Here is a 61,366-nt window from a genome sequence, read left to right on the forward strand (position 1 = left end):
ATTCGCTGAGCGAAGGCTTAGCGAGCCTAAGCGAACCTCACCCGGGAACCACCTGCTCATAGCGAGCTTTGGCGAGCTTCAGCGAACCTGTTCGCTACAGCGAACCCCTGGTCGCTTAGCGAACCACACCAGAACAGAATATCTGTTCTTGAGTTATCTAAGGCGGTTTAACCTCAAATCAACTCAAAAATCCATCTAGACATGTTATAAATTCTTATAAACAGCTAATTCAAGCATATATGGTATCAAGGAACATTAATCATCCCTTCCAAACATCCAAATACATCAAACAATCAAAATCATGTCAATTTCTTGCACTTTAAGCAAGTTTATCAAAACATGCAAATCATTGATCAAACATCTACATATTCCCATTTTCAACTCCCCAAAGTTGTTTACCTCATCTGCCATGAGTTCACTACACATGTTAGGATCAAAAGAATCCATTTTCCATTAAGAAAATCACCCACAAAACCCACAAGAAAATAGAGTGGAAAGAGTTTGGGAATGGAGGAATCGACATCCTCCCCTCTTCCGAATCACTCACGAATATGTAATCTAACTCTCGTACCTTAGCTCGACGAATCCACAAGCTTGCTCTTCTCTTTCTCTCCCACGAGCTCTTCCTCTCCCTCATGAGCTCCTTGCCCTAGCTAAGCTCTTGAACTTCTCATGGAATTGTAACTTATGAGACTATTCACCCAAACTTATGCTACTTATAGCTCTCTCCATTCTCATGGATCCAAGCCCACTTGGCTTAGGCCCAATGCCTATTCCACGCCCAAAGGCCCAAACAACATAACTTCTCGCTCATTAACTTACGTTCTCGCTAAATGATTATTCGCCGCTTAATAATTTAATTATAAATCACGCCCTCGCGTAATAAAATAATTAAATAACGAATACTAAATTTTGGGTCGTTACAACTCTACCCCCCTTAAAAGATTTTCGCCCTCGAAAATTACCCGACTAAAACACAACTCCGGATAAACTCCCTCATCCGACTTTCTAATTCCAAACTTGCATTCTAACCAACGGGTTCTCTAGTCATAATACCTTAACCGATACGATCTCTTACACAAACTCCGAATCAAAATCACACTTCTTCCGGATCCGTACCAACAAAACATACAAATCCAAACCAAACCAAGTTTGACAAAATCAGTCAATCCCAATCGACACAATCTCGTCTACTCATCAACAATAGATCAAGGACAGCTAATCCCTCGATTTGTCGATAGATAGTCAACAATTGTGATGATGGCATAAACCATTCTCATCAAACTACTTAAAACTTTCTCTTAACATCTTAGGGTACTCGCAGCACCACTCCAAAACAAAACCACTTAACCCAAAATACTCCGAAAGACCCTTCCGTTGCATACTTCACAACTTTTCAAACTCCAAAAGTTCTTAACTGCGTCGAATCTCACTCCAACCATTCATTCGGTAGCACAACTTCTATACTCATTTGTTGTCCAACTTCTCAAGGTTCTTAACACATTCCAAAAATATATACTATCCAACCGTCAAATTCCTTTTTCCTTGCAATTCCCCAAATCATCGCGTCGAACATTCAACATAACTGTTTTATTTTCCAAATAATCTCTTATCCAATTTCTGACTTCCTTAACATGACCTTTCCAATGTCACTTTTCCGTCAAGGTACTTTTATCCAAAATATTACCTTAAGTCACTCGTCGACTAACTATCATCCCACCGTTTACGATGAAAATATCCATAATCATTTATTTCCTTCCCACATGGTATTACTATACTACTCCAACATATACGATGTTCCCAACATCACTTAGTTTCCACCGACTTTTCCATTCCATAAATAATTTTCCAATTGCTACAAAACATCTCTGATACTTACTTCAAACATCACTTCCAAATTCTCAACACACATTTTCCAAACACAACAATCACTTATGTGTGAGATAGTCCTTTCCGCAAATTCTTACTTGACATAAGTCACTTTCTTACGTCTCTCTAATACTCGTGCTCGACACGTTTCCAAAGGCTAACTTTCTTATTTCCAAACATCCAAAAATGATACTTCGCCCTCAGTTCCATCTCAACCTCCTAAGGTTTCATCCAGCTCCGACACTAATCGCCCGATCATTATCCAAATGAAATTATTTCTTTCTCGACAAGCTCTTACAAAATCCATCAAATTGTCACCCCACTTCCATCTTGAAATAACTCTACTACTCATACCATTCCCTACTATGGTATCTCTTAATTCCATTCTCATCTACTATGAGAACTCACTTCTTTTCCTTGGTTATACAACACTAATGGTTCTCTAAGTTTAACATCCATATTCTAAGCTTCTCAAATCTTTCCAAGAAATGACTACTCGATTCTAACACACTCAACCGCTATAAATCCTTCCTAGGCTCTTCTCGATCACCTAGTAGTTCCATATTCAATCTTGGTGACTATCCAAAAGTTGATTTCCAAACAACCACAGTTCATATCTTGTTGATTCCAACAACGTCCTTATTTGTCGCACACAATCCAACTAGTCGCGTTCCTTATCGTTCTTCACTGTGACAAACATACTTTCTCCATTCGATCAGTTCTTATTCGCATCTCGTGACTATCTTAAAGTCATAACATCCTAAAGTCCATCCACACAAAATCTTTATTCCAATCTTGACTAGTCTCTTCGAACTATTCAAGATGTTTACTTTCCTTAAAGGTTCACTTGCTAATAATTAACAAGTTTAGCTCACACCGATACCACTCTATAGGTATTCCCACCATTCTTATAACCTTCACCTAATCATCACTAGGTTCGACTACTCTTAACGCACAACGTCTTCTCCGTTTTCCAACAACGGTTTCCATTTAACATCTCTGTTCGTTCCACCATTCCACAATGGTCACATTCTCTTTACGGCTAAACAACTTTAGTTCGACTCATTCTGAATCTTCCGGAATGATCATCTAATATTTCCTCCAAAATACTCTCCAATTAAGAACTCCACTTCGAACAATGCTACTCAATCTTAAACAATCCACTTCAAGAACATCTCTATTCGTCCTTACTTCTCGCGTTCGAAACATCTTGGAGAGACAAAATCTTCTCCCCCACTTATCTCAAACCCACCTTTACACTTCCACTAGAACATCCGGTGTAAACACCTAGTCATTCTATCGATTCTAAATATATTCTCCCAAAAAGAATCTAGTACCGACAACATTCACATGCATGTCGTATGCAAAGGGTAAACATAAGGTAAGATATCTAAGCATCTACTCAAAACCCCGGTGCAGTCCTCTTGACATACACACCACTACAAAATACATAAACACACTATTCCCATCTATGCTAATGTAACAACCTACGTAACAACTAGCATACATAATTACTACCACATGTCTATACATATATTTATAACTAAACTATATGTAAGACAATGAAACATCCATGTACACAAGACATCGAGTCAAGTACATGCATTACATTTCGTTTGTTCGCATACTTACAACATCTACTCAAACATGTATAAAACATAGCATGTTCTCAAACAAGTTCTCATCATGAGAATACATTCACATAGTTCAATTAAAGAACCACACTAAGTACTAGTAATCAATCTACCACATGTTATAAACAAACATATAACAACACACATTAGGATCTACTTACATCCTACTCCTTTCTCACTCTAGTGAGAAAATTCATTTTCACTTACTCAAAAGAAAATAATCTTATGTTTTCAACAAAATCTTCATCACATGCAGTTTTACATCATGCTGGATCATCAACTATTAGCAATAAGCATCTACAAACCAAAGTTCAAACCACACAAATTTTTAAAACTTAAGCATAAAAATACTCAACCACTACTTGACTTGATAACTTATAACAATGATAAGTATCAATCGCATCAAGTACACACAACAAGAAAAGACAGACACAACTGGCACACACGCTCACTCGATCTGAATGCACAGACCGGCTCTGATTGACACACAACCTCACAGTCCGAAGACGACCTGCTCTGATACCACTTTGTAACACCCAAACCCATTATTTAATTATCTCTGCCTTTATAAAATCTTTTTCGAAAATACGCAGCGGAAAAATTGAAAATCTGATTTATAAAGCGCTGGTTTGAATATCACAAACTTCATTCAAAGATAATACTAATACATTTATCTAGTAAAATATTCGAATGAACTAAAAACAAAACCTCGCATCGAACGATGCGTTATTAGTTATACAAAACGGATACTTTTCAAATGAAAGCTTAAGACCAACAGAGTATACTAAGAGGACTACATGCATATACATATAAAAACCCCTTTTTCCCGTGTCTCAATCAGAGCAGAGCTTCACCATTGCACTCGGACGAGGCTAACACATAACCTGTCAACCTGGACCCCCAAAGGTCCAGCAATTAACACAAAGCAGAGAGTTAGAAAACATAAACATAAATATAAGTGTGAGTAGTATACTACACACTTCACACGCTATCATACTTTTCTAACTCACGCACATACATCGTCAAATACGACTACCAATTAATCATTCATTTACAAACACCCTAATCATATAGTTTCACGTCTTCTCGGACACTACCAAAGTGTTCATTTTATAGTCATGACGGACTCTACACTTGTTCATTTTATAGTCATGACGGACTCTGCTCATATACCAAAACATGGCAACAATCACAGTATTAAACAATTAGTAAATACCAAAGCTTAACACATACGGAAAACACATTACAATCCAATCAGATATTGTCACATAACAATTATCAAATACATGTGCATTTACCCTAATGCATCTAATGCCAATTATCCAATGTCATGTCATCCCTAGACACGACTAATGCATGTGGTACCAATTTACATTGTTCAGATTTCAGTCATGACGGACTGTTCAGATTATAGTCATGTACGGACTGTTCAGATTATAGTCATGCACGGACTATTCAGATTATAGTCATGCACGGACTCTACATCAGTTTTACATCATGCAGGATGCTGGCCAACTTAGACCATCTCATTCAGTTTTACATCGTTGCTGGATGGTGTCAGTTTTAGATCATGCAGGATCATCATCAATACAGTTTAAAATCATGTCGGATCTCGGTTATCATCAACCATCTCACTCATAAAGAGGAGTCACACAGTTTTATATCATGTTTGGATATGGGCTCCAGATCTCGGATAACATAATCCCATCTTCGGCCACTTTTCATAAACATAATCCATTTCCATCAATCATTGGAATTCACATGATTCCCATAACACAATTATTCATGAATGCATGATTACTTTTAAACACATCAAATACATGACGCTATCTAGCTCGAAGCTATTCATTCACTGATGCGGAAACACAATTCCAACATCTAACACATTAGGATAACACAATATCCTATCACTCCAATCATAATTATTCACATGATAATTATCTGCATAACCATTTTTATACACATAAAGTTTCATTTACACTTATGTCATAAAACACACATCATTTCCTTAACATTGCAAATTAATGCTAAAACATCTCATTGCTCACTTTAAGCTATAACTTATTGCATACACGTTTATCAATCATATAACGATTAACAATAAGCATTAACAACATCAACATGTATCAACAAACATGTAAGGATACCCTTAAACCATGTTACAAGTGCCTAATTACACTTACAAACATTAACAAAAATTGCTGTCACAGAGGCCTTCGCTAAGCGAAGCCTTAGCGAGACTTGGCGAACCACACCAGGAAGTCACCTGCTCATGGCGAGACTTGGCGAGACTTGGCGAGCTTCAACGAACTATTCGCTGAGCGAAGGCTTAGCGAGCCTAAGCGAACCTCACCCGGGAACCACCTGCTCATAGCGAGCTTTGGCGAGCTTCAGCGAACCTGTTCGCTACAGCGAACCCCTGGTCGCTTAGCGAACCACACCAGAACAGAATATCTGTTCTTGAGTTATCTAAGGCGGTTTAACCTCAAATCAACTCAAAAATCCATCTAGACATGTTATAAATTCTTATAAACAGCTAATTCAAGCATATATGGTATCAAGGAACATTAATCATCCCTTCCAAACATCCAAATACATCAAACAATCAAAATCATGTCAATTTCTTGCACTTTAAGCAAGTTTATCAAAACATGCAAATCATTGATCAAACATCTACATATTCCCATTTTCAACTCCCCAAAGTTGTTTACCTCATCTGCCATGAGTTCACTACACATGTTAGGATCAAAAGAATCCATTTTCCATTAAGAAAATCACCCACAAAACCCACAAGAAAATAGAGTGGAAAGAGTTTGGGAATGGAGGAATCGACATCCTCCCCTCTTCCGAATCACTCACGAATATGTAATCTAACTCTCGTACCTTAGCTCGACGAATCCACAAGCTTGCTCTTCTCTTTCTCTCCCACGAGCTCTTCCTCTCCCTCATGAGCTCCTTGCCCTAGCTAAGCTCTTGAACTTCTCATGGAATTGTAACTTATGAGACTATTCACCCAAACTTATGCTACTTATAGCTCTCTCCATTCTCATGGATCCAAGCCCACTTGGCTTAGGCCCAATGCCTATTCCACGCCCAAAGGCCCAAACAACATAACTTCTCGCTCATTAACTTACGTTCTCGCTAAATGATTATTCGCCGCTTAATAATTTAATTATAAATCACGCCCTCGCGTAATAAAATAATTAAATAACGAATACTAAATTTTGGGTCGTTACACCCGCGAGGGCAAACTCGCGGCAAATTGGGAAGGACCTTATCGAGTCCGAGCCAAAACCGAAAACGGTGCTTATTACTTGGAGGACCTTTACCGAAAAGAAATTCCCCGACCTTGGAATGCTGAAAAGCTCAAGCGATACTACAGTTGAAGGAAGCTCAAAGCCGTCCCTCGATGAAGGCTGTGTCTTCACCCATGAGAAGCACGCCTATACAACGGAGGAGTGCTTAGGTACGGGCATGAATCTTAAAATATAAAACAAAGTCGAGACATTAGGAGCTCGATGATGTTGGCGAGGAAAGTTCTAGACCACGGAACACCATCGTCGTAGTACACGCCCGGTAGAACCCCAGCTCGCGATGGGATGTTCACACCCCGAGGAGGAAAGCTTAACAACAGCCCCTCTCCTCGTTACTAGTTTGGATAACATCTCCAAACACTTAGAATGATTCCCCGCACCTTCTAAGCCCGGCATTAATGGTACCAGCTATCATAACGATGACCACCGTCCAAACACACACTAGCGCGAAGAAATGGACAGTTCGGCGTATAGAATGTTTGGAAAATTACTTAAGTTAAAAACCTCAAACTTGGTCGAGCGCAAACAAAAAGCATCAAGCACACAGGTCGAAGCACGATCCTAAAAGTGTCGCACATGCAAAACGTTCGATTTGACATTCAGGGGAAATTAAAAACTTCGCCACATAAGACCTAAATCTAAACGCAAAGATAAAGGAAGAAAGGCGAGCAAATAAATAAAGTGCTGAAATTTAAAGACCCCGGAGGGCCATAATTGTCAGTTACATCAAAGGGCAAACAAAACGCCCAAACAAAGAAAAAGAACAAATTACATTTCATCTTCAGGAGGGGTGACGATAGCTCCATCACGCACCTCCTTCTCCTCATCTACTCCCTCCTCAATTAAGCCGGGGTTGAGAATCCTGAGCTGGGCCACCGCATTGTTGAAACTAAAAGAAGCAGCAGCAATCATGTTGGACTCAAGCTCCTGGATCTTTGCAATCAAAGCAGCACGAGAAGAGGAGGCATACACCCCTTGAGGGTCGAGCTCCTTCTCCTCTTCCTCGACAACCCCGGTGACCTGGATCCCCGCCAACTTCTCTTCCAACTCGCCAATCAAAGTCTTCTGCTCGTCAACCTTCTGCACAGCTCTATCCCTCTCCTCCGACACCGTCTTGAGCCTGTCCTCTGCCTCCTTCAGGTTGGTCAAGAGGGTCTTGCGCTCCTCCCTATAACCCTCGCAGGAGGCCTCGGATTCTGCTAACCTTCGCTGCAATAGAGGCAACTCCTTACGAGCTTCATCCCTCTCCTCCAAGTACTTGCACTCCCGACCATTCAAAAACGTCGCCACCTCGACCAATTTGAGCAGAGCCATGGATTGGGTAGCAATTTCAGAGCGGAGAGCCTCAGGACCCATGTCTGCGAGGATGGCCTCATCTGCTGGATTAATTTTCACTTTAGTTTCTTCAGTCAGCAGAACGCCATGGGCGTAAATGGGAGGAAGGACGAAGTCGTCTGCGGGGACGCCAGCGGACAACCTGTGGGAACCAAGGTTTGGAGGGTCGTCCTGACCAGAAAGATCCACCACCTCCCGCTCCTGTTGAGAAGAAGCCTCTTCCCCAATCAACCGCATCCTTTTTGAGCGGTCCCCAGCAGAGGCCGTCGGGGACTAGGGGGCGGAGGAGGTTGTAGCAGCACTGCTCGCCTCCCTCTTGTTCTTAGCAGCGCGAGCCTTGCGGAGAGCAGCAGAAGCACTGGTCATTGTACCTACACAAATCAGATCAACAGTTAGCCAAGCAAAGACAATCAAATAAAGGAAGCAAAACAGTTGGTAAAAGTAAATAAAAGAAAGCTGCGAGCATACTCCAAAAAGCAGTCAATTTCTCCGGAGTGTCGCAAGCGATCAACTCCTTCGTAGCGATCACCTTCGTGCAGGTTAACCTCCGACCATCTACCCCAAACAAGGGCTCGCCATCAGGATCGCTCAAGAGGTAAGGAGGCAAGCCCTCCACAAATTCCTTCAATTTTTTGTAGTCAAGCCTTTCCTCGGCTGAGAGTTCCCCCAACTTATAAACAAACTCATTGGACGACATGGAATAATGCTCCTTGCGCCAGTAAAAGGGAAATATAGCGAAATCCTCCTCGATGGGGAGTCCCTGCTCGTTCAGAACCTCACGCCCCTGGTCGTCTAGGCGAGGTCCCCTACGAACAAAATTGTTCCAGCCTTTGGTCGTTATCGCCCTGACCCCGTAAAAGGCGGATTTAAACCCCCGCACCGATTCCGCATACATGTCAAAGAGGCGCTGCCGTTGCCTCAAAGAAACCCATCCGTGCTTGGTGTCGACTGTTGGGGCCCCCTTTACGCGCTTTCCTTTCGCCTTCTCCCCGCGAGGACAACTTCGCTGAAGGCCGAAATGGTAGAAAAATAAGGGCACAGTAGGGCCCAAACCCAGATGTTCAGCAGTCATTTCAAAAGCCCTAATAAAGGCTAAAGAATTCGGATGAAGTTGAGAAGGGGCTAGGTGGAGATGGCGGAAATGGACACCTCGAGATCTGTGAACAGTAGCCTCACGCCCAGATGCTTGAACGCGATCTCATACATGGGAATCGTCGCCCACGCCCAATTACTGCAAATCCTATGACGAGCAGTTGGGATCCGTACTTCGAAATCTTCAGTGGGGGGGTTTGGATATCCGTACACATCGAATCAGGAATATCGTCCTGACAATTTTTGTAAATCGATTCGGTCTCTCTAGGTTCGTCCGCCACCCACGAATGATCGACTCGAACACGAACCGAGGAAGAAGGTTGTTGCCCTAGAGATGGGGCTTGTTGAGACCCTTCAGCCATCTAAAAGAAAACCTGAAAAAGCAGAGGAAGGAAAAGTGAATTCGACATTCAAATCCACCCTTCCACCGCCAAATCAAGTGAAAGGGCGAGGATCTCAACAACACTTAAAGGACTACGCGGAAACTGAAAGGGACAAAATAATCCCTTCGGGCGCTAAGTTCATAAAAACAACCGGGCACGAAACGCATGTGGTGCTCGCCACTGTTCTAAAGCAAAAACCCAACCGCCAGTGGGTAAAAACGGCGATTTTTCGCCTAAAATCCGCGAAAAATCCTTATTTTGGGGGGAAAAGGGTGTAAATCACCACCTACAACCCTCAAGAAAAACTACCCAAGTTATGTGCGAAACATACTACAAAGCTACCTACCGCGTGAACTAACTACGTCCTACTTAACCAAACAATCAAAGCAAAATCAAAAGAGAAGGATAAGACACTTACTTGTTGGTTAATGGAAATGAGAAGAGGGCGCTTGTAGTGTAGCAGCAAAGAAGGCGTGAATCACCGGAGGGAATGGAAGCAAGGAAGTTGGTAGGAGGAGTAAGAAACTGTAAAGTTTCAAACAAAAAAACCTCCCTCCTATATATAGGCCAACGCGTCCGTAAAGGAAAATCCGCGCCATTCCCATCTGAACCACAGATTCAATCCAACGAGCCAGATCAATCGCGATCAAGCGGCCCAGATTCAGTCTCAAGAGAAACGAAAGGGCGCGAATATCTAATGGTCCACGACGACCTCGAGATTCAAATCTCAGATAAATAGCCACTTGAGTGCTATTTAAATAGCCTTTACACGTGGCAAGAGGAAACAAAGCGACTCGTCCTTTCAGGTCCCATCCGCCTGCTCGCGCAAATCTCGCAGAATCCAAGACGCCGCATCCCGAGAAAATCGCAACCCAAAAGGGAAATGCAAGATCCTCGGGATTTTATCCCCTTATTTTCACTACAAATACGGGAAAGGCTACAAATTCCAAATGGAAACACCACGTTCCTCGACAAGCTCGCAAAGTCGAAACACATGCTCGAAAAGGGCATGGCTTTCGATCGAAGAGTCTGCTCGGAATCATTCAAAAAATCCATGACATTATTAAATAGAGAGCATACATAAAGCACGAATGCAAATAAAATGTGCTCGAAATATTTAAAGTAAAAACGTTCTTTATTAATAGGAGGCCAATACAAGGAAAAGAAAAATTACAAAGGACCCGAGCATCTAATCCTCATGCTCGGAATCCGAATCAATTGCGGAATCCGAATCAGTCTCCAGCACTTCCGATGGCCTCATCTTGGATTCCACCTCCTCCTGAGACTTCCCTTCACCGAGAGAGGGGAAAGGAGGATAAAGGTGAGGAAACTTGTGAGCTCTCAGGAACTCCTCAATAAAATCCTCCGATTCATCGGAGCTTGATGTGTCGGAAGTTTCTGAAGAGAGAATGATCACCTTGGCTTCCTTAGCCTTCTGGGAAGGAGCCCCCACAGCCGTGGACACTTCCGCTCTCTTCTTTCCCTTCTGGGACTTGAAGCTCTCAACGGCAACCTTCTTGGAATCCTTCTTATCCATCGCTGACACTCAAAGCACGAAATATGGAAGGCAAAAGAAAAAGCAGCAAGTATTTATAAAGAAACTTGCCGCCCAAAAGGCCCGTCATCGTGCCTGACGCCCCATAAGTGCAGAAGGCGGCTACTGATACCTAGGATTGACCACTTGGAAAAAACGCTTTCCCTTTTTCCAAAGCTTGACTTTGGCCAGAGGGAACCGCGAAAATTCAAGAAAGAAAAGCACAGCGAACCAGCTCGAAATAGTTATGTTCGACAAAACGAAAGATCTAAAAACAATGAATCGATAAAGCTTCAAGTTATTATCCTCGCCAACGAGCATAACAACTTGGGGGGCTCCTGTTCTGGACCGAGCATCAAGCTCGAGCCTAAGAGGGTGTCGAACACATACGATCCGAGCAATCCTCCAACGGTCTGATACTCTTACGTATCGTAACGGCCGTAAACCGGAATGATGGGCATTTACTGCACATCAAGGCCTCCAAGCCGTTTTCCGGCAGCCACTTGATGGCCATTAATGCCATCAAGGGCCTTGGCCCAGCGCTGGGGCTATATATATGTGTCTCCACTTCATTCACAAAGACGTATTATTTTAGCCAAGAAAACCTTTACACACAAACTGACTTGAGCATCGGAGTGCCTGCAGGTACACAACCCCCCTCCGCTTCAACAGGGGTCTCAACGCTCTCAATCACCGTAAACGCCGGCGGACTCGCAACTCTTCTGGTCTACACGATCAGAATCTGAAAGTGGAACACCAAAAGTTGGTAGTAAAGAGAATGTGTGAAGGAATGAAGAAGGTAGTGGTCACTGGTGCATCTGGTTACCTTGGCAGAAGACTTTGCGACGCTCTCCTTCGACAAGGTTACTATGTTAAGGCTCTCGTTATACCTACCGAGGATCTTTCTGCACTTCCTTCTTCTTCTGAAATTGTCTACGGTGACATCATCGACTATACATCTCTTATCTCAGCTTTATCCGATTGCTCCGTTGTCTTTCACCTTGCTGCTCTTGTCGCAGCTTGGCACCCCGATCCCTCTAAATTCTTCTCTGTAAGATTTTCTTTCTTCTTAATTCTCCATAATACTGTAATTATGTTAATCCATTCCTATTTGTTTTAATTGTTTGTGTTGTTGGAGTTTGTTTGAAGTTCCACATTGCTTAGCTTCCTGGGATGTGAAGTGTATAAATATGTGAGGGCAACCCCACCCTTTGAGCTAGCTTTTGGGATGAGATCCAAACATATTTAACACTACCTTGGTTGAAGAACTCGGGATTAGTAAAATATTAGTGAAATATTCTTTTTTGGCAAGATCGGTACCACAATCCTAAATTGTAAACAAAAGAAGCGCGATTAATTCTTGAATAATATGATACAACAATCATTCTAAAAGAAAGAATAGCAAAAACATATTTTAGTTCCTGAAATAAACTATGAGAAGCTGCATCCGTGGTTATACAACCGTGGTCCTTGTGAACTAATTGTTCTACACTTCTTACTTGGTGTAGCGTGTCGTGAGTGGGAACTAAAATTTTGTCTGGGTATGCGCCCTTGGATTGTTGTTGCGTGCTCAAAATAAAGTATAATGAATGAATCAAAATAATGAATAGATCCATCTATCTATTCATTATTTCGATCTATTCATTCTACTTCAAATTTGGATATTCACTAATAATTAATTAAACATTGATGCTACCTATTCATAGTTGATTTTAACCCGTTTTTAAGAAGGAAAAAAAAACAATTTGCTAAAAGTCGAGGATTTACATTTCGTGGATAACATGGTTTATAATTCATATAAAGGAGTCAAAGTTGGTTAAAAACTAAAAAGAACAAATCTACGAATAAACTCATAATGTAACAAAACTTAAATAGAAAGGTGTACCAATGTAACAAAACTTAATAGAAAGGGCTTTGTAAAACAACACATCAAGAAGAAATAACCAAAAATAGAAAGTTTTGTAAAAAAGACTACTCCCTCCCTCCGTTCGAAAATAAATACCTAGTTGATCAATTTTTTGTCAATACACAACTTTAATTATTAATATATTAAATTATCTATTATAAATTATAAAAAATATAATTTCAAAAATATTCATCGAAACAAATTAAACAACATCTCATATTTTGAAAATGAGATCATATGAACAGTATACAAAGTCGAGTCAACAATAAGTGATTTATTATTATAGAAAAGGAAAAGAAAGAACGGTGAAGAGTTGAAAAGAGAATCTAAAAGTGGAACGTTGACTTAAGTGTGTGAAAGAATGAAGAAGGTAGTGGTGACCGGTGCATCCGGTTACCTTGGTGGAAGGCTCTGTCACGCCCTCCTCCGTCAAGGTTACTCCGTTAAGGCTCTCGTCAGACGCACCAGCGATCTTTCCCAACTTCCTCCCCTTTCCGAAATTATCTACGGCGACGTCACCGACTTTTCCTCTCTCCTCTCTGCTTTCTCCGACTGCTCCGTCGTCTTCCACCTCGCCGCTCTCGTTGAGCCTTGGCTCCCTGATCCCTCTAAATTCTTCTCCGTAAGATCCTTAATCCTTTCATTCTGTTAATTCAATTCAATTGAGTTCAACTCGATCCATTTTTCAAATTAGGTCAACGTTGAAGGTTTGAAGAATGTGTTAGAAGCAGTGAAACAAACTAAAACGGTGGAGAAACTCATATATACGTCGTCGTTTTTCGCTATAGGACCAACCGACGGAGCTATTGCCGATGAGAATCAAGTAAAATACAATACTTCAATTTTTTTTTTCTAGATGTTGTGATTGTGATTGATTTTTTTTTTCTTTTTCTAAATGTAGTTTCATCATGAGAAATTTTTCTGCACGGAATATGAGAAATCAAAGGTTGCCACTGACAAAATTGCACTTCAAGCTGCATCTGAAGGGGTGCCAATAGTATTGCTTTATCCTGGGGTTATTTATGGACCTGGTAAAGTCACCGGAGGAAATGTTGTTGCAAAGATGGTACTTTTCCTTTCTTCTTGTTTATTATGTATTTATGTTTTGACATTAGATTCAGAAAACGTTAGATTTAGCGAGATTTCATGCATGTTTGGATCAGCGGTGCCGGTGGATGGTGAGATTGTCAGAATCACAGTGAGCTGCAACAATTTTGGAGACACTTTTGGTTGGAGCCGTCACTGACTCACTGTGATTTTGCCAAACTCACCGCGTATGCAAATATATACTTATAGTTATAGCATGTTTGGATCAACTTCTCATTGGCCATTCTCACTTCACAGTGTGTTTCCACCGTGAAAATATAAAAGCTAGGAATTATGGAGTTTGCCGGTGACGTCCTCACCGTGAAAATGTGCTTTCCCAAACACGCTTAGATTTCTCTAAGTCTAACTTTGTTTTGCCTAACCTGCTTCCAATCCAAATATACACTTAGAGTTCTCTAGATCTAACCTTCCTTACGGCTGCATCATAGTAGATTTTGAAAAGAGGTTACTTCAACGGGAGAATGCTTTTTGGAAAGATGTATTGAAGGCTAAGTATTGTCCAAATGTTTGTCTTAAGGTGCACTGGATTGGGTGTTCCTTTTCAAACCGAGCCTCCTCGTGGTGGAAAGATATATGTAGTATAGATGTAAGCGAGGACGGAAGTTGGTTCGCAAAGAATATGAGTAGAAGATTGGGTAATGGGAACTCGACACGATTTTGGTTGGACTGTTGGTTTGATAATCTCCCTCTTTATGAGCGATTCCCGCGTCTTTTTTCAATCTCTACGCAAAAAGATGGGATGGTGAGTAACTTTTGGGTGGAAAGGGAGGGTGTGTGGGGGTGGGAGATGGGGTGGCGTCGGAGACTGTTTGTATGGGAGGAAGACTTGTATGCTGGTTTTAGGGACGTACTGCCGGTGTAAGCTCTATCGGGTACGGAAGATGAGTGGAGTTAGGGTTTGGAGATGGAGGTATGTTCACGGTAAGGTCGATGTATCTGTTTCTAGGTAGTGTTTTATCTCCGGATCCGGTGTTTAGCGAGCAGCAGCTGAAGGTGTGATCGCGTGTTTATCAACCTAACTGCAAGTATACAGTTGCGTCGCGTAGTTTTAAAAGATTATCGAACCCAAAGGACCAATAATCGACCTACCGTTATCTAGTGTCGCTTTGTAAATCTAAGGCTAATGATTTAAAGGATTTTAAATAATTAAAATTAAAGAAATATATTTTTTTAGATTTTTAATATATAAATAAAATACTGCTAGGACGTGCTATTAGTTGCATCAGAGGGGTTCATTATTTAGTTCATGCTTTAAACAAATGATATGGTTTTCTATTATGTTGATTTAAAGATACTAATCTCAGCTTTCGCAGATTTTGACTAATATCGTAGATTATAAAGGTGATGCTTAACTCTCGTCCTCACATCCGCTAATAAAATACTTTTGAAAACCAATTATAACTTCATTAATTCTAAATTCGCTCTCACTGTCTTTAGAACTAATGTCTCAGTTTTTACTATCTGGCACCGGGCCTCAACTTTCGCCAATGTTGGCCTAATGCCTTAAATAACTCTCACTCTCGTGACGAATTATGGAAACGTATAATTAAAAATTGGCTTTCGAAAACGCGTTAAAAACACTCGCATAAACTAATTACCGAACCCCCTATTAGCTACTGACTACACATCCTAGCAATACTAACCTAGCTAGACATAACTAAAAAATAAAGACATAAAATAAATAAATAAAAATAAAGACATAAAATAAAAACAGAAAAATAAAATAAAGAAAATAAAACAAAAGAAAAGAAAATAAAATAAAGAACCTGAATTAATAAAAGAAAGCTTTGAGTACGGACACCGACAGCGCAACAGCAGCAATAAAAATTTTAACTAAGAGAAGAAACTAAGAATAAATCTAGGTCTCAATTCTCTTCCTCAACTGTTACAAATTGGTGTGGTTTTTAAAGTGTAAGAAAGTGACACTTATTTATACTAGTAGCTAGGAGACAAAACATTAGATATAGCCGATGTGGGACTAAAAACATGTGTGGCGAGCGCCACACGATGAAATTGCAGGGACGGCTAGGATTATCCTTTTTCATTCTAGACAGTCACATTAAGACCCTTTATCTATATCACACACATGGTAAGAAATCCGGTTAGCGTCTTTATTCATCTTTTTCAACTCGCATTTAGCTCGATGATGCAATTTTTGTTTTTATGAGCAATCATATATATGTTTTTTTTTCAAGGTTTAAGCGTATTACCATAGCATGAACTTTAATTTGCTTAGATGTTTCGCTTATATTCATCGACAAACCTACTTAATGTGTGACTTTATAGTTGGTGTCCGACTGGATAGATAAACTACTAAAGGATTCCACAAATTTAAATCAGGAGATTTTGGCACAATGGTTATTCAAATTGATATCTATACTAGGGAGACTTCCGGGTGTTGGAAAAATACCGATTTTGTTGTAAAATTTCCTAATTTCCTTAACTTAGCCTCTCGTCCTTTCTTAACCTATATACTTTCTAAGTGAGCTATTATCCTAAGTCTTTAGAAAAAAAATTTAATTTGGTTCAAGAAAAGGAAAAATTTAGAAAATCAAAGAAAATACTATAAATTTAATTTTTTATTATGCGAAAGGAAAAATAAACTAATAAAAATTCAAATGACTAAAAAATAAAGATAGTAGAATACTCCCCTAAACTTAAATCCAACAGTGTCCTCACTGTTGCGACTTAAGAATAGCTTCGGAGCGCAAAACCTGGAGTAGAGATCATGAGGGAGGCCTTTGACGATTTTGAAAATTCTCGAACTGAAGCCTCAAACCGCCAAGTTCTTGTATGACATTGTCGAGTTGTTGTTGGCGGTGCTCTTCTGAACTCTCCCATTGGTTGTAATAGCCCTGCATTTGATGTTGGCTTTGAAGAATTTGTGCTTGCATGAATTCCATTTGTTCCATCATCTCCTCTTGTTGTTGGTGGTGTATGACATAAAATAATCCATCGCACTCTTGGTTTATGGCATTTTGGGCGCGTATCTCATGGAGTACATCATCGATAATGCTTTGCCTTGATGAGGAGGAACTACCTGCAAAAGTGTTAGAAAAATGTGTAGTGTGTGCAGGTGGAACAATGTTTGCGCCCCCACCAGCAGCAACATTTGGAGAAATGTGCGTGGGAGCTCTATTAGTCGTAGAATCATTAGTATAGCAAAAATTTCTCGGGTAACGTACATTCGTTAGCCATCGGTTAGGAAGAGTGATATTATTAAAAACACGAATTTGAATATGTTCTAACCTCACTAGGTTCATACTCCTTACCATATCTTCATTAATTAAGCGAGGTGGAATATGTTCTAAATTTTCTAATCGAGGTCCTAGTCCTATGGCTTTAGCTATGGTCGTGATTAAACCTCCAAAAATTATCACTCCTCCCAGTCTTGTATTAACTTGTGAAAGCATTTGTGAGAATAAAAACGGGACGGTGTTAATTTTTATTTTTCTAATTGCGGCAAACATATAAAACATTTCCTTGGAGTTAACCTTGTTTAAATTGGCTCGGCCAAAAATAGTACATGCCAATAAGTGGCGAAAATAGCGTAAGGCCGGATTATGGATAGATGAGGCCGTGTTTCCTTCATGACTATTAATTTGCTTATCGGTGATAGCTCTCCAAAAGTGGGTAAAAGTATTTTGCCACTGTTCATCGTCATGGACTTCACATTTTACTTCTTGTCCATGGGGGAAGTGCAAAAGGTCAGCCATATCATTGAAAGAAAATTCATACTCAGTATTAAATATTCGAAAATAAACAGCGCCATGAGAACACCTAGTTTCAAGAACGGTGTTAACAATCAAGGAGCTAAGGAATTCTAGCGTTAGTTGAGTATAAACGAGATTTTGTTGAGATAGGAAATGTCGTAGATTTAAATTGTCTAGCAAATAATTTACGCTATCTAACAATCCTAATTTTCTTAAGGTAGAATCGTCGGCATACCTTGTAGCTTGTATTTCCCTCCTTCTCAAATCTTCATAAGTTTGGGATTGATTAGAATTTCTTATAAACACTAACTCATAAGCCATTTTGTGATTGGAAAAAGATAGAGAGTTTATGCTTTTGAAAGAAAGTTGTAAAAATGGTGAGATTAGTTTGTGTTGGAAAGACATGTATTTATAACCAAAAAAAGGAATCTCTTTATAAAACATATGGTCCTACCAATTTATTTTCATTGATTGTATTGTAAGGTAAAAAGAAAATTGGTAAGGGAATCAAAATGTGTATGCCATGAATTTCCAAAAACATTTTCCCTATGGAATCTATAGGCATGACTCACGCCATGCTCTTTGTAAGAGTGTGGGAAATTGAGTTTTGTTTGCTTGTAAAAGGCTTTTTGACCAAAGACTAATCTTTTTGATTGAATACACATTTAAATTTGTTTGACCAAATAAATAGATATTCGTAAATGCATATACTAATCGACTAATAGACGGTTACGAAAATAATTGAGCAATAAGTACTAAAATAAATACTAATAAAAATACTTAATAACGTATTGAAATGGAAAAGAAAATGTTTGAATGAAAATACTAAAATATGCGGAAATAAAATCACACAGAAAAATAGGAAAATAATTAGTTTTCTCCTCCCCCAAACTTATTAAAAGCATTGTCCTCAATGATTGGGCGGAGAAGAGAACGTATTAAAAATAAAAGGCAATCATTAGCCACGTAGAGTTTTTAGAGCGGTATGGATGGTAGCAAATTTTTTGGCACATCTATCGAACTGCTCAATAGCCAAGTCCAAGAAGGTGTTGAGATCCGAGCGAAGTGTCGCAATTGTTGCATTGATATCGGCTATAGCAGTTGTATGATCAACCGGGGCAGGTGGTTGGTTGGTGGATTCAGCAGTGTGGATGGGGGATAGTGGTCCAGGTGTATAGTAAAATGGTGGGGTTTGGGGGTCATGTTCATCTTCATCCTCTAAATCATATAGCCAATTAGCCTTATTGTGGATGCTAGTCTTTTCGGGATTTGGAAGGGTAAAATGGTGGCCCGGTTTATGGTTTATGACTAGTGTGTAGGGAGTGGGTCCCAAATTGTGTATAAGGCCATGATTGAAACAGAAGTTAATGTTGAGGTAGTGCAATCCACTTGCTAGTGGTGTACCGGCCTAAAGAGTCATCAAGGCCAATGACTCTAGCTAAAAAGGTAACAAAACCACCAATGCAGATGCGGCGGTTTGGGGTTTCAATGAGCTTTTGAAGGTTGGATAGAACAAATGGGGCAAGGTTTACTGGGCGACCTTGGAAAGCACAGAACATGATAAATAATTCATCCTTAGAAACAGTAGTGTCATTTTCTTGCTTTCCAAAGATGGTATGAGCTAATATCATGTGAAAGTAGCGTATGGCGGGATTATGGATCTTTAGGTTGTTTCGGTCGGCTGGGTCAGAGTTGGGCTCTCCAGAAATACTTCCCCAAAAGTTGCACAATTCATAGTCCATGAATTCATCTTCTTGAGTTTTGATTACAGCATCTAGGATGGGTGTAGGTATAGTCAAGACCGAATAGTCTAAACTTAGTTTGGCCTCGATGGATGGTATATCCAAGGTTGAGGGAGTTTTTGAAAGAGCTTGGTATTTTCATTCAAACATTTTCTTTTCCATTTCAATACATTATTAAGTATTTTTATTATTATTTATTTTAGTACTTATTGCGCAATTATTTTTTTCAATTATTTTTGTAACCGTCTATTAGTCGATTAGTATATGCATTTACGAATATCTATTTATTTGGTCAAATAAATTTAAATGTGCATTCAATCAAAAAGATTAGTCTTTGGTCAAAAAGCCTTTTACAAGCAAACAAAACTCAATTTCCCACACTCTTACAAAGAGCATGGCGTGAGCCATGCCTATAGATTCCATAGGGAAAATGTTTTTGGAAATTCATGGCATGCACATTTTGATTCCCTTACCAATTTTCTTTTTACCTTACAATACAATCAATGAAAATAAATTGGTAGGACCATATGTTTTATAAAGAGATTCCTTTTTTTGGTTATAAATGCATGCCTTTCCAACGCAAACTAATCTCACCATTTTTACAAGTTTCTTTCAAAAGCATAAACTCTATATCTTTTTCCAATCACAAAATGGCTTATGAGTTAGTTTTTAGAAGAAATTCCAATCAATCCCAAACTTATGAAGATTTGAGAAGGAGGGAAATACAAGCTACAAGGTATGCCGACGATTCTACCTTAAGAAAATTAGGATTGTTAGATAGCGTAAATTATTTGCTAGACAATTTAAATCTACGACATTTCCTATCTCAACAAAATCTCGTTTATACTCAACTAACGCTAGAATTCCTTAGCTCCTTAATTGTTAACACCGTTCCTGAAACTAGGTGTTCTCATGGCGCTGTTTATTTTCGAATATTTAATACTGAGTATGAATTTTCTTTCAATGATATGGCTGACCTTTTGCACTTCCCCCATGGACAAGAAGTAAAATGTGAAGTCCATGACGATGAACAGTGGCAAAATACTTTTAGCCACTTTTGGAGAGCTATCACCGATAAGCAAATTAATAGTCATGAAGGAAACACGGCCTCATCTATCCATAATCCGGCCTTACGCTATTTTCGCCACTTATTGGCATGTACTATTTTTGGCCGAGCCAATTTAAACAAGGTTAACTCCAAGGAAATGTTTTATATGTTTGCCGCAATTAGAAAAATAAAAATTAACACCGTCCCGTTTTTATTCTCACATATGCTTTCACAAGTTAATACAAGACGGGGAGGAGTGATAATTTTTGGAGGTTTAATCACGACCATAGCTAAAGCCATAGGACTAGGACCTCGATTAGAAAATTTAGAACATATTCCACCTCGCTTAATTAATGAAGATATGGTAAGGAGTATGAACCTAGTGAGGTTAAAACATATTCAAATTCGTGTTTTTAATAATATCATTCTTCCTAAGCGATGGCTAACGGATGTACGTGACCCGAGAAATTTTTGCTATACTAATGATTCTATGACTAATAGAGCTCCCACGCACATTTCTCCAAATGTTGCTGCTGGTGGGGGCGCAAACATTGTTCCACCTGCACACACTACACATTTTTCTAACACTTTTGCAGGTAGTTCCTCCTCATCAAGGCGAAGCACTATCGATGATGTACTCCATGAGATACGCGCCCAAAATGCCATAAATCAAGAGCGCGATGGATTATTTTATGTCATACACCACCAACAACAAGAGGAGATTATGGAACAAATGGAATTCATGCAAGCACAAATTCTTCAAAGCCAACATCAAATGCAGGGCTATTACAACCAATGGGAGAGTTCAGAAGAGCACCGTCAACAACAACTCGACAATGTCATACAAGAACTTGGCAGTTTGAGGCTTCAGTTCGAGAATTTTCAAAATCGTCAAAGGCCTCCCTCATGATCTCTACTCCAGGTTTTGCGCTCCGAAGCTATTCTTGAGTCGCAACAGTGAGGACACTGTTGGATTTAAGTTTAGGGGAGTATTCTACTATCTTTATTTTTTAGTCATTTGAATTTTTATTAGTTTATTTTTCCTTTCGCATAATAAAAAATTAAATTTATAGTATTTTCTTTGGTTTTCTAAATTTTTCCTTTTCTTGAACCAAATTAAATTTTTTTCTAAAGACTTAGGATAATAGCTCACTTAGAAAGTATATAGGTTAAGAAAGGACGAGAGGCTAAGTTAAGGAAATTAGGGAATTTTACAACAAAATCGGTATTTTTCCAACACCCGAAAGTCTCCTAGTATAGATATCAATTTGAATAACCATTGTGCCAAAATCTCCTGATTTAAATTTGTGGAATCCTTTAGTAGTTTATCTATCCAGTCGGACATCATCTATAAAGTCACACATTAAGTAGGTTTGTCGATGAATATAAGCGAATCATCTAAGCAAATTAAAGGTCATATTGTGGTAATACGGTTAAACCTTGAAAAAAAAACATATATATGATTGCTCATAAAAAAAATTGCATCATCGAGCTAAATGCGAGTTGAAAAAGATGAATAAAGACGCTAACCGGATTTCTTACCATGTGTGTGATATAGATAAAGGGTCTTAATGTGACTGTCTAGAATGAAAAAGGATAAAACAAATGAGAAGATCTAGATTTTAGTACAACAGCATGATCCAAATTCGGTATGTATAAGAGGGAGAACTTTGTGTGTCGTTGAAATACCCTTCTTGATTGGAAAAGCACCTAATTAATTAATCTTAGCCGATTTGATTTTCTGACCACGTATGAGTACTCTTCATGTTATTTTACTCTAAATCTGTGTGCGAGAGTTGCTTCGCATTTTAATGTTTTCTATATGCAAGCTAAATTGCTTGAGGACAAACAATGGATCAAGTTTAGGGGAGTTTGATACACCGGAAAATGTACTATTTATTTAGTTAATTTAGCCTATGTTTTTATTATTTATTTCTACATTTTCGTCGTATTACTTTGGTATTTTTATGTTTTTCAGTCACTTACACCGGAACATGCTAAAAAGGACATATTGATGAAAACAAAGAAAAATGGATCAAAAAGGCCACACATGTGCAGCCAATTGGGCCACACATGTGCAGCCCAAGGAGAAGCACGTGCTCCCCACTTCCAAGGCATGTGGCGCACGCCACGCATATCACATACAAACCTCGCCACAAGGCTAATCCTAGCCGTCCCTGCAATTTCATCGTGTGGCGCTCGCCACACATGTTTTTAGTCCCACATCGGCTATTTCTAATGTTTTGTCTCCTAGCTACTAGTATAAATAAGTGTCACTTTCTTACACTTTAAAAACCACACCAATTTGTAACAGTTGAGGAAGAGAATTGAGACCTAGATTTATTCTTAGTTTCTTCACTTAGTTAAAATTTTTATTGCTGCTGTTGCGCTGTCGGTGTCCGTACTCAAAGCTTTCTTTTATTAATTCAGGTTCTTTATTTTATTTTCTTTTGTTTTATTTTCTTTATTTTATTTTTCTGTTTTTATTTTATGTCTTTATTTTTATTTATTTATTTTATGTCTTTATTTTTTAGTTATGTCTAGCTAGGTTAGTATTGCTAGGATGTGTAGTCAGTAGCTAATAGGGGGTTCGGTAATTAGTTTATGCGAGTGTTTTTTTAACGCGTTTTCGAAAGCCAGTTTTTAATTATACGTTTACATAATTCGTCACGAGAGTGAGAGTTATTTAAGGCATTAGGCCAACATTGGCGAAAGTTGAGGCCCGGTGCCAGATAGTAAAAACTGAGACATTAGTTCTAAAGACAGCGAGAGCGAATTTAGGATTAATGAAGTTATAATTGGTTTTCAAAAAGTACTTTATTAGCGGATGTGAGGACGAGAGTTAAGCATCACCTTTATAATCTACGATATTAGTCAAAATCTGCGAAAGTTGAGATTAGTATCTTTAAATCAACATAATAGAAAGCTATATCTTTTGTTTAAAGCATGAACTAAATAATAAACCCCTCTGATGCAACTAATAGCACGTCCTAGCAATACTAACCTAGCTAGACATAACTAAAAAATACAGACATAAAATAAATAAATAAATAAAAATAAAGACATAAAATAAAAACAGAAAAATAAAATAAAGAAAATAAAATAAAACAAAAGAAAGAACCTGAATTAATAAAAGAAAGCTTTGAGTACGGACACCGACAGTACAACAGCAGCAATAAAAATTTAAACTAAGAGAAGAAACTAAGAATAAATCTAGGTCTCAATTCTCTTCATCAACTATTACAAATTGGTGTGGTTTTTAAAGTGTAAGAAAGTGACACTTATTTATACTAGTAGCTAGGAGACAAAACATTAGATATAGCCGATGTGGGACTAAAAACATGTGTGGCGAGCGCCACACGATGAAATTGCAGGGACGGCTAGGATTAGCCTTGTGGCGACCGCCACAAGGTTTGTATGTGATATGCGTGGCGTGCGCCACATGCCTTGGAAGTGGGGAGCACGTGCTTCTCCTTGGGTTGCACTTGTGTGTTTGGTGGGCTGCACATGTGTGGCCCAATTGGCTGCACATGTGTGGCCTTTTTGTCCCTTTTTGATCCATTTTTGCTTCACTTTTCTTTGTTTTCATCAATATGTCCTTTTTAGCATGTTCCGGTGTAAGTGACTGAAAAACATAAAAATACCAAAGTAGTACGACGAAAATGTAGAAATAAATAATAAAAACATAGGCTAAATTAACTAAATAAATAGTACACTTTCCGGTGTATCAAGGTGTTCAACAACATTTGGAATAGCCCGGCGTCGTCCAAAGTGATTGCGTTCTCGTGGAAACTACTTCGTAATTGGGTTCCGGTTTTGATTAACTTAGCTTATCGAGGAGTTCAGGCAAACGGGGGTTCACCTTTTCCTTTCATGTGAATTTGCTGCGCAAATTTGGAATGCGGTTTTTCGGTGGCTTGGGCTGGTAATTGTTATTCCGCCGGATAATTTTCTACTGTATGAGTGTTTGACAGGGGCAGCACCAAATAAGAAAGTAAGGAAAGGTTTTGCTTTGATCTGGCATGTTACGGTTTGGATGATTTGGAGATCGAGAAATGGAATTTTATTCTCAAATGGAGTGAAAGATCCGGCGAAGGTGTTTGATGATATAAGATTACTGTCATGGAGATGGGGATTGAGTCGGCATAAGATCCCGATTTGTTTGTTCTATGAATGGGTCTGGGATCCCGGGCTCTGCCTTCGGCGCTGATGGATGGTGGCGTGGTTAGCTGTATCCGTCGGTGTTATGGCTGCTCTGCGTGTTGATGTGTTTTGATGGCATTTGAGATGGCTAGTGTTTTGCCTGCAGTTATGTCTGCTAGGTGGTTGTTTGTTTAGAGGTACTGATTCGTTTTTTATGCTGGTGTAGGATGGTGGATTGCTTTTTCCTTTAGAGTTCCACCTCTGTTTCTTTTGTTTAGGAGGTCTCCTCATTACTTGTATTTTATGTTGGTTGTATTTCGTGTTCTTCTTTAATAAAATTAGCCTTTTTCAAAAACAAAAAAAAAAAAGTAGATTTTGATTATTTTTTGTAACATGTAATTGGAAATGTTTGATTTTGTTTTTCTAATTTGTCAGCTGATAGAACGTTTCAGTGGACGATTACCTGGTTACATAGGCAATGGAAATGATAAATGTTCGTTCAGCCACGTTGATGATGTAGTGGAGGGGCACATTGCTGCTATGGAAAAGGGAAAAATTGGGGAGAGGTATTTACTGACGGGTGAAAATGCGTCGTTTAATCAAGTTTTTGATATGGCTGCTGTGATCACTAATACTAGAAAACCAATGGTTAGTATCCCTTTGTGGGTGATTGAATTGTATGGATGGTTGTCAGTATTATTCTCCCGAATCACTGGAAAGTTACCTCTCATCAGTCCACCGGTAAACTTCCTTCTTCAGTTTGATTTTCATGCATCCAAATCACATATATCTACTTCTAAAGTTCTACAGTGTTAATTTTTTTACTTAGTTAATAAACAAACTTGGCATATCCTAGAGCTGATAAAATATAAGTAAGGCCATAGGTCATAGTTTTATCCTTCATAATGTCAATAGTAAAATGCAGTTTCATGAAAAGATTCACTATTGAAATAGTTTTTAAATGAAAAATAAAGTATATTTATCTTCCGTGTTCTCATATTTGTGTTTGACATTGAATCAGACGGTGGATGTTTTAAGACATCAGTGGGAGTATTCCTGCGAGAAAGCTAAAAGGGAGCTAGATTATAAGCCCAGAAGCTTGAGAGAAGGGCTTGCGGAGGTACTACTCTGGTTAAAGAACTTGGGATTAATAAGATATTAGTGGAATATTAGAGTACTTCATAGGCATCACTTTGGCATGATCTATACTGCAATTGTAAATGAATCTGAGATTCAGTTTCTGAAATAAATGTGAGATTCAGTTGCTGTGGGGTGTTGTTTTGGGTTTTGTTTAGGGCGCTGGGTGTAAAATTTGGTGATACTTGCACCTTTGTTTTTTTTTGAGTAGGTGTGTGTATTTATTTGTACCTGTTGCATCTTGCTTTACCAAGTACTTCTTGTGCTTGTATTCTAATAAATTAGCCTTTTTCAAAAAAAAAAATGTGAGATTCAGTTTGGTTCCTAAGAAAAATAAATTGAACATGATAGAGATTGTTAATGACAAAAGGACATTCTTGCACTTGGAAATAATGACCCCAACTCTGACTATGTAGCAGTGTGGTTATGGATTGCAATCTACTACTGTTTTTCAATCAATTTCAGATATAATTTAATGGAATGGGGATCTCAGACCCTATTTGACCTGCAATTCAGTTTGGGCAACAAAAATTGTGGACCCTCTACGCGGTGAGAATCCTTAAATCTACTGAGAAAGTTTATCTTTCTAAATCTAAGGGTCTCCACAATTGCTGCACCGTGCAGCTTCATATTAATCGTGCATTTGTAGGTTTCTACTGTGAAGGCAAACACATTTTTTTTTAACTGGTTGGGGATTACCCCATATATCAGGTTTCAGATCTAGCTTGGCTAATGTTTACCATTCTATGAGCTTCAACATTGAGAGCTCTCTTCTTTTCAAAAAAAACATTGAGAGCTCTTTTGACAAATACAACAGAAATGTGCAGAAAATCATTACAAATGAAAATACAATATTGGACAACAAGTTCTATTTCAACAGGACATGAACTTCCCGCAATTCCATTAACAATAGTGATTGCATCCGAGACAATGGTGAGTGGTGACTCTTTGGATCCCAAGCGCAATTGCCGTCTGCACTCTGCATGACCCATCATCTGATACCCACTGCCTTGGCCAGCACAGGGCTGAACTGGTTTTCTGTGTTTCATGCAGGCAAACAAACGTCTACTCATTTCCTTTGTTGCATAGGGATGGATGATTTTTGTCTAAATATTTTTTTTCTAATAACATCTCCGCATGTTTTTTTTTGTGTGAATAATAGTAATATGTTTATTACTTTATTTAGAACACAGTATCTGCATTAAAATCTTTTATTTTCTTCCCACATTTTATGGTTTTTTTTTTTTTTTTGACGAATTCCCGCATTTTATGGTTATAATGCTAGAAAACGGTATTTCCATTCTCATCTTCTGTTTAAAATTATTATTTTCTTGATAGAACTTTTTATTAATATTCTTATATAATAATTTTAAATAAGAGTATATAAATAAAGAGTATATAAGTGCTCGTGAGATTAACTCAATTGATAGGGACATCGCGTTATATATGCAGGAGCCGTGATCGGAACCCTGAACATTCCACTTATCCACATTTAAGGTAAAATTTCTAGCCACTAAACTACTCGACAAAAAATAATTAAAATAAAGAGTAGTATATAAATAAACAATAATAAATTGATACAAGATGTAAAAGATTTGCACTATTAAGTAAGTTATCTGCCATTAAACAATGATGAAAATTTACCGATCGTTAGTTGGTTTAATGGTGATTGACGCTGAACTTGGTAGGGAGAACCACGGTTCGATCCCCCGCAACTGTGACCGGGAGGGAGCTGAAACCACTTGATGCTGGAACTGACCCCAAACCAGATTAAACCGGTGTTGAAAACAAAACGATGAAAATTTTACACTATAACATTGTAAAAAAAAATGAATATTTTTTTGATGAACATATAGATGAATTTATAAAAGAGTATAAAATGTTACTTTATATCCATAAAATAGTCTCTCAAAACAAAGTAAACCAAATTTTCAAATTTGTATTAAGAGAAATGCTCATATTTAGTGTTCTACTCTGTCTTAAGCAAAACAATTATGTTTGATTGAGGAATATTTTGCAAACCGAATAATTTTTTTTTGACAGAACCAAACAAAAATTTATATATCAAATATTTTGATACTTTTTCACCATCAGTATCCGACCCACTTAATCGCATAATTTGGTTCGAGAGTCAATTGCAATAATTTTTATTTTATTTTTACAATAAGCTGGGGATCGAACCCAGAACCTATAACGTACTACTCAAACCCCTCACCACTAGACCATCGTAAAACCTCTTAATAATTCTTTTTTGTTTTTTTACTTACCTCTTAATAATTCTTATACACGGTTGTATTTATTTTTTTACTGACACTCTTTGAGTTTGACGCGTATGTATATCAAATAGTAATATTTTTTGGAAAATGCTAAACAGTGTCCCCGGGGCACTAGTTAAGGATGCAAAAATAGTAATTTGGCATTGGAGTTTGTGCAGTCAACTTCTCGAAAGTTTAAAAAGTGTTATTTTCTTTTCAAATAGTAATATTTTCAAATAATTTCTAGTACTAGTACTTTTTTTTTTTTTTAAAATTATATATAGCACTAGCAGTGAGGGGGAACGGGAACGCAACGGTCGACGAGTAAAGCAACGCAGTTTTGATTTTGAGTAAACTGAGAGAGTACAGTGAGAACTCAAAAATGGTGGCGGCAGTAGCAGCAGCATCATACGAAGACACTCGCCGGAAAAGAATGGAAGAAAACAAAAAGAGAATGGAAGCTCTCAATCTTCATCAACTTTCTCAATCCCTTCACAAATCCTCTTCCCCTATTTCAAAACCATCTCCTTCCAAACCTCGCACTGTCCGCAAAGAGCTTGTTGTTGTCCGACGCTCCGGCCGTGTCGCCAACTTGCCTGCTCCCATTTACAAAGAAGTAAACTAACCCTAACTCACATTTCATCATTTCTTTCATCAATCAATTTCTCACTCTCTAACCTAATTTCATTTTTCCAACAGGTTCTTATTGATCGCGTCATACTACCTAGAAATCGAATTTCAAGGTATTTTCCTTTTCTCAATATTCTTCTATGGATTCAAATTGAACTCTTTTTTTTTTTTTGTGTGTGTAGAGGAGGTTATAATATGTACAGAGATTATTCGAAGCGAGTGTATGCTTCCGATGAAGCTAGAGAGGAAGCATTGGAAAAGGCAGAAAAGTTGCAATCCGATTTAGATTCCGATCATCCGATTTTTATTAAGTCGATGCTTCAATCTCATGTAACTGGTGGATTCTGGCTGGTAATTTCTCTTCTGCATTTTTCATATATTTTGTGTGCTTAAGTTTTTGTTGATTAAAGTTTACTTTTTTTTTTTTATTGTGCCTTTTGATTTTTTTTCCTTTCTATTCTGCATTTTTCATTGCAAATTTACACTTACAATCTATTATAAGCTTGTTCAAATTCAAATAGATGTATATTTGTGTTGTGTTAATGGGAATTTGCTTATTTTCTTAATTTTCAAAGTTGCTTATTTTCATGTCTCTTCAGTTTAAGCTATGCCTTTTCACAAAATGGGAATTTGCTTAACTGGATGCAACTTTTCATTTTGTATGTATTAATGTTGGTTTAGTTATTCTTTTTAATGCTTTTCAATGGAAGTTGATGGGGTTAGCTTGATCTCAGTCTATTAATTTAAGCTTGTACCCTTTTACTCAGTGGGAGCAATCTCTCTTTGCCATTTACTACAAATCAACCGTTACTCTTTTTTAAGTCCCTTCAATAAAAATGGGATACCTCATTAAAAATAGCAATTAAAAGGGAGAATATTAATGTTAAGGGTAAAGGGTGAATGAATGTATCTATCTAGATTATTGGAGTATCTAGATTATTGGAGAAATGAAATGAAACTTCTTGAACATTTCAATCTAGATTATTGGAGTACTATTTTATTTTAAAAATCTACACTACTCTTTCTCAAGTGAAAGAATAATAATTGGGGGGGGAAACTGATGTATGAAACATGAAGTCAGACTTAAGTCAACTTGACATTAACTATGATGTCAATAACAATGACTCCAATCACTCCATATGAGATTGTGACAGAATCTCTGTAGCACTCATGAATTACAAGACACAGAATCTCTGCAGCAAGAATTATGATGTTGTACTTGTAGTGGGATTGGTATACCTCTGATGTGCACCAGTGTGTTTTGGATCATAAAGTTTATTTCACACTTTATTTTTGTCTCATGTTCTATTAGTCCATGTCTCGTTTAAGTTAAATAGATATCAGTTTTGACACATTTAGTCCATGTTCATGTTCTATTAGCCCAGAGCCTTGTACAAATAAATTAAATTATACCTTTCAACTCAATAAACAACTAACTTTCAAATTCAATTATACTGTATCATTGCTTACAGCCACAATTTATAATTTGGTAATCATTTTGGCAATCCTTGACAACAGGGCCTTCCAACACATTTCTGCAGGACACACCTTCCAACACGGGACGAAGCGATGACTTTAATTGATGAGGATGGGGAGGAGTCTCCAACCACATATTTGGCTCATAAAAGAGGACTTAGCGCTGGGTGGAGAGGTTTTGCTATTGCTCATAACCTTGTTGATGGAGACGCTTTAATTTTTGAGTTAGTTAATCGCACTACATTCAAGGTGATGATATTTTGATTATTTTCTGATTCATACCTTGTTTAATAAAATGGTCTTCATGAGACCATTCATGAGTGTTAATAAATAAAATAAGAAAAAGAAGATGAGTGTTATATGCATGTGGTTAATAATGGAGTTCTTTACACCCTTTTTAATATTCTAATATTATCATTTTTCAGTCCATGTGCAATGTGCTAATACTAATATCATTATAGTTATTTCACATGTTGTGGAGGGCTGTTTTTAAAAAGTTTAAACTGAATACATATTTAAAAATATTTTTCTTTTCCTTTTCAAAATGAATGTATGGAATGTTGTAATTTTGAGAAACTTTGAAATAGAAAAGACTTCGGCAAGTATTTTTAGGACATTTAATGGCAAGACCCTATAGTTATAGTGATTTAATCATCTTTGTTAACAGTTCCCTTTCGATCTAATTTTAGCATTTGTTGCACATTTCCTGTTAAATATAATTGATGAAAAAATTTAAAATGCTAATGAAATTAAACTATGCTTTCTGAAACTTGAATTTCATATATATAGTTAGTGATCTCACTATTCCACATATGTTAATTATTGAATGTTGCTAAAATTTTCTTTCAGGTGTACATTATTAGAGTGAATGATCCTTCGGAGGGTAAACAGCTCGAATGAACTGCAGTTAGAGATTGGAGACAGTAAAATTAATCTAGGTATTATTTTCTCTGTATACATTGCATCTTGAGTAATGACTAATGAGTATACTGTCTATATAGTCATTTTTCCCTATTATATGCTTTGGAGTATGACAACTTGTGTTACTTCTGCATCTTGATCTCACTGTTGTATGGTCAACTATAATTTTGTTATTCCTGGACAGTGGCTCCATGGAATGCTGGTTTTAGACTAAAGTTTTTTTTTTTTGGTCAAGTAGTCTAGTAGTAGAATTTCACCTTTAAGGTGAATAAGTAGGATTACCAGGATTTGGACTCTGGTCCCTGGATATTATATGCAATGTTTCTACGAACTATTAAGCAATAAACCTGTAACGTATATAAACACATGTATCTGTTTTGGGGCCAAAACAAAAGCCTTTTTAATCCATATAGTTTTTCAAGTACATTTATTTTTTAAATATTACAGTAGTGAATGAATTTTAGTTATTATTATTATTATTATTTTGAAATCATTGAGTTTCTTGGTTGCTTCCTAGGCTTAGTGTTAGGTTAGACACACTAAAGAAGGGCATGGCTTCATTCCAACTTTCCTATTGAATTCTGTTTTGTTCCTCTGTGGTTGCAAAAAAAATAAAATCATATGAACATGCGTATTCTTGAAGAGACATGTGGGTATTATGTGTGGGGTTTTAAATTCATATTTTGGTTCCATTTTGTCATTTTCTATGTTTCTTATTTGCATCTTGAAGTTGTGAAACGTTGCTTTATGTTTTGGTTTCAATTTAATTCCAATTTCTTCTGGGATACTGCCAAAGTAGCATGCATGAGATTGCAACATTTATTTAGTGGTCTCATAAATGCATTTTTCTTGTTTTGCAGGTTCTAAATTCTAATATGCTGGTCTTGGATTCAGTTTTTTGGTGTTGTAGTTTGGTTTACTTATGATGTCTCTAACTTATGTTTTTCTGTCTCCTATTTTGAGGTCCTACATGTGAAGTTAACTCTTCTGCATATGTATAAATGAATGAATCAAACCCTTGTAATCTTAAATATTTATGAATCAGTGTTTGAATGGTAAATATAGTTTTGTTGACTTCAAAAATTATCTAGCTGGCCTTGCCCCAGTTTCTGGCTAAACCATGAGCACATATATACATACCACACAAATGAAGAAATCAGCATGTAGCACATGGGGTCCATAGGCTAATATTAACACGTCACAATCATGTGCTTTCTAATCCAATTGAAATTCATAAGTTGGGTAAGATATAAGATATATGATATAATCAATTAATGAATTATGCACTTTTTTGATAAGATCACTAGCAAACAATTTTACATCCCTTAATTGGAAATGAAAGTTAGTCAAGTTACTACTGATACTTTCTTGGACGACAAGTATAAATCAAACTGTTACATTTATAGGAAAATCATGCATTATTGAATATGGCCAAGATGCTCAAAATAATATACATGTGATGGGGGTTCCGTGAATAACTGCGATAGACTACGCGTATTTGAAATTTGATAAAATTAGATTAGATAGCAACACTTAGTTGTAAACGTCAAGTGTGTTGTCTACAGCTTTCAAAAGCATGCATCTCTTGCGTTTAGATCGTAGCAGCCACTCATTTCTAATAGCTAGTTAGTAGTTATGCACAATAAGCCATAAAATGTTGGCCAATATTTTTATATATTGTTTTATTTTAACAACAAAATACAGACACACTGTATGACACTATAACGCTGCCTTCTGGGAGCACTGAATTGCTGCTTATAGGGACGACATCCATCATCCGCAGTAGACACCACTCCACTCACACTTGAAATCCAACAATCTTCCTGCAATGGGGTAAATGCTCCGGATCACAAGAGAGGAAGATATTACATCTCCACCCAAAACCTTAAGACATCATGTTAATAAGCAAGGTTATCAAAACCGGACCGGACCGGCCGGTCAGACCGGTCGGACCGTGAACCGGTCATAAAAACGGTTCGGTTTTGAGCAAAAAACAGATAGGAAACCGACCGGCAAAAAACCGCTTGAACTGGGGTCGAACCGGGTCGAACCGGTGAACCAGCCAGGCGGTTCAAGCGGTTTTGTAGATTTTTTATTTTTTAAAAAAAAAAATAAGGCAAAACGACGTCATTTTAACTTTTTTTTTTTAAAAAACAAATCAACGACGTCGTAGGAATAGGAAAGATTTTTGTTTTTCATCTATTTTTCATTTGGTTTGAATTATAAATTTTATTTTATTTTGACTTGTGATATTTTATCTTTTTAATGTGTGAAATTATGAAATATTGAGCAATTATTCATATATTTTTATTTATATATTAATTAAAATATATATTTAATTAAAAACGGTTCGACCCCGATTGAACCCGGTCCGACCAATTAAACCTTGAACCGGTGAGCTCGCCGGTTCGATGACCGATCCGGTTCTGACAACCTTGTTAATAAGTCACATCTCTTATAGATCTAACATTCTTTTCATACATAGTGAAATTATAACGTATTTTCAATCAAATTATAACTTATATACAAATATCAATATGTGAAAATTATACTTATTTAATATAATAAGAAATAAAAAATAATTTGGAGGGTGATTTCAGATCAAGTTTGATAAACTAAGAAGAAGAAAAAAAATGGTGATGACTAGAGTTAGACTTAAAAAGGACAGAAAAAGAGAGAAATAATCTTTGTCTTCTAAATATCTTCACACCAATTAAAAAAATAATAATATCTTCACATCATTGTTTTTTAAACAATCAAAGTTAATATGTTATTGTTAATTGATAGTTTTTGTTAGAGATAAATATTAAATCTGAGATCACTTTACACCTTAATTCTTCCACCCCAACCACTAAACCAACCTTATAACTCTCTCATCACATCTTTTAACTTTAGCAAAATTGTACATACTGACATACATAGACTAAAGAGAGAAACTACAAGCACTAATTTGTTTAATTTAAATTTTTGCTTTAATTTATTTTTCATTGCTGTTCCTTTGACAATGGTGTGGTGTGGAGTGTGGACACCCTCATATGAAAACGGCACGGCAGTCGTTTGTCTTGGGCAAAATAATTCAGTGGCACCGATGATTGCGGGTAGTCCAAATCAACTAGGTTTTGGTTAAAAATTAAAATTATAAGAGCATCTTCAATGTAATACTCCGTACCACTTTTGGGTATTATACATTACTAACAAGGGATCTCTATAATGTCATGTAATATTTATGCAACTCATGCATATTTTGCTTCATACATTAATAACTAGTGGTCCCTTTTTATATTTATGTTTTTAACTTAAGTATCGTAAGTACCATATCATCAATTTTTATATCCTCTATGTCACGTCATGGAACTTCAATGATAAAAATAAATAAGGTACAGATCATTAGCCTATAAAATTCTCTATGATACTCTTATTGAAGATCTCTAAATTTCAGTTCAGTAATTAATAAACTTTCAATAAAGTTATGAAAATGCTAAACAAATGTCCTGGTTACAGTTTAACATGACCCTAAAGTATTCCGATTGTTAGTTACCACCAAATCAATGAAGCTACTACCATGCATTACTCCTGTGAGTTTTATAGAATGATATTTCGTCGCTGATTTTTTTATTTTCATAGGAGAAACTATAATATTGTAAGTGGGTAACAAAAAATGGTTCAAGTACCGTATTTAACTAGGGTAACAAAAAATGAGAGAAATACTTCAATAGGCATAAACTCAAACAACACACACCCACTAGAAATAAAATAAATAAAGCAAAAATGGTTAAAAAAAATAAAAATTGATGTGACAATTTTAGTTTTTCTTTAATTTTTTTAATTTGTGTGTTTGCACCTATATTTTGTGCTCAAATGCTTGTGACCAAACAAGTCTTCCTTAAAAAAAAATGGTTCAAGGTACAATCTTAAAAAATGTAAGCAAAATTCATCTTAAAATAATTTATTTTTTATTGAATTGACACTTTTTTTTTAACGAAAGAGTATATAATAAAGATTGGGTATGCTAAACGGTGCTCATGGGGCACTGATTTAGCATACTAAAAAAGGAAATAAATGATAAAATTAATGATGAAAGAGAATAACTTTTCACATCATTAAAACATTGAATGCACAATTTACGAGATAAAACTTCTATATTTGTATCCTTAACTAATGTCCCTCGAGTCACTGTTTACCATTTTCCATAAAGATTTTGTCTTAGAAGGCTGAGAAGATGATGATTCAATCAACTTGGGTGGATAAGGCATATAACAAAAGGAAAATGTATTATTTTTTTTTGAAGGATAAGGAAAATGTACTTGTAGTAGGGTCCAATTGAGAGAAATTGATTGTCTGATTGTGGGCAAGTCTTAGCTAGCACAATTAATTAGGCACAAATTTTAGGCACACTCACACAAATTAAAAAAATAAAAAAAATAAATTTGTCACATCAATTTATATCATTTTAATTACTTTATCTTTAATTGTTTTTACTTAATGTGAGTGTGCCTAACACTACTTATTTGTATTTGTGCCTATACAAGTATTTTCCGAATTTAGATACCCCAATGATGTTACCATGGTAGTTTTACATAGACTAGAGAGAAGGTCTTCATTCTTTCAGCTTTTTCAAGCAACTAAAAAAAAATTCACTGTTTATTCAAGTACCAAAATCCAAAATTAAACGATGGTGTGAAAATATGAAAAAATGAAAACAATAACAACCCTGTAGAAAAAAAAACATTGATATTAACCGGGCCCTACAATCACTGAGCTACAAAACGATGCGTTTTGGCCATGTCATTCAATTTCACTGTCTCTTTTTATTTACGTTTTTTGGGGCAAACGAAAAAAAATGAATGGTTCTTCCTTTCTTTCATTGATTCATTCATTTCTTCTTCATTCTCTCTCTTTCTCTCGAAGAATGCAAGTTTTGCAGAACGCAGCGATCCGCGTTTTTTGACAACTGCATTTCAACATATCTCAATATTTTCGCGCTTAATCGCTACTCTCTTTTTCTTCCATTTTCAAGTAATTTTTTCTTTCCTTTCTCTTTCTTTACAATTTCCAACCAACTTTTCCTTCATTCTAACTAACTAACTAACTAACTAACTCATTAACAATTTAACATTGCGATTTCTTTTTCATTGTGATGTGTTGTTATTGTTAATGTTTATGATTTGTTTTCTAATTTTAGATTCTGTTGTAACAGACAAAACGATTTGTGCTATGTGGAGGATTCATTAAATTGAAGAAGCGCGTGTTGTTGTTGTTGTTGTTATTGTGTTTGGTTTAGGTTGTTGGTTGCATATAATTATTTGGAGAAATTGAGGTTTGATTAGAAGGAACAAAACAATGTCTGGTCGGAATGAACATGTTCCCCTTTCGGTTCTATTGAAACGTGAATTGGCGAATGAGAAAATGGACAAATCTGATATGGTTGTTGTGTATAGCCAAGCTAGTGAGAATAAGAAAGGAGAGGATTTTACATTGTTGAAGAATGAATGTCAAAGAGTTGTGGCTGATGGGGTCTCTACATATTCTGTTTTTGGGGTATGTTTCTTTCTAACTAAACCCCCATCAAATCATGTTTTTTTGCTTTTTTAATTGTAGTAATTTGATTCATTGGAATTATTAAACAGATATTTATGTATGTGATTAGGAAGGATCAAAAGTCAATGTGTGTTTTATGTCTTATTATATGTATGATTTTGGCATGGTATGGTATGATATGATGATTGAGAAAAGTAAATGATTGATTGGGTGAAAGCAACTTAATTATGCTGACATGTTTGGATTGACTGTGAATTTGGTGAATCGACGGTTGCACCGTGATTTTGTTGAAGCTCCAAAGGTTACTTTTTGTCAAAATTAGGGTGGTGATTCTGTCAAATTCATCGTCAATCCAAACAAGTATTGAGTTACGGATGAACTATTATGTTTGGATTTGCGATGATTTTGGAAAAATTACGGCGAGCCAGTGTGGTTTTGCAAAAGCTAACACTTTGGAGCTTTAACAAAACTACGATGTTGCTATGACTTTATTAAACCTACTGTGATTCCAAAGATACGCTAAACAGTTTAGCAAATTGAATATCATACTTCTATTTGCACGGAGGAATATATTGCGGGCTTATTTGCTCAGTGTCAAGCACCTCCCCACCCCACCCTCTACAAGCAATGGTTTTGTTTTCTGATAGCTTTCTGTTTGTGTGCATTTGAAAGCAACTGAACCATGTTTTCATCCTAATTCACTTTTATCATTTTGAATATCAAGAATAGTGGCCTTTTTATACGGTGAATGCATATGTTATGACTCAGTAATACCATGTTTTTCTTTACTTGGTTTCTGTTTCTTTTCTTTTCTTGTTGCATTGGCATTTTCTGATGCAGAAAATTTACAGCTATTTGATGGACACAATGGATCTGCTGCTGCAATTTATGCCAAGGAGAATCTTCTGAACAATGTTTTAAGTGCCATTCCTACAGATCTCAACAGAGATGAGTGGATAAAAGCGTTGCCAAGGGCTTTGGTTGCTGGCTTTGTAAAAACTGATAAAGATTTTCAACAGAAAGGTATGGCTAATTACGTCATGTTCCTTCTTGCCTCCATTAAAAGTTTGTTTATGTGGCAAGTTCATAAACTCCTCATGGAATCTTTGTATGAATAACGTAATAAATTATATTATCAAAGTAGCGACAATATTCCCAATTCTCAGAGTAAAAAAGTTTAAGAATAATGGGATAAAAAAACAGGTTGATGCATAACGAACATATTGGCAGTATTTTAACCTCGATAATATTTTTCTAACCTCTGTTGGTACACTGCTACTAATGAATATTAATAAGCTTATACAACTGAGTCATGACTGATAATTCCTGTACCTCTGAACTCATGATTTTTCTTAAGGTGTATGTTGATATTCATATATTATCTTCATTTGTGCAGCACAATCATCAGGAACAACTGTAACCCTTGTGATTCTAGAAGGATGGGTTATAACAGTTGCCTCAGTTGGTGATTCCCGGTGCATACTTGAACCTTCTGAAGGTGGGCTTCATTACTTGTCAGCAGATCATCGACTAGACACTAATGAAGAGGAGTAAGTTTTTACTGGAATGTTATTGTGAACAACTGTCTGGAATTGCTCCATTGCAGTAAAGTCTCATTCTTTCGTTTTATTTCATCAGGAGGGTGCGCATCACTTCTTGTGGGGGTGAAGTTGGTCGGTTAAATACAGGCGGAGGTGCCGAGGTAAATTTCAACTAAACTGTTATCCACTTTGATCCCTGATGATATTGATTTCCTAAACAGACTTCAGGACTCGTCCCCCAAGGAAAAAACAACAAAAACCCACTACGACTTATAAAACAAAGCAATGTCTTGTAGAATGGCCTTGATGCCTCTACTAAAACTATTTTTTTTTTTAATTTCTTATGTATACAATGCTTTAACAGATAAACTACATAACCAAAGGTTTCAAAAGTAAATTATGTCAACCATATCATGAAGAATCAAGAGGCATGATAATTGATGCTAGTCATAGGATCATGTCTTTCACTTAAAAGTGCTCATTACATGGGTCTTGGCCATTAAATTTTATAATCGTTTAAGAGAATTGTTTACGCTTTTGATGTTTGTGTTGGCTATATTTGATAATATTTATAGTATCTCCTGTTGTGTTTCATAATGTTATCAGGAGAAATTTGTATGTGTCAAATATATATGCCTGACTAGGTAAATGAATTGTATAGGTTGGTCCACTGAGATGTTGGCCTGGTGGCTTGTGTCTCTCTCGATCCATCGGTGATATGGATGTTGGCGAATTTATTGTCCCTGTACCACACGTAAAGCAAGTGAAGGTTGGTCAAAGCTATCCCTTGTACATACAGCAATATTGGGCTTATGCTGTTTCTTAATTTTACGTTACTGTATATAATTCCCATAGGTACTTATGTCTAGTTTTATATTGTTTTCGATCTCTGTATCACAGGCACAGATAGCTTTTTTACACACGATTTTTCTACCATCTTAAAACGAGCAACTGAATTTTCATAAGATTAACTAATGCCTTTTACAAATCAAAATGAACATTTGTTGTTTTATTGCTGCAAGTCCTTTTGTTTTTTGAAAATACTAATGAGTGCCCTTGAACACTACTCCCTCCGTTCCTTTTTACTTGTCGTTTTAGAAAAAAAACAATAAATTAAGAAAGTGTATTTTTGCACCTTATCGTCCTATTATACCCTTATTTTAATTCACCAATATTTTTTTTTTGCCCACACTTTCTATTTCCAATAAATTTAATATATTATGTACCAAAAAAAATTAATATGTTATGTACCAATTTTTTTTTTTAAAAAAAAAACTTTAGTTTTTCAAATATATATTAAATCTTTTACGATTTCAACAACTACTCCTAAATATTTGGAGTTTACACGAGGGTATAATAGACAAAATATAACCTTAAAATATCAAAACGACAAGTAATTTGGAACAAATATTTTTTTCTAAAACGACAAGTAAAAAGGAACAGAGGGAGTAATTGACGAAACAATAATGGAAGAATTTTAATGTAAAGCGAAGTAGTTATGTAAAGTCATTTAATACTTGCCTTCATGAGTCATTGATAGGATATACTAAATGCTTTTTAACCATTTTCCTTTGGGGAATTCACAAGACCTTTTGTCTTAATCGTTCTAATGCCTTGTTTTCCCCTTTCTTTCGGTTTATATAGCTTTCCACTTCTGGAGGAAGGCTTGTCATTAGTAGTGATGGGGTCTGGGATGCTCTAACTGCAGAAATGGTCCTTGATTGTTGTCGTGGCATGTCAGCAGAGGCTGCAGCACCACATATTGTAAAAGTACGCTCAGCAGACATCTTTTGAATGTTTTGGTTTCACCTTGTCACTTTGTGTGTTAACTGATTTCTACCGTTCATTCCTGTCCTTTTCTGTCTTCAGGAATCTTTGCATGCAAAGGGACTTAGAGATGACACAACCTGCATTGTTGTCGATATTTTACCCCAGGAGAAGCCACCTACTTCTGTACCATCACAAAAGAGACCGGTAAAAGGAATGTTGAAGGCCATTTTTCGCAAAAAGTCCTCTGAGCCATCTTCATATATTGTAAGAGAATACGTTGAGCCCGATATGGTACGGGAACTATTTGAGGAAGGATCTGCTATGCTTTCAGAGAGGTTTGGTTTGTTGTTAGTGTTGTTAATTTTTGCAGCTTGTTCTTTAGTTTTCACTCTTTACATTAAAACATCTTTGTCTGAGCTGCAGGTTTGAAACAAAATATCCACTTTGCAACATGTTCAAGATGTTCGTGTGTGCGGTGTGTCAAGTAGAGATTAAACCTGGGGAGGGTATTTCAGTACATGAGGATGCCCCTAACCAAGGGAAACCACGCCCCTGGGATGGACCTTTCCTTTGCTCAAGTTGCCAAGAGAAGAAACAAGCCATGGAAGGGAGACGAACATCAGGTGTGGGTGGCCAAGAGACGAAACAAGCCAAGGAGGGGAGACAAACATCAGGTGTGGGTGGCCAAGAGACGAAACAAGCCATGGAAGGGAGACAAACATCAGGTGTGGGTTGCCAAGAGACAAAACAAGCCAAGGAAGGGAGACAAACATCAGGTGTGGGTGGCCAAGATATGAAACAAGCCATGAAAGGGAGACAAACATCAGGTGTGAGTGGCCAAGAGACAAAACAAGCCAAGGAAGGGAGACAAACATTAGGTGTGGGTGGCCAAGAGACGAAACAAGCCAAGGAGGGGAGACAAACATCAGGTGTGGGTGGCCAAGAGACGAAACAAGCCATGGAAGGGAGACGAACATCAGGTGTGGGTGGCCAAGAGACGAAACAAGCCAAGGAGGGGAGACAAACATCAGGTGTGGGTGGCCAAGAGACGAAACAAGCCATGGAAGGGAGACGAACATCAGGTGTGGGTTGCCAAGAGACAAAACAAGCCAAGGAAGGGAGACAAACATCAGGTGTGGGTGGCCAAGAGATGAAACAAGCCATGGAAGGGAGACAAACATCGGGTGTGGGTTGCCAAGAGACAAAACAAGCGAAGGAAGAGAGACAAACATCAGGCGTGGGTTGCCAAGAGACGAAACAAGCCATGGAAGGGAGACAAACATCAAACGTAGGTTGCCAAGAGACAAAACAAGCAAAGGAAGGGAGACAAACATCAGGTGTGGGTGGCCAAGAGATAAAACTAGCTAAGGAAGGGAGACAAACATCAGGTGTGGGTGGCCAAGAAATGAAACAAGCCAAGGAAGGGAGACAAACATCAGGTGTGGGTTGCCAAGAGACAAAACAAGCCAAGGAAGGGAAACAAACATCAGGTGGGGGTTGCCAAGAGACAAAACAAGCCAAGGAAGGGAGACAAACATCAGGCGTGGGTTGCCAAGAGACGAAACAAGCCAAGGAAGGGAAACAAACATCAGGTGGGGGTTGCCAAGAGACAAAACAAGCCAAGGATGGGAGACAAACATCAGGCGTGGGTTGCCAAGAGACGAAACAAGCCACGGAAGGGAGACGAACATCAGGCGTGGGTTGCCAAGAGACAAAACAAGCCAAGGAAGGGAGACAAACATCAGGCGTGGGTGGCCAAGAGACAAAACAAGCCAAGGAAGAGAGACAAACATCAGGCGTGGGTGGCCAAGAGATGACACAAGCCAAGGAAGGGAGACAAACATCAGGTGTGGGTGGCCAAGAGACAAAACAAACCAAGGAAGGGAGACAAACATCAGGTGTAGGTTGCCGAGAGACGAAACAAGCCATGGAAGGGAGACAAACATCAGGTGTGGGTTGCCAAGAGACGAAACAAGCCAAGGAAGGAAGACAAACATCAGGTATGTGATAACTCTTTCTCATTTATATCCATTGATGCCTTGAGTTATATGTGTATTTATAATCTAATTCCCTCCTTTAATCTATTGTTTTCAGATAGACATAGCGGTCGAAGTGACTAATGAATTATTATGTACATATGCATTTTGAGAGTGATAAAGTGTTCAATATAGCGAAGGTCAAACTTCCAAACAACCGTGACTCCCTTATTACGTCGGGGGTTTCTCAGAATATGGATTCATTTTGAAATCTCCTCAGACTGTTCATATGGATTTTCGTGTTTTTCAATGCATCAGAGACAGGAGACTAACAATGGCAGCCTGTTAGAGGATTTCTGTGACTTGGAAGAGTGGGATATTAACCACCCAAGAGTGGCAAAAGGTTATGTTAAAAGATGGAATACACAATAGTATGTCGAAGGTGATTCATTATTTTTCTTATATTCCTTTTCTGTTTCTGAATTTAGATCCTTTCATTTGTATATGGGTCTTTTCGAATCACGAAATGGATCTTAATTGGAAGTACCCTTGTATTACACGAATGGTTGAGCCTTCTGAATGATTTGTTCTTATAGCATTCGATATTGTTAGTTCCTACCAAATGAATATTAACATCTTGTAATAGAAATGATGAAAAAATGCGTAGAATTAGTGAATGTTTCTTACAGCCCAGTTCGTTTTTTTTTTATAATTTTTTTTATCTGTTAGATGCAAAGTCAAGATCAATACTGCCATGTTTTTTCTACAAGAGTGCCACTAGCGCATGCAACACTAACAACACTGTTTTTTGGCTGCAATTTGTTTCTTAAATTAGTCCTTTATATTACATTCTATTTGGACCATTACTGAGTTATGTTAAATTATGTCTGTTGTGTTGTCTGTCCTTAAGTTTGACTATTTTCCTGGATTACTGTCATGAAGCAGTATGATGTAGTCCCAACAACATGGTTAAGTTGAATGTCTTTGCAAATGGAGGAAGTTAATGACCAATTCAATAAAAGGGGTCATAAACTTAAAAGGATCTAAGTGTAATTTTATTTATTGATATCTTAATAGTCACAGGCTCCACACTAGATAGCTCATTTTCTTCTTTTCCTCTAATAAATCCAAAACATGAGTCAAATATACTAAGAAGAGATACAAACAACACAGTACATGTTAATTTTAAATTTTTTAAATCTAACATTTTTTGTGAGGTTACAACCACATTTAGAAGAGTTAAAACATGTTTTGGAATCATGGAATGTCATCTTCTCCGGACTTGAGATTTGGATGGTAAAATTGTTTTAAGTCGTTAATTTCGAACCGTTGAAGGGTGAACTCGTTGAGAGGGAGTGATACCTGCACTCATCCTGACAATCAAGTCGGTAGGCGTTGAATCTAAGAGGTATTAGGATTTAGATGTCTGGCCTAGCTAGAGCATGAGTTAGACTTTATAAATGGAGAATTAGGGTTTTAGGGACCTAAAACCTTCTATGGGTACAAATATAGGCTGGTTTCTTGGATGATGTGATCCAACGGTCCATGTGTCCAAGTAGCTCATCATTATACAACTTTACGGTATATTAGTTTAATTTCTAAAATATACTATTCCGTCTCAAAATACAAGACTTTATTGGTAAAAGCACAAGAATTAAGAAAAATAATTTTTGCATTAAATTTGTCAATATTGTGCATTCTCTTTCTAAAATTACCTTTCACTTTTTAAGGGATATTTTTGTAAAAATTTAATTAATGCACCTTAAATTTTAAAAATATTTTATAAAAGGGACAGCAAAATTTGTAAAAATGAGTTTTATATATTGAAATGGAGGTAGTAGTAAAATATAATTATAGATGCATGCATTAAAGAAATTTAAATTGACAATATGTATGAATTAAACTTGATTCAAGGTTTATACTATAGTTGATGTGCTATCTGTTTGTCCTATGACTAGCCATGTTAGGGGGAAAAAGGATTGGTCATGAATTTTGAATGGCTAATATGAAAGATAGAAAATCATTTGTTAATTTTCCCACACAAAAGGATCTCTATGTTATTTGATGGTGAAATTTTTGTTTTATGCCACATTCTCTTCTCTCTCTCCTATCACGTAAAGCAAATTAAGATGAAAATTTTAGAATACAATTTGAGCAGTGAAAAGTGTTGAGTTGATGATTTTTTCCAATTCCAACCAAATAATGGCTCCATGATAAGATGTTGACCTTAACCAGGCAGGCAGGCATATACAAAATTCCTTTGAATGGACCTCCACCGTATGCACGTGTGTGTGGGACTATTACCACCTAGCCACAACAAGCCCATATCGTATATTATACTATAATATTTCTTAGATTAAAACTTATGAATTTTGATCATTTATTGATTTATTGATAGAAGCTAGAATGTCGATTAAGCTAAAAAAAAAAAAAAAAAAAAAGAAAGAGTTTTGCTTAATTATCGATTATTTTTATGGATAAAAAGTTAGAATGCCGATTAGACTAAAAAGAATATAAGTTTTGTTTAACCAAATAATAAAGAAAATTGAATCTTCTACCAAAAAAAAAAAAAGAAAATTGAATCTATTTAGACATACAAGCCATATAAAAATGAAGAAAATGACAACTAACAATAATGTTTAGCTATGTACCAAAAAAAAGAAAATACTCCACTATAAACAAACTATGACTAATTTGAATGTTAAATTCTTACAAATACACCACTATATTATATATCACTATGAGAAGAAGTCGTCATCTTCCGTCACATCAATCAACTTTGACCGTCGTCTTCGATTCTTCTTCATAGCAGAAATTATTATTATTATTTTAGAACAAATGTGGGTCTAATGAAGTAACTTTTTCCCCAATAATTTTTCGTCATTTGCATGTCTTAAGTATTTAGGTCTAAGTATGACTATTGTGGTCAATGTACATTTGTGGAATTATACATACACACATAGAGATATATGTAAACATGTACTATTATATACTCCCTCCGTCCCAAAAAGAATGACCCATTTTGAATATATGCACTATTCATATATATTGTTTTGACCATATTTTTCTACTAATAAATAAAAATAAATATTAACATATAAGATGTTGTTAGATTCGTCTCGATGAGTATTTTCAAAATATCAATTTTTTATAATTTTTACTATTATACAATTAAAGATATTAGTCGCCAAAGTTATGCATTGGCATGCGTGTTTCGGTCAACTGGGTCATTCTTTTTGGGACGGAGGGAGTACTATGTTGGGGCTCACAATCACATGACATTCCTTCCCTAAACGACATTGGTCCTTCTGTTTCTTTGAGCTTTCATGCTCATCAATGAATGATTTATGAATGGGTGAACTGAATAATTCCCAACAGCTGGACTACTATCAGTCATGGTCCTCCCACTCTCTTTTCTTTTTATTCAAATTAAATAAAATATTTGCATTTATTAGTATGATTATGTATACTTTATTCTTCTTTGTATATTCGTTCAACTAGGATTTGTTTCAACATTTGTTTTTAAGGATAATATGGTGAATTATTTTATGATATCTTCTAGGCTCAGATTATATACCTTTTTCTTATCCTATTGAAATGGAGTTTGTGGGTATTTAATCATCACCTTTTCAAACTACTTAATTTTTTATTTAAAAAAATTAAAGATAATATAAAATGATAATGGTATAGGTATATATTTTATGAAATAAATAAATAAAAGATGCACAGACAGTGTAAACTATTTTTTTTAGTGTAAACTAATTTTAGACTAACGGATATTTTTATATTTCGTCAAATCTTGAAAATATTTTAAATTAGTTGTATGACATAACAAATTAATGATTTTATATTTAATGATTGTGTAAAACTATTTGACACAATTGGTGTATGCTCATTAAACTCATATTTTAAATTAATTTAAAATTTAAAAATAAATCTATAGATAGTACAATTTTTTTAATAAAAAACTATTTAACAATATACCTCCACTTTTAAATTATATAATAATTTTAAATGTATTTTATCATAAGTTTATTTTATTTTTTCGTTTACAATGGAGCATAGAATCGAACTCACCACCTCATGCATATTACCTAAACCCCTCATCACTAGGTCAAACCTAGTAGCTTATCAAAAGTTTATTTTTATTCTTTTCTATATTGTTACGAGATCTATCTTTTAGGAGTTAGGATCCTCTCCATTTCTCATTCTTTCCATTTCCTTCATTATTATATAGTTTTGGGAATATAAATGCATAAATGTGATATTAAGTGGGTCCAAATACTTTTTATACACAAAAAAATATTTAAAAACTTTGGTAATGGAAGAAATGGAAATGATAGAAAATGGAGAGGATCTCATCTCATCTTTTAGTGGTAAATGCATAAAAAAAATGCTGGTTTACAATGAAGCTGGAGATCGAACTTACGAGTTACGACCTCTAGCATACTACCCAACTCCCTAATCACCAGACCAAATCTAGTGGCTTAAAAAAAAAGGAATTTAAGAAATGAGTAACTTATGGTGAACATTTAAGTTTACGCTAATACTTGCATTAATTGAGTGATGTTCATATTTTGTACGTAATTCTTGTTGTAAATTTTGATGTACAACAACATCACATGGAAGGATGGAAACTTCATTCTCCATCCGATAAACGTTCTCACTGATTGAAGGGAAAAAACATCCAAAAAAATTGAGTGGAATCCGCCATACCAATCGTGTCTAAGTTTAGTGGCCAAATTTGGAGTTTTGTGACCTCATTTCCAAAACCAGCACAACAATTGCTGTTGGACTTGACATGGACCCAACATAACAAAACACCAAACTTCTTAATACACTATCTAATCTCACCCCCACAATACTCTTCTATATGCATTAATTAAATTTAATCCACGCAATAATTGTGTTTTGCAAGAAATTATTTATTGCTAATTTGAAAGGAAAAAAATTTGAAGTAGTAAGGTGGCTAGACTCAAAATTTGAAGTTCGAATCCTTGCAATAATATTTCTGGTAGTTACCATCTAAACTACATTTAAGAAATGATTTTTTTTCTTTTAGTAAACACGTGATTTTAATGCCCAACGAAAAATATTAAACAAATAAAAACGCAATATTACACCAGAGGTCCTTTTATCTAATTTATTTGTAACAAATTCGTCATTTATCTTTATAAATGTGCACGAGTTAATCTTATCTTATTCATCAGTAATATAATAAGGGGTTTGAAACATGAACATATGTGAAGGGTTTGAAACATTTTATTAAACCTAAAAAAAAATTCAAATTTAGTAAATTTAGAGCTTCACGTTTATAGAAAAGTGAAGGGGAGATTGTTGTGTAACAAGTGTGAGGTTGAATGTTGAAAGTCCCATAATGAGGGGTTTGAATAACATATGAGTAAGATGACTAGTAAATTCAATCCTTAAATTTTTATAGTAAATTCAATCCTTAAATTTTTGGATAAAAATGTGGTGTCTCTCTTACACATGTGACAAATATTAACCCAATATAAATTATCGATCGTACTTCCCTCCCATCTCCTCGTGCCTCTATATATTTTTTTCTATTACATAATATTTACATTGAAAAATGCTAAATAGTGTCATCGAGACACTAGTTAAGGATACTAAAAGTAGAATAACAATCTTTAAACTTATGCAGTCAAGATGTTTAAACCCGTTGAACTATCCGCATATAAATAGTATATTATTGTTGTAAATTTGGTACTACTTTGTTTGTGTTGTCTAATGTCCACTAAATACTCTACAAGATAAACGGTTATCCGGTAATAATTTAAGTGATTGACATATCCTCTTGTGGCAGTAACTAAAAGATCTCATGGAAAAAGTATCAAAAAAGTGCATACCTACAAAGTCCAAACAGAGTTTTGACAAGGACTCCCCCTTTCCTTGTTTTCCGGCCTCTCTCTTATCCCTCACTCCTAAAAACCTCTCTTAACATCATCCATACAACGCACACACAAAGCAAAAAAATATTCACAACACACTTTCCATCTCTCAAACACTTCATCATCAAATCTTGTCACTCTTTTAAGACAAACCAACCAAAAACCGTTATGGAAACACAAACACAACAACATCAAAAGTGCATAGAAAAACAAAAAATTCATGAAGTAGAAAAAAACAATCATTCAATCCAATTAGAACAATCTCAAACAACATCACCAAAACATCCTTCTTCTTCATCTTCTACCTCTTCACCTACTCATGAATTCTCTTTTACTATCTCTCTCCATTCTAATTCCAAACCATCACCTTCTTCTTCTCTTGCACTTGATTTATCACCAGCTGATGACATTTTCTTTCATGGTCATTTACTACCACTTCATCTCCTCTCTCACTTTCCTTCCTCGCCGCGCTTTTCAACTAATTCAAATGATAGTTTCACCCTTCCTATCAGAGACTTAGAAAATGAAAAGATTAGAAGAGACGCCGGAAGTTGCAACACTAGCAACAGGGAAAACATCTACAATAACAATAGTAGAGGAATTATTACAAAGGAAGAAAATAGGTCGAATTCGCATGGCGCAAAAGCTAGTAGTTTCTCATTGTTTGGATTAACAAAAGGAAATCATAATAAAGAGAATTCGAAGCCGCAGAATAAGAAGAAAGTTGTTGGATATGATGTTATACAAGCATTAAAAAAGTACTTTTTTAGAGGTAAAAGAGAAAAGAATCAATTTCATGGAGAAGCTTATTCACGTTCAGGTAATTTAATGAGAAAAAATAAGCCAGAATTAAGAGGAAGTAGAGGAGAATATTCAGCACCAGCTTCAATGAGAACTTCTCCAACAAATAGTGGATTATTGCTTGCAAAAAGTGGTGCTCTTTCTGCTTCTTCTTCTCATGGTAATGATAGTACCATGGAAGAATTACATGCAGCTATTCAAGCTGCAATTGCTCACTGCAAAAATTCTATTGCAAAAGAAGATAAGCTTAATTAATTGCTTCCTCATAGACACATCATAGATGCTTTTTTTTTTTTTTTACCTAGTTGTATTGTAGTTTTTACATTTTATGTTTTTGTAATGTTAAATCTATATCTACAAATTTACCTCAGGTTATTTAGGCAAAAATAAATAAAAATTTACCTCAGGTTACACTTAAATACCAATAATATTCCAATATATATTTTTATGCTATTTGTCAAAAAAAAATAAAAAAATTGTGTTATTTAAGTAAAGTCTGACCAAAAGTTGTTTCTACCAGAAATCGAACTCGAATTCTCCTGAACGATCCGCCTTAAAGGAAATTCATTAAACACTAGAGTCTAATGTCTCGATTTGTGCTATTTGATCGTTAGTAAAAAAAAAAATACTAGTAACATATTAACTATTATTATTTTATTTTTTTTTAAATTAATACTATACATTATCTTTTTTGAATAAGACTATACATTATCTTTTAGTATCTAAGTGTAACTTGTGTGAAGATCGATCAATAGAGGTTACAGAATTTTTTTTTTCTTCTTTCTATTACTTGAGATTCGGAGACAAGGGGTAACTGACAAAATTATATATCAGACAAGATTAATAATGTGTGTCTTCTAGTTCAACTTGTGCACATAATTCTGAAAAATCATTTTGTTCCTATGAAGTGATAAAAACAAGTAAGTTTTGGTACAATAAAAAAAGGAATATAGTATAAGGTGTGTGTTGTTGGAATTAGGTATATTTTACTCAAAGGTTACAGTTTAATTTTGAGAATAGAATATGAAATGTGTTTCTGAAGGAGTTTTGTTTACACAAATATATTTGGATTTTACCAGATATTTGGATTTGAATATTGTGCATAATATTAAGAAGACTTACATCGGTTGCGAAATGGTATTAGAGTCTTCTCTATGATCTGTTAAACCACCTACTATCAAATTCTAAGCAGGTCATCCATAATTTATATCCGCGTCTCATGCCCAATTAAATGGTATTAATCTCACATCAGTTTTTTTAAAACTTTTAAACAGATTAAATTCTCAACTCCTTTTATTAATTAATTGTTATAAGGTGTTGGACTATATACTACATTTGAGCTTGCACAATGGTTTTCCACAATGTTGCATTGGAATACAACAAATAGATTGTTTCACTAACATTTAAAAGAAATCTTGATAATACTTAATTAATTTATTTTTTAAGAATTCTTAAAGGTTTGAAGGTTTATTTAAATTTGTCAAAAAAAATTCTTTTGAAGCATTAAACTTTAACTAATTATCATAAATTTTAGCAAGTTATAAAACCAGCTTTATACACTAGTGCAGAAAGGAGATACAACTACTGGCCAAACAGACTTTCCACTAGCGCATTCCGCGTCTGCCTGTGTTTAACTTATGTCCAAAAAAATAATGTCTTATGTTATAATGAGTTTGTTAATAAAAGAGTTTTGCCAGTAAATTAAAAAAAAATGTATCTTATGTTTTAGTGAGTTTGTTAATAAAAGATTTTTGTTGCTACTAAAAAAAATCAAGGATATTGTTAGTATTATGAAAAATCTACACATGTACTTCTCGCACTTCTGGAGCAAGATCTTTGAAAACAAGTTACTAGTACCCACAATGCAACAATATTGTTGTTGCCACATAGAATGTGGAAGATCGTCAATTGGTGGCATGACAATTGAGTGTTAAAGAGAAAAATAATGTTATATTGCATGCCTATTGAGTGTTGAAATAATTTTGCTGTTGTACTAAGGAAAATGTTACTTGTTGAACAACAACTTTGTGAAGAGTAACCAAATAAATAATATATATGATTGGTTAGCTCTAACCATTTTCCCTCTGTGTTTTCTGTCAAACATGCCTTGCTTATGCATAAACTAAAAAGAATGGTGATCTCGTAATCACATTATTATTAGAATTGTTTGCTTCACGCATTTGTTTGTTACAAAATAATCAACAATACATTTATAAATCAATGTTCTTTAAAAAAGGGTAAATAGGATTTTACCCCCTGCAAAATAAGCCAATTTTGCATTACCCCTGCAAAAAAAAAACTTGGGATTACACCCCTGCAATATGAAGATTCTCTCTTTTTACCCCCTGCTTGACAACTTGGCATAGAATCTTTATTTTTTATGAGGTGGCATGCATATGTGGCATTTATTTCATTTTTATTTTTTTAATTTGCACATGTCATTTTTATTATTAAATAAATTGGTGACAAATATTTAAAAAATTCCACTTAATTAGTTTTTAAAAAAATAAAAAATATTGTGTCAAAAAAAAATTATTAAAAATAAAATATGTTAATTCAAAAAGATATGTTAATCCATTGTTTCTAACGCAAAAAAAAAAAAAAAAAAAAAAAAACAAATTTTTCTCCTTCTCATTCTTCTTGTCAAAACCCAAAATTATTTTTTCTCTAACACAAACTCAGAATCCCAGAATCCTTTTTATCTAAAATAAAACCTAGAAATCCGCCGAATCACTCCGTCGAATTCGTCGAAACAAATGATTGATGAAGAACAAAGGCAGAACTAGGAACCAGATTTCCTATAAAGGCAGAAACTGGGTTTTTGAATTTATGGGTTAGGGATTGAATTGATGGGATGAAGAATTGGGAATAAGAATTATGTTTTTGGGTTAGGAAGAAATTGGGTTGTTACAAAGGGATGAAGAATAGAAGAACAAAAGAAATTTATGATTATGTTTCTGGGTTTACCGAGATTGATTTTTGGAAGAAAAAAAATTGGGTTCTTTTTGGATTGTTGTTCTTGGTGGTGTTAATGATTTTTTTGATGTTGTTGTTGTTCTTGGTGGTGTTGATGTTGTTGTTCTTGTTGAATGATGAAAGTTATCGTGGTAGGGATGAAGGGGAAATTAGAAAAGAATTTATTATTATTTTTTTAATTTTTAGTTTATTTAATAATAAAAATGACATGTGCAAATTTAAAAAAATAAAAAATAAATAAATGCCACATATGCATGCCACCTCATAAAAAATAAAGATTCTATGCCAAGTTGTCAAGCAGGGGGTAAAAAGAGAGAATCTTCATATTGCAGGGGGGTAATCCCAAGTTTTTTTTTTGCAGGGGGTAATGCAAAATTGGCTTATTTTGCAGGGGGGTAAAACCCTATTTACCCTTTAAAAAATCATTCTGCTAGATGTTGTGGTAAATATGAAGTGAGTTAACTTTCACATTGCATAGAAAAATGGAGGTTGAACAAGAGAGAGACCCATAAACCTATTGTCTTTGTTGGCGCAGCAGAACACAAGACTTGGTTCAGCAGGTTCTGATTGCAGGCTCAGATTGCATGCACAAGCAAGCACAGAACGCAGGCAAGCTCATAGGCGCGCATGCTTGAGCATGAGCATGAACATAGTTTGCAAAACTGTGATGAACAAGATGAAAACTGTTCTTGATGATTTTGGTGAAAGAAGATTATGAAAACTTAGGGAAAAATATAAATTTTATTCATCCTTAATGGGCCAATCAAAAGTATTTACAATGAATACACACTAGTGTATTTATATGGTTAGCTTGTACAACAAGTAAGCTTAACCAACTAGGCCTAACTAACTATCAACTAACCTAGTTAGTTTCTTAACAAACTAACTAACTCAAGTTAGTTCTAACTAACTTTTATTCAACAACTAACTAACTAATTCAAGATGAATTACACTTTTCAATACTCCTCCTTAATTCATACTTGAATTACAAGCAACCAAACCTAAACTCCTCCTCAAGAACTCAAACCTGTCATGTTTTACTGCTTTGGTAAAACCATCTGCAAGTTGTACCTCTGTTGGACAATATTGCACCTCAATCATACCATTTGTCACTTGTTCTCTGATGAAGTGAAATCTGGTAGAAATGTGCTTGCTCCTGCCATGTGAAATTGGATTTTTAGCAAGACTTATAGCAGACTTGTTATCAATCCTAAGGATTAAAGGCTTCACTGGTTCACATTTGATCTCCTTCATTACTGAATTCAACCAAATTGCTTGACATGCTGCAAATGTGCCTGCTATATACTCAGCTTCACATGATGAGAGTGCAGTCACAGCTTGTTTCTTTGTACACCAAGAGATTGCAGCATTATTGAACTTGAAAACATAACTTGATGTACTCCTCCTATCAGTTATGTCTCAACACCAATCACTATCAGAATACCCTATCAAAGTACTCCCTGCACTGCTTGTACCAATAGGGAATAGCAAGCCAAGTTCCAAAGTACCTTTAAGGTATCTGAGGATTCTCTTAGCAGCTATCATGTGAGACTTCCTTGGATCATGCATGAATCTGCTAATGACACTCACTGCATAGCATATATCAGGCCTACTATTACACACATACCTCAATGAGCCAACTATTTGTCTGAACACAGTTGGATCAACCTTCTCTTCATCTGTGCATTCATCAAACTTTGTGTTTGTCTCTGATGGATTTGACAATGAATTGCAGCTTTCCATTTCAAATTTTTCAAGTAATTCACCAATGTACTTCTGCTGGTGCATTACTATACCATCTTCTCTTCTCATAAATCTCATTCCCAGAAAGAATGAAAGTTCACCAAGATCAGACATTTCAAATTCACTTTTGAGCTTATCTTTCACTTTTGCAATTTCTGCATTCTTACTTCCAGTTATGAGCAAATCATCAACATACAAGCAGATTATGACAATTTCTTCATCTTTAGGACAATGTACATATACACCAAACTCAGCTGCACATTTTTTGAACCCCATCTGAATCATAAAGTCATCAATCCTCTTGTTTCATGCTTGAGGTGCCTGCTTTAAGCCATATAGAGCCTTATACAGCTTATACACCATTGCTTCTTTCCCTTTCACTTCAAAACCTGGAGGTTGTGACACATACACCTCCTCATCTAGTGGACCATTCAAGAATGCTGACTTCACATCCAGATGGTACAGGCTCCATTTGTTCTTACAAGCCAATGCTACAACCAACCTCACAGTTTCAATTCTAGCAACTAGTGCAAAAACCTCATTGTAGTCAATCACATGCTTCTGTAAGAACCCTTTAGCAACTAACCTTGCTTTATGCTTTGAAATTGTGCCATCAGGGTTCAATTTCACTTTGAACACCCATTTCACATCAATTCTTTTTTTCTTGTCTGGCAAGGCAACTAGCTTCCAAGTCTGATTTTTCTCAATTGACTTAAGCTCTTCTTCCATAGCCTTCTTCCACACATTGCTTTTCAAAGCATCTCTGTAATTCAATGGTTCAGAATCAGCTAGTAATACAAAGTGAATGAGATCACCCTCATCATTCACTGCATTGTCTTGAGTAACTTCACAGTCATTCAATCTAGCTAGTACACGTTTGGTTCTCTGAGTTCTTGCAATCATATGAATTCTATCATCATCATCACTTGAGAGATTCATATTACCATCACTTTCTGTACCTTGATTCTGAGTAATGTCAGTAGCTGATTCACCTTCTTCACCTCCATCAGATTCATCACTTGAACTTGGATAGATAAAGGTTGATTGTAATTCACTACTATACACTGGTTCTTTCTCCCATTTCCATTTCTCTTCTTCATTCACAATTGCATCTCTGCTAATGTGAACCTTCTGAGTAACTGGATTGTATAGCTTGTAGGCACCAGTTGGATGATACCCTATAAGTATCATTATTTCACTTTTATCTTCAAGTTTGGTCCTTCTAGCATTTGGCACATGCTTATAACATAGTGAACCAAATATTTTGAGATGTTTCACACTTGGTTTCCTCCCACATCAAGCTTCTTCTGGCACAACTTTCAGTCTCTTTGTAGGACATTTATTCAGAATATAAGCTGCTGTGAGCACAGCCTCACCCCAGAACTTGTGTGGCAAATTCTTCTGCTTAATCATGCTTCTTGCCATATCTAACAATGTTCTGTTCCTTCTTTCTGCTAGTCCATTGTGTTGTGGTGTATATGGAGCAGTAACTTCATGTGTGATGCTTTGATTTGTACAGAAGTTCTCAAATTCTCTTGAGGTATACTCTCCACCACCATCAGTTCTCAAGATCTTAATTGATTTTTCACTTTCTTTTTCAATTAAGACTTTAAATTTCTTAAACACTTCTAAAGCTTCACCTTTTAACTTCAAAGTGTATAACCAAATCATTCTACTGTATTCATCAACAAATGTAATGAAATACTTGTTTCCCCCTAATGAAGCAACTTCAAATGGACCACAGATGTCACTATGAATAACTTGCAATACAGCACTAGCTCTTTTAGGCATCTCAGTTACAAAAGGTTTTTTACTGTGCTTACTCTTCACACATATCTCACATATAGACTTCTTTGTCTTGAACTTAGGCAAACCATACACCAATTCCTTAGAATTTAAATCACTGAGGCTTCTATAGTTCAAGTGTCCATACCTCTTGTGCCAAAGTGCTTCAATCTCATCAATCACTGTGGTAGACATGCACATCATATCTACACTTGAGATTTTACACTTGTAGGTCCTGTTGTTTGACAAGCTGCACATCAAGATCAAGTTCTTCATTTTGTCAAACAGCTTCAGTGCATTGTCCTCCATGCTCACAGAGAACCCTCTTTGCACCAATTTACCTAAACTGAGAAGATTGCAGTTCATACCAGGGACATATAACACTTCAAAGATGATTACTTTGCCTCCCTTCTTACTTCTGATCACTATGTTACCAATACCTTCAGCAGCAAGTTTTCTGCCATCAACTAGCTTTATACTAGACCTCTTGCTTGCATCAAAATTGGTTAACCATTCTCTATGTGGTGTCATATGGTTTGAGCACCCTGAGTTAAGAAACCATTCTTCATTTTTCTCACTTTCATCTCCTATAGTAGCCATCATCAAGACTGACTTGACATCACATTCTTCTGCTACATTAGCCTCTTGTTGATCCTTCTTGTACCAACACTCATCTGCAAAATGACCAGGCTTCTCACAGTTGTAGCATTTCACCTTGCTTTTATCAAAGTTCTTTTTCTGGTTTTTACCTTTGACAAAACCTCCTCCTTTAGAAGATTCAGCTTTGTCATCAGTTCTTGAACTCTGATCTTTAAGCCACTTTACTTTATCTTTCCCTTTCTTTTTATAATTCTTGCTACTATCATCTTTCTTGTTGGTTTGAGCTTGCAGGGCTTGTTGATTCACCTTTTCTGAACCTCTACTAAGTACTTTGATCTCATGTGCTTTCAAAGCACTTTGTAATTCCTCAATTTTCATAGTAGCTGTATCTTTCACATACTCTATAGCTATTACTACATTATCAAAGTTTGGAGTTAAGGATCTTAGCACTTTCTCTACTACCATTTCATCAGTGACATTCTCTCCACAATTTTGCATTTGATGCACAAGAGCAAGTAGTTTTGAGAAGAAATCACTTACTCTTTGATCCTCCTCCATCACCATAGATTCGTATTGCCTTCTAAACGCCTGCAATTTCACCTTTTTAACCTTGGTACCACCATCATGGTAACCCTCTAGTATATCCCAAGCTTCTTTGGACTTAGTAGATTTTGAAATCTTTTCAAAATGTTGTGCATCGCAATTTTGCTGAATATAGAACAAAGCCTTACAGTCTTTCTTCTTATTTTCTTTGTATGTATTTCTTTGATCATTTGTTGGATTTGCTACCAACTCATCGTATCCATTTAGCACCACCTCAAGACACTCTTGAGCTCCAAATAACGATTTCATCACTGCACTCCATCTATCCCAATTCTTCCCATCAAGAATCAGAATGTTTGTACCAAAACCTTGAGTATTCATCTTGAATCTTCAAGAAATCAATATACACAGCTCACTTAGTGTTTTTTCAATTGATTCCTTCAAAATTCACTCTTGTATCCCTGTGATTGAACCAGGCTCTTGATGACAATTGTTGGCGCAGCAGAACACAAGACTTGGTTCAGCAGGTTCTGATTGCAGGCTCAGCAGGCTCAGATTGCAGGCACAAGCAAGCACAGAACGCAGGCAAGCTCATAGGCGCGCAGGCTTGAGCATGAGCATGAACACAATTTGCAAAACTGTGATGAACAAGATGAAAACTGTTCTTGATGATTTTGGTGAAAGAAGATTATGAAAACTTAGGGAAAAATAGAAATTTTATTCATCCTTAATGGGCCAATCAAAAGTATTTACAATGAATACACACTAGTGTATTTATATGGTTAGCTTGTACAACAAGTAAGCTTAACCAACTAGGCCTAACTAACTATCAACTAACCTAGTTAGTTTCTTAACAAACTAACTAACTCAAGTTAGTTCTAACTAACTTTTATTCAATAACTAACTAACTAATTCAAGATGAATTACACTTTTCAATAGCCTTAAGGTTTTGGATTAAATTTTGGTGTTCAACTCACTTATATTATTTTGAGTCCAATATATAATATTGTAGATGATCTCTCAGCTGTCCCCTCGTGATCTTACACTAGAATCAAAGCAAAACAATTTTATCTATCTTGTTATGTAAGAGATCGCAAATAAGATTTTAATAATTTCATTTTGAAAAATATTGCTTAACAAATACAATCGTAAAAGGATTAGTTATTGACAATAATTTTTTTGGTAAGTAAAAGAAAAAAAAATGCACACCAGTATCTTTGGTAATTAATATAAGCAAACATACATACAATCTTTATTTTATTGACAATAATTTTTTTTTTTTTTCACTACCAGTATCCGGTCCATCGGATTACCTAATCCGGTTCATGGGGTCAGTTCTGACATCAAGTGGTTCAAGTCCCTTCCGATCGTAGTTGCGGAGAATCGAACTGTGGTCTTTCATACCAAGTTCAGCATCAATCACCACTGAATCAATTAACAATTGGTTATTGACAATAATTTTTTCAGCATACACAATTGATTTTCCTTCATTCTCATATATTAAATATGACTATTAAAAGCATTCATATTAATTACCAAAGAATATCATCAACCAATTACATATCAACACCATATATCAACCAACTACTCTATGCATGCATGACTCTTGAATAATAAATATCATATAGAAGTTTTTTTTTTTTTTACAACCATATAGAAGTTAGAAATACAAAATTTTGTAAAGTTCCATTTTTTTTAGACAAACTATTTTTGCAGTTACCATTTTAAACATAAAAATAAATTCTTCGCATTTTCACCTATTATTTTATATCTTATTTTCTTCGCTTAGTGTGTGTTTGGTAACACAAATAATATAACTTATAGTTTTTTATAAAAAAAGTTTCTTTTATAACTTTTTTTTCAAATGTTATTAGTAGTAGCATTTTACCTTTCATTCCAATTTTAACCTTATTATTTTAATTTCTTTATTTCTTTTTTAATAAAAAAACTACTCACTCATATAAAATAATTATGTACTTTTATGTCATTTTATACTTATAACAGCTAAATTTACCAAATACTTTAATTTTATTTTACTAATCTTCCAGCTATCATCTAGCTTATCAACTAGCTTATCAGCTAGCTTTTCAACTATCCACTACTTTATAGCTTAATTTTACCGCTTAATTTTGTGTAATATTTTTGCATCTTTGTACTCATTTGTTTGATATCTTATTCTTTTGATCATTTTGATATATATATATATGTTCTGGTAAAAAACAAGGGGGTTTGTATTATTGATCAAATGGTGTGATTACACTCAGTTCAATCCCAACAACCCTGGGAGTTTTATATGTCAGAATTCGTCCCTTACAAATGAGAGTATTGGGGCTATTTATAGAGCTTCTATTCTTCTTCTCCAAGCAAGGGTTCCTAAAAATCCGGTCCTTAGCATCTTCTTCGGTGGTGCAGCGTGAAAGTAGGGATGAGAACCTTGGTCTCCAAGCTATGGCAGTTACTAGAAGTTTATTTCTTCTTTCTTAAGTTAGCGGTTGATACCAGGAAGGAGAAGATATTTACAGTAGCACTGAATCCACCCTCTTTGGCGTTGCTTTAGGGTCGCCAGTCACGCCTTAGCTTCTGATCGCCTATTGGACGCTCTAGGACTTGGTTGATTTGGGCTTATCATTCTTTTTACTCTAATTGGGCTTACTGGATATTCTCTTAAACCCATTGCCCAGTCCACAGCCCCCCAAGCACGAGGTCCAAAGGAATGAAGTGCTTGAGTAGGGTTCGAATTTTCCCTCTAAAACCTGTAGCGCGGGAAGAATTTCATCACGTTCCTCCCCACTTTCTGGCGCACGTTCCTCCGTTCGTGTATAATTTTCCTCAACCGTCTCCCCACTAACTACTGCCACGATGAGATTTCTTTATCTATAAATGAAGCGTTCAGCGCCCCGATCAACTCATCCCTTGTTGTTCGCTAACCTTTTAGACTTCTTTTCCACATTATGTCTCCCAAAAATCCTCCTTTTGAATGCGGTCAGTCTCCCGCCTCTCCGGTTATCAAGCGGCTCCGTCGCATGCTGACCATAAATACTGAAGACTTGATGGAGGATTTTGGCGAATTTTCTGAATTCGTCAAGGAGCTTAACGACTACTGCTGGAGGTTGACCAAAGAAGAGAAACGCTTTCTCGATAGTGTGCTTCGTCTGGAGAAGGAACTGAAGGATAGTGCATCCTTTGTGATCGCTGTGGAAAATGTGAAGGAGTGCCACGCCGAAGTCACTGAAGCTGTTGACAGCCAGATAGAGATTACGAAGGAGACTATGGGTGTGCAAGAGGAGATCTTGGGGATATGCTTCAATGAGGAGCGCAGAGTGGATGATCGTCTGGCGATGCTGAATAAGGAGATGAAGCCGCTGGTGAAGAGGAAGAGGGCTCTTCAAGGCGAGATTAGGGATGACATTGCTAAGTTGATTACCCGGCGCCATTCTTTGGTGGACCTTCTGGACAAACAGAGCGAACTAAGAGAGGATCTGAAGCCTATTGACGAGAATATGGTGAAGGCGAAAAGGGTGAAACGAGCGTTGGAGGAGATGCATCGTATCGCCGTCGCCGATGCCAGTGAATTGGGAGGTTCCACCATGCCATGAAGTTCCTGCTTGCCAACTTTTCCCTTTATGCTTTTTTCCTTGCGTGTTTGTAATTTGCATTTAAGACATTCCTTGTTTGTTCTTCATACTTTTTGCTTTCGTTGTATTTCCCTTTAAGTAATTTGAATTTCAATCTTTCCTTTTCCGTTATACGCTGCTTTCTATTTCTGCTAGTATCGCCCCACAAGATGAGGTGATTTCTAAGCTTTCTAAAGAGAAAGATGCAGCGGTGTTCTCCGTGGGGACCTTGGGCGAAGAGTAGGAGAGGTTGGAAACTGACGTGAGGGAGCTTCAATTGTATGCTGCCAATCAGTACGAGGAAGGTTTCGCCTATGCCCTTGAGCAGGTCAAGCTTCTTTTCCCAGACCTCGACGCCCAGCGCCTAGCTGAAGCTGATGCTATGAACCAGATTATTGAAGGAAAGCTTGTTCCCTATGTACCTCCCAGTGAATGATATGATCTTGTTTGTAATGATTTTTGTTCTTGCCCTTCTGTGGCTTTTTGTAACTATTTTGTATGCCCTGTTGTGGCTTTGAACAATTTGCCCCTTGGCTGGGTCCTTTATAAATTTCTTTATTCGCCTGATTTCTTCTCTTTATAACTTTATGGATTATTTTTGCATTACGTTGTGAGGTAACGCCTTCTGTTGTTCTCGTCTAGGAAACTTTGTCCTTGCACCTGTGACATCTTCTACTTTCTATAATAATTGTAAATTGATACAAATAACTTTATACCTGTTGTCTTTTGGCGTTATAATGAATCGCCTGCTTTGGTTGTGTATAAGCTTCTTCTGGCGGTGTTGATAATCTCGCCTTTTTAATTTTTCTTTTTCTGACGTGCCCAACTCGTAAGACTTACAGGTAACGCCAAGGCTTTGCAACCTTTTTAATTTTTTTCTTTTTCTGACGTACCCAACTCGTAAGACTTACAGGTAACGCCAAGGCCTTTCAACCTTTTTTAATTTTGCTTTTTCTGACGTACCCAACTCGTAAGACTTACAGGTAACGCCAAGGCCTTTCAACCTTGTTTAATTTTTGCTTTTTCTGACGTACCCAACTCGTAAGACTTACAGGTAACGCCAAGGCCTTTCAACCTTTTTTAATTTTGCTTTTTCTGACGTACCCAACTCGTAAGACTTACAGGTAACGCCAAGGCCTTTCAACCTTGTTTAATTTTTGCTTTTTCTGACGTACCCAACTCGTAAGACTTACAGGTAACGCCAAGGCCTTTCAACCTTTTTTAATTTTTGCTTTTTCTGACGTACCCAACTCGTAAGACTTACAGGTAACGCCAAGGCCTTTCAACCTTTTTTAATTTTGCTTTTTCTGACGTACCCAACTCGTAAG

The 61,366-nt window shown here is 36.2% G+C and overlaps 5 protein-coding genes across 8 annotated transcripts; 4 read left to right on the forward strand and 1 right to left on the reverse strand.

The window, feature by feature from the left end:
* Positions 1-11,898: 11,898 nt before the first annotated feature.
* On the forward strand, positions 11,899-26,086 carry LOC123914017 (putative dihydroflavonol 4-reductase). Its single transcript, XM_045964989.1, has 6 exons — positions 11,899-11,960; positions 13,438-13,689; positions 13,762-13,890; positions 13,969-14,133; positions 25,256-25,561; positions 25,842-26,086. Exons 1-6 carry the CDS (start codon positions 11,940-11,942, stop codon positions 25,980-25,982), a joined length of 1,014 nt encoding a protein of 337 aa, XP_045820945.1. The 5' UTR covers positions 11,899-11,939; the 3' UTR covers positions 25,983-26,086.
* Positions 26,087-28,495: 2,409 nt separating this feature from the next.
* LOC123916381 (B3 domain-containing protein At3g19184-like) lies at positions 28,496-32,283 on the forward strand. Its single transcript, XM_045967831.1, has 6 exons — positions 28,496-28,828; positions 28,912-28,955; positions 29,025-29,193; positions 30,361-30,567; positions 31,168-31,256; positions 32,100-32,283. Exons 1-5 carry the CDS (start codon positions 28,595-28,597, stop codon positions 31,216-31,218), a joined length of 705 nt encoding a protein of 234 aa, XP_045823787.1. The 5' UTR covers positions 28,496-28,594; the 3' UTR covers positions 31,219-31,256; positions 32,100-32,283.
* Positions 32,284-36,030: 3,747 nt separating this feature from the next.
* LOC123914399 (probable protein phosphatase 2C 12) lies at positions 36,031-42,752 on the forward strand. Of its 4 annotated transcripts, XM_045965534.1 has the most exons (11): positions 36,092-36,255; positions 36,437-36,777; positions 37,629-37,800; positions 38,174-38,327; positions 38,416-38,479; positions 38,980-39,087; positions 39,963-40,088; positions 40,188-40,423; positions 40,512-40,717; positions 41,075-42,088; positions 42,183-42,752. In XM_045965534.1, exons 2-11 carry the CDS (start codon positions 36,580-36,582, stop codon positions 42,206-42,208), a joined length of 2,304 nt encoding a protein of 767 aa, XP_045821490.1. In that variant the 5' UTR covers positions 36,092-36,255; positions 36,437-36,579; the 3' UTR covers positions 42,209-42,752. The 4 variants fall into 4 exon arrangements, with proteins under 4 accessions (XP_045821487.1, XP_045821490.1, XP_045821488.1 ...); XM_045965531.1 differs by having other exon boundaries at positions 36,031-36,255; positions 40,512-42,088; XM_045965532.1 differs by having other exon boundaries at positions 40,512-42,037.
* A 5,175-nt stretch (positions 42,753-47,927) lies between these two features.
* On the forward strand, positions 47,928-49,215 carry LOC123915850 (BRI1 kinase inhibitor 1). Its single transcript, XM_045967114.1, has one exon. It carries the CDS (start codon positions 48,145-48,147, stop codon positions 49,030-49,032), a length of 888 nt encoding a protein of 295 aa, XP_045823070.1. The 5' UTR covers positions 47,928-48,144; the 3' UTR covers positions 49,033-49,215.
* A 3,957-nt stretch (positions 49,216-53,172) lies between these two features.
* Positions 53,173-53,772, reverse strand: LOC123915059 (uncharacterized mitochondrial protein AtMg00810-like). Its single transcript, XM_045966210.1, has one exon. The coding sequence runs from the start codon at positions 53,770-53,772 to the stop codon at positions 53,173-53,175; it is 600 nt and encodes a 199-aa protein (XP_045822166.1).
* Positions 53,773-61,366: the final 7,594 nt, after the last annotated feature.

The sequence above is a fragment of the Trifolium pratense genome, linkage group LG3, assembly GCF_020283565.1.
Source record: "Trifolium pratense cultivar HEN17-A07 linkage group LG3, ARS_RC_1.1, whole genome shotgun sequence".
Taxonomy (NCBI): Eukaryota; Viridiplantae; Streptophyta; class Magnoliopsida; order Fabales; family Fabaceae; genus Trifolium; species Trifolium pratense.

What these genes read in the sequence shown, in the direction of transcription:
- LOC123914017 (XM_045964989.1), top strand. Translation starts at nt 11,940, where the DNA reads ATGTGTGAAGGAATGAAGAAG. An exon ending in TGTGTGAAGGAATGAAGAAG is followed by an intron (nt 11,961 to 13,437) that starts GTAGTGGTCACT and finishes AGAATGAAGAAG; the next exon opens with GTAGTGGTGACCGGTGCATC. An exon ending in ATCCCTCTAAATTCTTCTCC is followed by an intron (nt 13,690 to 13,761) that starts GTAAGATCCTTA and finishes TTTTCAAATTAG; the next exon opens with GTCAACGTTGAAGGTTTGAA.
- LOC123914399 (XM_045965531.1), top strand. Translation starts at nt 36,580, where the DNA reads ATGTCTGGTCGGAATGAACATGTTCCCCTTTCGGTTCTATTGAAACGT. An exon ending in CTACATATTCTGTTTTTGGG is followed by an intron (nt 36,778 to 37,628) that starts GTATGTTTCTTT and finishes GAAAATTTACAG; the next exon opens with CTATTTGATGGACACAATGG. An exon ending in ATACAGGCGGAGGTGCCGAG is followed by an intron (nt 38,480 to 38,979) that starts GTAAATTTCAAC and finishes TGAATTGTATAG; the next exon opens with GTTGGTCCACTGAGATGTTG.
- LOC123916381 (XM_045967831.1), top strand. Translation starts at nt 28,595, where the DNA reads ATGGTGGCGGCAGTAGCAGCAGCATCATACGAAGACACTCGCCGGAAA. An exon ending in CCTAGAAATCGAATTTCAAG is followed by an intron (nt 28,956 to 29,024) that starts GTATTTTCCTTT and finishes TTGTGTGTGTAG; the next exon opens with AGGAGGTTATAATATGTACA. An exon ending in TTAATCGCACTACATTCAAG is followed by an intron (nt 30,568 to 31,167) that starts GTGATGATATTT and finishes ATTTTCTTTCAG; the next exon opens with GTGTACATTATTAGAGTGAA.
- LOC123915850 (XM_045967114.1), top strand. Translation starts at nt 48,145, where the DNA reads ATGGAAACACAAACACAACAACATCAAAAGTGCATAGAAAAACAAAAA.
- LOC123915059 (XM_045966210.1), bottom strand. Translation starts at nt 53,772, where the DNA reads ATGGGGTTCAAAAAATGTGCAGCTGAGTTTGGTGTATATGTACATTGT.